The 72,089-nt window shown below is 34.7% G+C and overlaps 5 protein-coding genes across 20 annotated transcripts in view; 2 read left to right on the top strand and 3 right to left on the bottom strand.

The window, feature by feature from the left end:
• LOC121242576 (probable serine/threonine-protein kinase SIS8) overlaps nt 1-9,465 on the bottom strand; it is a 17,017-nt gene extending 7,552 nt beyond the window's left edge. For 2 of the 9 annotated variants that reach the window (XR_005935922.1, XM_041140466.1), the window contains exons 1-8: nt 9,071-9,463; nt 8,123-8,900; nt 6,583-7,020; nt 5,529-5,632; nt 3,918-5,149; nt 3,760-3,800; nt 2,792-2,860; nt 1,740-1,840 (exon numbers count right to left, since the gene is read on the bottom strand). Coding sequence is in view for 7 of the 9 variants with exons in the window: in XM_041140466.1 (XP_040996400.1) it covers nt 1,740-1,840; nt 2,792-2,860; nt 3,760-3,800; nt 3,918-5,149; nt 5,529-5,632; nt 6,583-7,020; nt 8,123-8,608 (2,471 nt within the window). In the remaining 2 variants the exon portion in view is untranslated. Of the gene's footprint in view, nt 1-1,739; nt 1,841-2,791; nt 2,861-3,759; nt 3,801-3,917; nt 5,150-5,528; nt 5,633-6,582; nt 7,040-7,823; nt 7,999-8,122; nt 8,901-9,070 lie in introns of those variants that run through there. The other 7 variants (XR_005935923.1, XM_041140470.1, XM_041140467.1 and 4 more) reach the window with 7 other exon arrangements.
• Nucleotides 9,466-33,143: 23,678 nt separating this feature from the next.
• LOC121242755 (mitogen-activated protein kinase 9-like) lies at nt 33,144-43,014 on the top strand. Of its 4 annotated transcripts, none has more exons than XR_005935963.1 (12): nt 33,144-33,752; nt 34,963-35,371; nt 35,443-35,570; nt 36,357-36,416; nt 37,130-37,279; nt 37,568-37,723; nt 38,828-38,965; nt 39,045-39,118; nt 41,016-41,117; nt 41,654-41,903; nt 41,997-42,097; nt 42,521-42,658. XR_005935963.1 is itself a non-coding variant. In XM_041140702.1 (11 exons), exons 1-11 carry the CDS (start codon nt 33,381-33,383, stop codon nt 42,593-42,595), a joined length of 1,914 nt encoding a protein of 637 aa, XP_040996636.1. In that variant the 5' UTR covers nt 33,144-33,380; the 3' UTR covers nt 42,596-43,014. The 4 variants fall into 4 exon arrangements, 2 of the variants coding, with proteins under 2 accessions (XP_040996636.1, XP_040996637.1); XR_005935962.1 differs by having other exon boundaries at nt 42,518-42,657; XM_041140702.1 differs by lacking the exon at nt 41,997-42,097 and having other exon boundaries at nt 42,521-43,014.
• A 259-nt stretch (nt 43,015-43,273) lies between these two features.
• Nucleotides 43,274-48,022, bottom strand: LOC121242754 (pentatricopeptide repeat-containing protein At4g02750). 5 transcript variants are annotated; one of them, XR_005935960.1, is made up of 3 exons: nt 46,390-48,022; nt 44,648-45,912; nt 43,274-43,460 (listed from the first exon to the last, which is right to left on the bottom strand). XR_005935960.1 is itself a non-coding variant. In XM_041140701.1 (2 exons), exons 1-2 carry the CDS (start codon nt 47,911-47,913, stop codon nt 45,106-45,108), a joined length of 2,331 nt encoding a protein of 776 aa, XP_040996635.1. In that variant the 5' UTR covers nt 47,914-48,022; the 3' UTR covers nt 43,859-45,105. The 5 variants fall into 5 exon arrangements, 1 of the variants encoding a protein (XP_040996635.1); XR_005935961.1 differs by lacking the exon at nt 43,274-43,460 and adding an exon at nt 43,730-43,811; XR_005935958.1 differs by lacking the exon at nt 43,274-43,460 and adding an exon at nt 43,859-44,346.
• A 10,135-nt stretch (nt 48,023-58,157) lies between these two features.
• On the top strand, nt 58,158-61,451 carry LOC121242397 (laccase-1). The gene is made up of 5 exons (XM_041140268.1): nt 58,158-58,280; nt 58,346-58,551; nt 59,377-59,618; nt 60,052-60,180; nt 60,361-61,451. Exons 1-5 carry the CDS (start codon nt 58,158-58,160, stop codon nt 61,449-61,451), a joined length of 1,791 nt encoding a protein of 596 aa, XP_040996202.1.
• An 8,478-nt stretch (nt 61,452-69,929) lies between these two features.
• The window catches only part of LOC121243213 (uncharacterized GPI-anchored protein At4g28100-like), a 2,946-nt gene continuing 786 nt past the window's right edge, over nt 69,930-72,089 (bottom strand). The window contains exons 1-2 of the mRNA XM_041141296.1: nt 71,851-72,089; nt 69,930-70,461 (exon numbers count right to left, since the gene is read on the bottom strand). The exon at nt 71,851-72,089 is cut by the window's right edge and continues 786 nt beyond it. Coding sequence (XP_040997230.1) covers nt 70,117-70,461; nt 71,851-72,089 — 584 coding nt within the window. The 3' untranslated portion in view covers nt 69,930-70,116. The remainder of the gene's footprint in view (nt 70,462-71,850) is intronic.

Raw genomic sequence — 72,089 nt, 5'->3', positions numbered from 1 at the left:
GCTTGTCGAGATGCACAATTCTCTAAAGGAGACGGAAACCCAACTTGTCAAGTTGAAGGCAGAGATAACTTTCTTGTCTATGAAAATAGACCGGCTTTCAGCAAGAGGCAACAGGGTGGAAAGAAACATGATAGGCCCGAATCCTTTAAACGTAGAAAAAGAAAAACGGAAGATCGGATTCTGCTATGTCCCTATAACTAGATCGATGAGAGTATGGCGGGTCAAAAGGAAATCTGGGTTATTCGAAGTGGGGTCTACATCGGGTATTGGCCTAGAGACATCAGTAATGGAATGTCATTCGCCTCGTGTAACACAAAATAGATCGATAGTCGGTATTACACCCTTGGTCCCTGAAGAAACTCTGACTCCCTCGTCAGAGTTGAAGGAAAAGGGTGTTCTGCCGAGGTCTGAAGGAGATGAAAGATCCGCTATCACCCCAGAGGTGAAGGGACTTGCTATAACCCCAGAATCTCCAATGGGGACCCCGATACCTGGAGAGAACCAATGAAGTTACTGGAGAACCAATGGGCTTGGCGTTGGTGCCTTATGTAGAGGAATGTCTAGAGTCAGGAGTGCAGTTTGATGGGGATATTGTGGCTCCCCTGGTCTCTCTTCCTCCAATAGCGGATTGGATTCTGCCTAAAGTTAACGAGATTCAGCAGTTCGTGAGAATTTGACATGGAGGATGTGAAGACCAATTTAATGAACTAATTACTGCGATCGAGGCAAGCCGCACACTTGAAACCAAATCAAGATTCAAGAAAAGCAAAGAGTTACAGCGTCTTTTTTCAGCAATCAACTACGACGCTAAGGATGGTAGTTCAACTAGAGGGAAGTCTAAAGGGAGGGCATCAAGACGGGAATCAAGGTGTTAGGGTTGGTGTTCGGGTAGAGTTTTAGTTCTATGGGAAACAAGGGATTGGGGTCAGGTCTGATGTACTTTGAGTTGGTTTTTTTTATAGGCTTTTTGGGTCATTAGGGGCTTGTTGGGTCATTTTGGGCAAGGTGTTTTCTTGTATACATTTAGTGTACTTAGTTTCTCCTTTTGATATATACAATATTTTTACTTATCAAAAAAATAAAGGAAACATTTTTTTATAAGTACGAAATTTATTAAAACCATGTAATTAGGCATAACCTAAGTACACAGGAAGTATACAAGAGAAAAACACCTAATTACAGGCTAAAGCTGAAAAGCAGCACAAAAGTCATTAAGACTAGTCCCATCCATTACAATAACCGTAGCCCAAAGCAAAAATGTATGAAAAAAGAAGTCTCTAATCCCTCCCACCAAGCGTGAAACAGCAGCAACAAGAAGTCTCTAATAAAGCAGACATGAAACAGCAGCAACAAGGACATAAATAGAATTTTCAAGAAAATTGCACAAACTAAGTAAAAGAAAATAAACTCAATGAAACAGACAATAATGTTTGATTCCATTGGATAGTATTTCTGTGAAAACCAAACAAGAGCCCTCTTTGATGCCCTTTAATTAGTTACATGTGTGAACATGTGCATGTTTGTGTGTACACAGGTGTGTTCTGTGTTACTTTCATGCAAATCAATGCCAGACAAGAAAAAGGTTTTACATGCACTATCGCAGCAAAAACATTCTGATAAGTAGCCCAGTACTCGTAACAGTTTTTAGTCAAAAGTTACAGTATCGTACACATTGACTTCCATATATTTGTGACTAAGATTATATCACAATTATGGTTAGAACAAGAATGTTTACAAACCTGGGAAGAAATTCAGTGACAATTGAAAGATTTGGGGGACGGGTTACCGCTCCCATGAAGAGCACAACATTGGGATGCCTGAGTCTTTTCATTAACAAGACCTTGCAATTCAAACAGCAAGTAGAACAAATGATTTCAACACAAACCTTCATCTAGTTGGAGATAAAAATAAATAAAAAATAAAATAAAATAAAAATGACAGCTAGCAAATGTTTAATAGGCAAGGAATAGTTTTAGGCATGTCCATGAGGGAAGAAAGAGCTGGGCATTAAACAAACAAAGGTACATTTCCAAATTCCACAAGAGGATCCTGACAAATATGCCATCCCTTAGATTCTGATGAGTCAAGCATGTGATAAGTTGAAACAACGTAATTCGGGCCAAGGAAAATTTTGACAGCAGATGCAAGCTCATAGCAGAACTGGCCAGAGAAATAACTCAATATTTATCATACTTTAACATGATCTCCTGAGTCAATCATTAATAATGGATTCACCACAGTTAATGTGAGTGTTCAAGAAGGGCAAATACAACGAAAGAAAGATTAATTCCTGGGAAGCACAGATATCGTAAAAAAAGAATAAACAAATAAATAAAGACCCATATGTGTTATGCATACAGCAGGATAAGGTGGGATATAAGGCGGCTTGGACAAGGCACAGATACATTTCATAAAAAAATTATTTTTCTTGGCAAAAATCAGGCTGTGTACATCAAAGAGGATACATTGTAAATTCTACCCCCCCCCCCCCCCCAAAAAAAAAAAAAAAAAAAAACGCTCCTGTGAGGTGTATTTGTTCTTTATTTCAGATAATATGTTTAGAAAGACATGGCAATGCATAAGTTTCACTTAAGCTTCTGAGACTATTCAGGAACTAGAAAGTAGATCTTGTTTTTTAGTCCAAAGAACTCTCACAAGGTTTGGTATTTTACTTGTTCAACCACCACATGGAAGGAGTGTTAGAGCCAAAATGCTGAATGCTGAAGTACCACTGGTAATCTATTCATGAGAAACAAGCAAAGACATAAAGAAAGGGGAATGCAGATTGCACCTCACTTTTGAATTCCTCAAGTGATTGACCATAAATATCTTGGTCTAGAAACCTCTTCACAGCCACTTCCTATGGAACCAAAGAGTGACAATAAAAATCAACATATAAAGCTTCCAAAGAAATGCAAGCAACAAATATTGAAACAACCAGAAGACAATGAAATATGGCTAGACAGTTGATGTTTCTATCATGAACTATACAATCAAAGAAAGATACAAAAACAGATAAGATAACCATGTGCCATTATGCATTTCTGGAATAGGAAAATGGGTGACGATGCTCTAGGCTTCAAGTACGTAAACAGGGTCCAAGAACACCTCGATAATTCAATCACGGGTAAACCTTCCACAACTTAACTCAGATAAACAAACACAACAAAAGGAGATGAAATAAATGAAGTTCAGTGTATCCTATGCTAATTAAAGATGACAGCATACTCGTGGATTTCAAGCCATACTATTGCGAAAGGAAGTTGTAGGCTTTTAACTCACATATAAAAGAAGAGTAGTACTATTTTAAGGCCTTTACACCACATACCATCCACATGGCATAGTTCAATTTGTGAGACTCAATTTTTAAAATTTATCTTCCAAATCAAATTATGCCACGTGGATGGTGTGTGGTGTAAAGGCTTTCAAATAGAATTATTCATAAAAGAAACAATTGACTCTAATTGTTTTGATAATTATCTACCAATGGATTAGAATCATTAATAAGATTCTTTTTCAGTCATTTTACTAACTATACAAAACACAATACTCATGGATTTCAAGCCACACCATTAGTCTTTACACCTGAAGCATAACCAACTTCCTCGGGGAAAATTTCAAAAAATGAAAGGAAAAGGATTAGACCCAATATACTTTACATGTCTGAAACCAATGCAAAAGGAAAGGATTAGACCCATAGTATACAACAGAATAACAAAAATGCACCGCCATCATTCAGGGTCAACAGGGAAAACTCACAGTTCCGTGCCAGTCTCCACGATATACCTCTCCATATGATCCTGCCAAACAAAGTATGCACCAAAAAGATGAAATTACACAGGTGGAAAACCATATGCACTTATAATTCTTTATATGAGAAGTACATGAACTTGATGGGATAATGCACTGGTAAATACCAAGTCCGATACGCTCACCCAAGGTGATTTCCTCCCATGAAATCTCACATTCAGCAACTTCATCCAATCCACCATCAGATTTGGTGCTATCATTACCTGCTGATCCATCTGATTTTCTCTCGCCTTCTAAAATGGCTCCAGATTGATCATTATGGCGGTCGCCATAACCACAAGGATCATAACGAGCAACATCTGCGTCTCCATCACTTCTTGCAACCTGCTCATACTGCTTACTAACAGCTGCAGATGTTGCTACCACAGCTGCTGCAGTAGCAGTGGCAGCAGCTGCTACAGGAAGTTCAAGATTGGACTCAATGCTTGACTTTGCTGCAGCAACTACCATTGATGATGCGACAACAGCTGCTGCTGCTGCCGCAGCAGCAGCAACAGGTACGTTTTTTGAATATTTCACAGGAGCTGCTTCAGATTGTGATGGGATAGGGCTCACAGTTACTTTCCCTGTATCCAGATGACCAGAGGAAACATGTGCTTTAGAGTGCACTCTGTGGGGAGGCAAAGGAGGCAAAAAGTAAGCAGGACCAAGATCTTCTTGACCTTTGAATTCTTGGTTTCCACTCCCCTGCTTATTGTCATCCTTATCTTCAGTCCGAGACTTTGCCTCAACTGCCAACACATCTAACTGCTCCTGATAAATTTCAGTAAACAAGTTCGGTGGAGCAACAACACCACTCTCAAGTAGCACATCATGAAGTTTCTGAGCTAATTGTGGATTCTCTTTGGCAGCATCGATCATGTATTGCGAAACATCTTTTACCTTCATTCTACGTACTGCAGGGGAGCTAACACCTTCAGTCCAAGAAGGAGATCTTGCACGAATGTAAGGATGACTAGACTTGCCAGGATTCTCCCGCACTGGCACTTTCTCTAAATTGGAGGGAGATATAAAATCATCAGAAGATGACTTGTGCTCTTCCTCACTGTTAGTTGGGCTGATTATATTTGCAGAAGAAGTTAAATCACCTCTGTCCTCAGATTCTTTTACTAAAGCAACGGAATTGCTGAACCTAGACCTCTTGTCCGATGTCCCAAAGTCTGACTGTTCTTCCAATGAACTCCCAACCCCACTGCTTGAAGAGGCCATATAAGAGGAGTCAATGTCTCTGGACAAAGGACTTGCAGGATAGAAAGATTCACCATATTCTATATGTGACCCAGCTGCATCAGATGGAATGAGTGTGCCAGGATCTGCCATTAAATCAACAATGTACTCCCTGAAATTCACATTAACCACATCTCAGAGACATATGAGGCTTTGAACCCAAAATGAAATCATCCTAAAAAATCACTAAATGGGGGAATTTTCTCCTCTGTGATCACTTTCAGCAGTAACTCAAAATAAAAATGCAACACATTCTCAAGTGCAATCCTAAAAATTATATACATATATATAGGAGCCAAACTAGATTCTGAAACAATCATATAACAGCATCACAAGCTATACAAATTAACTGTGTGAGAAAGAAGAACTAGAGCACCTCGTCTATGCATAGTGATATCATATTTCAGAGAACAGAAAATAGGAAGAAAAAAACCCAGAATATTCCAGCTGACTTGGCTTCATCACAAAAAATAAACTAATACCAAATATACCTTCCATCATCGATCTTTACAACATTCATAGCCACATCATCAGAACCCGTGTATTGCTGTCCTTTCACCAACCGGCATGGCAAACCCACGCTATCCGCCAAAACCTACATAACCATGGAAAATTTTGAAGTAAAGCAACTAGTGGAAGACTAGGATTCCGTACAAGGAAAAGTGATGGCATGATAACCCCAGCACTTCTCATAATGCAGCTGGGCCAAAAGTCTTAACTGGGTTAAACAATGGAAGACTGGTTTAGCAACAATGATGACAGGATGTAAAATCACTTGTAATCACCAATTGTCTGACAAGCCATCTCTAACATGATTCACATATAGATTATTAGACAAGCCATTTATCCAGATAAGGATCTATGTGGTTCAGAGGCAGATCCACTGATAGTTGAAATGTTGTCATATGCAAAGTTCAGAGGAAAATTACAGCAAAGGAAAAGCATTAAATATACAAAGGAGGAAGTTACTCCTTATTTCACACTAAACTAGTTATTTTTCCAACTATGTGTCAGTGTCCGAATTCTTAGGAGGGATGACCCGCACTATGCAATATTTCAAAACTATGAAAGGAGTTTGTCAATGTAACCATCGGATCCTGTAACCAGGCCTCCATGGGAAAAGCATCTGACTTGGAATGGACCAGGAAAGCATTTATACAGTGAATAAAAGAAGTTATGAATATCTGTGGTAACATGAAGAATGTGATCATGTGATTGCATAAAAATCCTCCTTGTCTGTCATCTCCAATCTGAGGTACATCCATCCTTAAAAATGGCATATCATTTTTCTCAATCATAATTAAGTGACGAACACAAATTTGATCCGAAAGTAAGACAAAAGTTGATATGATTATATCATCAGTAAGTACTGAAAGTGTGGCCACACTAAGGGAAACCAAGACCAATAATCTCGAATAGAAGTTTCTTGTCAAAACCACCAAAAGAAAATTGAAAATTGGGAATCAATGGTTCCCACATTATATCCAAACCCGTAGTGCCATTGCAAATTAGGTTTAAACCATTAAGAAAAGGCCAAGCATGTACCTTGAACAACAATGCACGGTGACGAGCCAATCCAATTGTCAGAGAACCAAGTGGCAAAACCATGCTACCAAGGGTTGCTTTCAAACTGTAACTGAGACTTTGCCATGCTCTCAACATGCTTTCAGGATCCCCAACTGGTCCACCCATATAGTCAGCAACTAAAATAGCAAGCTTTCTCACCAAATTACTACCTACAAAAACGAGAGAATTGGACCTTGATTTGACAGCTAGCTCTAGAGCCCTCTGCTCAAGCTTCAACAAATTAGCATCAGCAGCCCTATTGACCAAAACTGCTTCCCAGGTGACTCTGTCTGACACTGGTGTTCCTTGCAGATCAACTAGGGAAGGCATTCTTTCTGAGGTTGATTCAGCCATAACTCCATACAGGTCATAGAATCCATCCAGGATCTTGTCATCATAACTAAGTGAATTGTAATTCTGTGAAGCATGGATAAATCTATGATATGAGATAGGTTAGAAAAGAATAAACATGAGACAGATATGAGAGGGAAAAAAAACTGATCCATTTTACTTAATTAGTCCCTGATTTATCAAAAAATAGATATATCAAACACTCCGCATATATAGAAATAATTTATAAACTATAATAAAAAAACTGTTAAATTTTCCTTTATCCCGTGTATTTGATGTTGAATTATGACCTAGTAAGTATGCTGAAATAAGTTGATTACACAAGTTGGTAACACCTAAATAGAACTGTCATGTAGTGTTTCAATTGTGCAGAAAAGCAAAATGCAGGAAGAATGACTACTTGCTAATTTTACTCCAGTGGCAATGGAACATCAATTAAAGAAATGGTAGTAGGACATAGATTTCCTGATTTCAACAATCTGTTGTCATCTTACATTGCATTGCCATAAGAGAAACCTTGGAGCTGAAGAGTGAAAGTACAATTACGAAAAAAAATGCACATGGACCAGAAAAGAATATATACAAGCATATAAGCATATGGATTTATAATTAAATGCAGTCAAGACTCCGCCACAGTTATTAAGCCTTAACTGTTGAAACATTTTACCGAAAAGCACAAGAATTTCCTAAACATATAGCTGAACAACTAGTAGAACCCATTATAAACGGGAGATTCATATACAGATAACTAGCTCTACCCTGCCTAAGCTAACACTTGCAAAGCAGCTTTGATGGCGACACTCAACAAGATTGCTTACACTGTCAGAATCCGACTAACGTTAACTTGACTGAAATTTCACTCTCCTTACTTTAATAGGATTGAAGAACAGGGATCGTAGGAGGTACAAGGGCGACAATGACACCTTCCCAGATCCTTTTTTCCTATTTTCCTTGACAGCTCTTCGAATATTATGTTGAAACCATCCAGTATATCGAGAAGCATTTTCTGGCAACGTATCACTTGATATGCTACATGTAAGTGGGCTACACCCCAAGCAGTTTAAGATCAGACTTTATTTAATGGTAGGATCATAAGCAAGTGTCGCCCTTACAAATACTCATGATGTACTGTGATATCATAAGAAATCAGAAGAAGGGTCAAACTTACCCAGTATCGATAGGCGACAACTTCAGCCGGAGTATTATCAATGGCACAAGAGCCCAAACTTATCTGCTTTACAGCCTCAATCTGAACTGCCTCAGGATCCTCCCTGGCACTTAGTTCCAAAGCCAGTTGTATCTGATACTCTTCCTCTACATCAGGATCCCTCGAGTTACTTGAACCTGAATCAGGCCTCGCTCCATCCAAAACAACATCTAAATCACCAGGGCTAGCCAAATCAGACGGTTCCATTTTTTCTCCCCTTGTCACATTTGAAGACGACGGGGGGCTTGAACTACCTCTATTAGCAACTGAATTCAACCAACCCGAGAGCCCCAAAAGGGGTTTATGCTCAGGATTATGATGGGACCGAGAGTGCAAAAGCCTATCAGGGGACCCTTCATTAGAATTGTTGCCCTTCGATGTAGTAGATCCATCTGCATCTTCCGATTGATTGGACATGATATGAAGCTTCTTAAAAAGGTTCTTCATATTATTTCGATTCAGCAAGCTGAAGTTCTGAATGCTAAAGAATTAAAAATCTGGTCACAAAGCTCACCATTGTCTTTGGGCAAGCATGAAATCTTAATCGCTATTCCACCGCAAAAGTAGAGTTCAAACGAATCCAAAAAGCTCCTTTTTTCCAACATCCCTTATACCACACAAGTGACCCCAAACCAACCTCTCAAATCCAAAATCCGAAACAACCATCATAAGCAATAGCCAGTAAAGCTTGCAAATTACTAAGACGATCCAGATGCTTGAATTGAAAGCTTTCACACTCCTGAAAGAACGGAAAAGACTACGTGTTGAAGACAACACAGAATCAAGTATTATCCAAGATCGAAGAGAGCTCAAACTATAACAATATCAGAACTTTGATATATTATGACCTTCAAGAAGCAGAACAAGGAAAAAAAATGAATATCCCAGATTAAAAAAACTGGATCTTACTTGGATACAGAGAACAAGAACGCATAGAAAAGAGAGAAGCGTCTCTTGGGGAAGTTTGAAAAGGGGGCAGGTAACACAGGCTGAGACAGCAAAGACCAGCAAGTGGGAGAGTAGGACCTCATATAAAAGAATGACCCACTTGAGCTGAGAGGCTGAAGGATTTCACGGTCCCAGGAAAAGGTTAAATTGGTGGGAAACACAACCAACTGGCTCTTCTCTCTTTCTCTCAGCTCCGAGTCTCTAGCTAGTGATGGCATGACTTAGGAAACTTTCGTGGGTGAACTGCACAGGAATGGAATATTAAATGGGCAACTTGGCCAGGCAAAATCATTCTCTGCGACTCTCAAGTTTCAACTTTTGCTATTTCGAGCAAAACTTATCTTCTCCCATGTAAACGCTTCTGTAATCCATTGACGAAATAACTCAACTCAAACCGTATTTGAAAGAAATAAAATGTCTTATGTACTAGCTTCTCATTCAAACTTATATTCCACATGATATGAATTGCTATTATTCATTAACTATTTAATTTATTATTTTAGAAATAAAAATTAAGCCTCGTTCACTTTTACAAAACTTTTTATCTCATCTCATCTCATATCATCATTATAAATTTCTTAAATTCTCATATAAAATAAAATAAACAGTTCAACTTTTTCAAATTCTAAAATAAAAATAATATTAAAAAAATATATTCTAATAATAATTTATTCAACTTTTAATTTTTATCTCATCTTATCTCATCTTATCTACAAAAATAAACGAGACAAATTAGCATTATGTGAAAAAAATAATATAAGTGCCATATATAATATAACTCTTCAAAGATTTATTAAAATTTCAATTTTCTTATCAATAGTTAAAACTATATTTATATCTCCATAAGAGTTATTATATAGATCAAAAAAATTCTCTCCTTATTAATGTGGAACATAACATTAATCTACGACCTTTCTAAATCCAATGTTCACACCAACTCATTGTATGATACAGACTTGACGGTAGCAATGTCTTTTATTTGGTAATTCCACTCATCTATAAATATTAAACTAACTTAAATCCATACGCATACTTAACTTCAATAAGTAAAAGTTCAGCCGATATGGATGACGTATGTGGTATAGAGACAATGAGTTAAGTTAAAATTGATATGGTAGAAGTTAAGTGATAAGAAAAAGTTTAAACATTTCAATTCTAAATTTTTTCCAAGCTAAACATATTCTACATTATGTCGACTTATATCGCATCTTCCATGATTCATATGAAATATTCTATTAATCATCCATATAATACGCATCTATTTTTTTTTTTTTAATAAATGTGTGGTGTAAGGATGATGAGTAAAAGAATTTTTTAAAAATTAAAAATTAAAAAATTAAATTTAGTGTGCGGTGTAGGCAAATGGAGGAAGAATTGAGATCACATTTTAATTTGTACTCCAACTAGATTTAATCGAAATTACAATTAGAACTCATTATAATCATTACAAATGTGAACAAATTTTTCTACCTACCATCGTGGAAATTGAAGCTGCTTTTATATATATATATATATATATATATATATATATATATATATCACAAAGAATTCAGAGCATTCAATTGCCATGACCAAGTTTTTAATGCCATGAGTTTTACAAGAATAATGGGGATGCATGCACTTGTGACTCATGAATCATGTTTTTATGAAGGTTTGGTCAAATAAAATTCAAGCAGAATAATTAAAAACAGTTTATAATTAACTATTAATATTTTATTGTTGACCATTGGTTGGGGTGTATTGAATTTGTATCTGGAAATATGAAGCCTACCAAATAAATGCAATGACTTTTTTTTTATTATTTTTCCCTCGTCAAACTGAAATGACAATGACTTTTTTTTTTTTTAAATATTGAGTTGAGTTTAATTTTTTATAAATAATAATGAATTAAGATGGTAGAATAAATTTTTTAAAATCTACTAAAGATAAGTTTATATGTGTTTAGATATTTAAATAAATTTAAATATATTTATAAGAAGTTAAAAAAGATTATGAATCTCACGTTTAAAAAAATTTTGAGTTGAAAAGACTTTAATGATTTGAAAATTAAGAATTTAAATTTTAAATTTAACTTAAAATTAAACTGGATTCCAAACGGGATATACACTTTTTCAAAGTTTGGATTCACTAAAAATGATTACTTTGACGTACTTTCATAAATTCATGAATCATTAAAACCAATTATTAGATTAAAGTGAATATTTCTTTTTCTCTTTTTTTTTTTTAAATTAGGATAATACAAAGAAAAAAAAGTACTGATCAGGATAGAAGGAATAAGAATATATATATATATATATATATATATATATATAAATTTGCACACTTTTTTTTTTTTTGTCCTATTATGATGCCCTAATTAACAGGGATCATGGGGTGCTTTCTCAACCTCTTGAAGCTACTTTAATTTGTTTCTGCAATCACATTAATTTCCTGCATTCCCAATTGATAGTGACCCTAGAAAACTTCCCTACCTATCAAAATTTATATTTCATTTGTATAATTGGAAATTTATATTATATATTATTCCAATGAATTAGGGATACTCAAATTTTGATAAAAAGGAAATTCTCATCAAGCAACAAGCCAAAATGTGGATATGGGATCAAGCAGTAGAAAAATATTCGAGAATTAAAAAATAATAATTTTATCATCTTTAATCACACTCGTTATAAACACATATAAGTAATTGTGATTTAATTATTTAATAAATCTCATTTATTTTTACAGATGAGATGAGATTAGTTGAGATAAAAGTTAAAAATTGAATAAAATATTGTTATAATATATTTTTTTAATATTATTTTTGTTTTAAGATTTGAAAAAGTTAAATTGTTTATTTTATTTTATATGAAAATTTGAAAAAGTTGTAATGATTAGATAAGATGAGATCAAAATAATTGTGCAAACAAACGAGGTCTTAAGTAATTAAAATTACTAATTAAAATTTGTCACATCAGTATGATTAGAAATTATTACGTTTCTTAGAAAATTAATTATAATTTAAAAAAAAAAAAAAAAAAAAAAAAAAAACCCCATGATCTTGGATAAGAAGAGAACAAAAGAAGCTCACGTTTTATTTGACCTAGTTTTTTCTTCTCTCTTCTTTTTGTCGTTTCTTCTTTTCTTTGGCCATCATAACTTTTTTAAAAAAGAAAAAAAGAAAAAGAGGTTTTCTTTCTTTAATTGGGGAGAAGGGTTTGGTTTGACCACCTTTGTTATTTAAAAGAGGTGTCCCTGATCGGTTGTCTGTATATACATGTATGAATATGCTATGTATCTTTGCCTTGCAGATGCTTCATTGTGCATGTCTTTTCCATTTTTTTTTGCTAGGTTTTTTTTTCAAGTTATTCTTTCTCAAAAATGAAAAATTTTTATTTTTATTTTTTTAAAATCATTTTACTTTATTATGAGAAATACTTAATCTATAAAATAACCGATAAAATAAATTTATAAACTGACGTAATTTGTGAAAAAGTATATACAGAAGATGAAAAGGAAGTGAATAAGACCATGGAGATGGAGATGCATCGTAATATGATATATTATTATGATATGGGCTTCACAAAGTAATTTTGTCTCTTAATCTGCCTCCCTTCTGCCAAATTATTCACATGGGAGACAGTGGGGTGAAAGTATAATTATATAGTTTATGGAATTCTTTCTGACTTTCTTAACTTTATATATATAGTTAGTCTACATGCAGTTCTTAAATGGAGACTGCTCATACAAGTCCATATAATTATGTTTAAAAAAAAATTTAAATTACAATAATATCCTTTTTAAAATAATATTTTTTCTTTTTTACCATTATTCATCAATTGAACACGCAGTCTCTCACTACGTGCAGTCTCTACTCAGGATTGAAAATAGAATTTATCATATATATATATATATATATGTATGTATCGATATCATCGTAAGGCATGTGCATTTTTGCAAGAATGCCTCCAAGTAGTCAGAGTATTCACAAATCTAAGCATTTGTGAATATTCTGACTACTTGGAGACATTCTAGCAGAAATGCACATGCCCTATGATGATATCGCAATATACTACATAGTGTGCTTTATATAGAAGTATCTTATGTTGGTATATATTTATCTTTGAAAATGCCATTATTCGTTTGAATTCCATCAGTATCAGTTAAGCAGTCACTTAAAACATATCATATTAATTAAAATAATTATTTTATTCCTCAAGTCGGTATGTAAAACATATTATTCACATCATTTAAATAATAAAATTTATCTTTCAATTCAAATTATGTTACATAAGCAGTGTGTAATATAGAAGTTTTAAAATAGCGGTACTCTAATCAAAATGATTGAAGATAATAAAAAAATTATAAATAAAAAAATCCTATTCACAAGCTGTTGTTAATAGCACACTTAGCAAAGTGCCTTATATAGCATAATTTGATTTGAAAAAAAAAAAATTAAATTTGAATCTTATCATATAAGTGATCATGTGGATAGTATGTTCTATACATCGAAATGAAAATAGAATAACTCTAAAAATTAAAATTAAAGAAAATATTTTTTTTCTTTTTAATTCGATGAATATAATAAATATATATATATATATATATATATATATATACACACACACGTACACATATAAAAAGTGTCTCACTCATAAATAATAGTTTTTTAAAAAAAAAATTTTAAGGTGTAGTCTACTTTTTTATAAGAGATTGAATGAAACTTGTACGAATTATTTCTCTTATATTTAACTATTTCAAAATCTCTGCCAAAACTATTCCAATTACCTTCTTTTACCCTGAGTAGATGGAAAATGTGAGCCTATGGTGGGGTTTCATGCGCATTAATAGCCATTTTAACGCGTTTCTTGCTAAACTTAGCGTGTAAAACATGAGAGACGTCAAATGATCTAAGCGTGCATGCATGCACAGATAAGCATCAAAGGATATATAGAAACATAATCATCTCTCGACTTGGTTGTTTTGTCCTAGAAGGGAACGAAATGATAGAATTCCAACCTTGCTTATAATGGAATATTATATATAGAAAATTATTAAAAATTGCTATTGATTTTTGGATAAGTTTCTCGATCAAAATTAAGAAAGTCAACCTTGCATTCACATTAATGAAAGAGAAAAATACCCATACTCTTATGACGATCCATGAATTGAGTATACAGGAAAATTTGGCACCATTACGCACATATTCTATACCCACGCAATCAAAGTGAACGGATAATGGCTCGTTTGAATAGCGAGATGAGATGAGATGAGATGAGATATTTTAGATAAGTTGAATAAAATATTATTATAATATTATTTTTTTAGTATTATTATTATTTTGATATTTGAAAAAGTTTAATTGTTTATTATATTTTATATGAAAATTTAGAAAATGTGTAATGATGAGATGAGATGAGATGGATTGAAAGTATTTCTATATCCAAACAAGGCCTTATGCGTACTATATATTATGAGTTATATTAGATATAGTCTTAAGGTGTACAAATTATATGAACTTATTTTAGAAAAAAAAAATAGAATCTACTATTAAAAAATAATTTCATCATGTAGGTCCTAAATTTTTCGATCTTTTTTAAAGGGGATATACATGACTTCCACACTTTAAAACTGTAAATATCATTTCTTATATATTATACTAGAATAATATTAAATATATTCATAAGGTGCATGTGTAAGTTTCATGCACCAATTTTGAAAAAACTAAAACCTGCATATTATTAAAAAAGTAAATTTTTTTCACGTAGATTTTAGATTTATTTATTTTCTTTAAAGAAATATATATGATTTATACACCTTAAAACTGTACAAATCATTTCCCATTATATCACACCTACCATTGCTTCATGAAATAAGTTCCTATAATACAAAAATACCATGTCACATGTTGATACAATAGATTATTCTAATAATTATCTAAAAAGATGACTAGTTTTGCTAATTACAGACATCCCCTTTGTCGACAACCGCTTTTTACAGTCACTCAAAAAAAAAAAAAAAAAAAAAAAAACGAGCTTTTTATCAAAATCTTTTTATATTTTTTAAGATTTTTAAAGGATGTGATAGTAATTACCATGAGTCATGTATGTGTGTTTTATGCTTAACGAAAATAATAAGATGAATTTCATGATTGAACTTAACTACTTAGTAATTAAAACACATAAGTCGATATCATTATTAATACTTCTTTTAATGTATTTTTGTTTCCATTCCCATTTTTCGTAATAGTAGCAGTCCCTCCTCCTGAACTTGAATGCTGACCTTCTAATTATCTTATTAATAATGGATTCTATTCTTTTATGAATAAAGAGTGTAGAGTTTACTTATTCTAAAATTATATCTAATACTATCATTTTGTAAAGGGAAATATAAAAAGATTACACAAAAATAAATTTAAAAATTAATTTGACTTGATATAATACGTCAGATTGTAAAAGTACTTTTATTACAAAACAGATCTGACGAATTTTATAAAATCACATCAATTTATAAATTTATTTTTATATAATTTATTTATATATATAACACTTCTCTTTTGTAAATGATAACGGTGTGGTATTTCGCTAGAGAAAATATTTCATATGTTTTGGTTGATGCTATTTATTTTTAACTAGTCCACTTTAGTCCTGATTGATATATAATAAAACTCTTTTGTTAAAATTAATAATAATAATTTTTTTAAAATAATGAGATAAGTGATATTTAAAATTTAAATTAATATCTAAGCTAAATTAAAGTAAAGTTTTAGGAAAAAATAATTAAGAATGGGACAGAAATTATATCAAAATCCAAAAAAATATCTTTTGATTTATATGTAATTAAGAATTAGGGCGGCTTTACGAATTGCTTGTCCTAGTCGGACATCCTTTCTTTATTGCAAAAAAGTAATGTCAGGTGGACCATCCCCATCCCTTTCTTAGATATTATACAGCTCAACAGTTTTTGGAGATAATGTCATCACCACGCGCTTTCCATCCACCCTGCATTATTTATTATATGGTGTCATACTATCACACTTTTAAACACGACGTCTTCTAAGAAATAGTATATAATTTATAATTTGAAAGTTTTTATACGTTATATAATTTATGAATAATATTATCTATAGTTGTAGAGTGTGTAATTATTATATAATTATTTTTCAAAAAATTAAGATTTATTATTAAAAAATTAATTATTCTTTTATATAAATTCTATATATATTTTTTAAAATGATTAAACAACAATTACGCAATCCGTCCAAATGATCTGATCCGACAGATAAACGCGCGTCATACTAATTTTTGGGCCGAACCTGTGAGCTGCCGGTTTCAACCCGCCTAAAGTCATGCACGTTTTAAATCTGCTCTGAATCTCTAGAAATCCTTTACTTTGATTTGCTTTGCTTGCTTTCGTTTGAATTTTATGGCCTTGAAGTTTCTTTTTTTTTTTTTTTTGTGCGCGCTTCTTTTCCTTAATTCTGTATTTGATTTTTGTTTGTTTATGGTTTTTTATTAATTCTTTTAGCTGATAGTATTAGGGGTGAATAGTAGCTTATGGGTAGTTTAAAGTGAGATTTAAATAGTAAATTGAGATGAAAGTTAAAAATTAAACAAAATATTATTAAAATATTATTTTTAAATACTTTGTTTTGAAATTTGAAAAATTTTAATTTTTTATTATATTTTATATAAAAATTTAAAAAAAATTGTAATAATTAAATGAAATGAGTTATTTATATTTTTTTTAATCACCCTTTTCTCGCTTCCTAGAAAGGGACCTCGTGTACCTAAATTTGGGGATGGGGCCCACCATTATCCAATCATAAAGGGCCTGGGATTGTATTTTGTCAATTCTCATTCGACCGTGAGAAAGCGCGTGGCCTGTAATTTGTTGTTCTTTTTTCTTGCTATATGCGGATTAGGACCAATGGGCCACTATTGTTTCTTCAATTGTTTTTGATCCCTTCTTTTTTCTTTAGCTTATAGTTTAATAAAAAAAGGGCTTGTGAAGCCGATGGTTGCGGTGGGCGTGCCGTCTGGGCCCACTTGTGATTCTATTTTTTCAATGCGTTTTTATTGTAGTTTTTTATTTTTAGTATTTAATAAACAAAAGAAAAAAAAGATTATTAGACTTGGTTCCATAGCACCATATCCCGTACTCTTCTTTGGAAGGATGGAGGGAGCTATTTAGTTCTGTTTTTACAAAGCGTCTTTCTTTATTAGGAGAGTTTTTTAAAAGTTAAGACAACGTCCATAATAAATGAATTTGTGTATTGATAAGTTTAGCTTATAGTTCGAGTTTTTTCATGTATTGATAAGTTACAGTTGTAACTTCAGTTTATTGAATGAAATGAAATTTATTTCTATAGGAGCATTTTCTTTAGTAGTGCTCATCTACCGCCTGAGTAGCACCGCTCTATTGACTGCTCGGTCATTTTGGCCTTTTCTTTTTTTTTCTTTTTTTTTTCATATTTTTTTAATATTTTTTAATATTTTAAAAAAATAAAAAAAATACATCAATATATTAAAAATCACTTTCTTAATCATTAAGTACAATTTTTTTTTAAAAAATAAATAAATACACAAGCAGTCAAAATAGGTGGATAAAGTGAGATGGCAAACTAGTTTATTATTTTTATTTTATTTTTGGTATTACCAACTACGAAGTCACCTCAAATATGCTTTCGGCATAATCATGTCCTAAAATTAGTATTATTAATATTAAAAGAGATTAAAAAAAAGGTTGATGTTAGATATAGTTTTAAAATGTGTAAATTTTATACACTTACTTTAAAAAATAGTAAGATTTACTATTAAAAAATGACTTTTTTCATGTGAATTATATGAGTACAAGACCTAAATAGACAAGTTTCGCACAGACATTTTGTAAAAAAGTAAGTTCTACTAATAAAAAATAGATTGTTTTATACTTTTTCATTGTAAGGTCTTCTTTTTAACAAAGGGATTGCGTTGGCCTTGTCTATTTAGAACTTATATAAATCATTACTCAAATATCATATTTACATATTTTTTTCAAAAGTTTGTATATTCTAAAACTTATAAATCATTTTCCTAAAATAAAAGGTTTATGTTTATGATTCATCCATACTAGATCCTCTATAACTATACAATGAGATTCTAGCTTTGCATCTTTTCAAGATTTTGAGAATAGTTGCTCTATGAGAGCATTCTCATCTCATATCTTACATCACTGTTATCCCTAAATTATAGGGAAGAATTTAGGAAAAAGTTCAAAAACCCCCTCCCATCTCATTCCCTAGTTTAGGATTTTGATTTAGGGAATGAACAGTGGCTCCCTAAATATAGGGAATCACTATCCATCCCCTAAATCATTATTTATTAATATTTTATTCTAATAAATAAAATAAATTCTTCTTCCAATTAACTACACTTTCTCTTATACTCATATTTATTATAGTTTTAAATAATAATTTTAAAAATAATTTAAATAATTACTAAAATAAAAAAAATAAAAATATTATCATACCGTAAAAAAATAATTTAAATTTTTGTTTAAAATATTCACTATAGTAATAGTTCAAAACATAAGAAAAAAAAAATATTAAGTAGTTAAGTTTGTAAATGGAAGTGAGAGAAAAAAGTAATAAAGAAAGAATAGTAGAATATTATTTTAATAGAATAGAGAAATGATAGGAAATGTGATGTAGAAGGTTTTTTAAAAATGAGTAAAATTTAGGATAAAATTATAGGGAGTGTCAATTTTAGCTAAAATTTAAGAAAAAATTTAAGAAACCGGATGGAACTGCTCTGAACGATATAATATAGCTAAACAAATCATAGTTAAAAATGATGTTACAGTTCTTAGTAGTATTATCATGAAAACACTCCCTTTCTCATAATACCAAATGAGACCTATAGGGTAATTTTTAAGGGGAGCCTTTGAGAATCAAGTTAATTGAAAAGAATCAGAAAAAGGGGAGGAACCAATAGCTTAATATAATAAGAAAGTTAATGGTAGAATTTCTTTACATTTTATCGTTTGAGTGCTCTCATCTATGTTATCCGATGGCTTTGCTTGTAGATGACATCGAGAACTTCATGGGCACTTGTAGATCATGACATGTTTTGCAGTATTGGGAAGTAAGATACATTAACACTGTTAGGCTATTGGGTTTATATTTGGTTGGAGATGAATTTAGGCTAGGATAGTAATTTAGGACTCATGGATTAACACCAATCAAATTGTGTGGAGGAACCAAGATGCGGGGTCTCGTTTGTTTTCACAATTCATCTCAGATCATCTAATCATTACAATTTTTTCAAATCTCACAAAAAAAAAATAATAATTCAATTTTTTCAAATTTCAAAACAAAAATAATATTAAAAAAATATATTCTAATAATATTTTATTCAACTTTTAACTTTAATCTAAACTCATCTCATCTCATTTGCTAAAACAAACAAGACCCAAGATCAAACTCACATGAGATTAGGGGTGTAAAAAAAAAAACAGTGAACAGGTAAACCGAACCGGACCGAACCGGTGAGTTTGGTCCGGTACCAGCTTGGTTTGGTCTGGCACTGGTTTTATTTTTCTTAAACCAGTCAAAATCGGTCCGATTCTGATTTTTCTTTTTTTAAAACCGGATCAGATCGAACTGGACTAGTTCTCATATATATATTATAATTTTTTTATATTGTATATAATTTTTCTATATAATTATATATAAATAGTTTTGTATTATATGATAAATGACTAATTAATATAATATTAAAATCTTATATCACTATAGTCTATAATATTATTATAATATACTACAATATATTATCACTATAGTATTATATATTATAATATACTATTATATATATTATATAATATATAATACGGTTCAGTCCCAAATTTTGTCCAAATCAGACCGGTTACACCCCTACATGAGATGACCCATGACCCAACCCGACCAATTATTTAAACCCGAGAGCCAAAGATCCCATGCACGCATACTTCTATTACCTTAGGGTTTTATATTGCAACTTGTCTTCCTCTTAGTCGTGCACCTCAACACATTCTGTCACCATCTACTACCACACATCCACCACCATTTGTGTGTCCACCACGCTAGTGAAAGAGGACAGACCACCTTCTAGGAGCAAAAGGAATGTGGAGAAGAGAGTCTTTCCTTATCAAGTGGAAGGTAAAGGTGGTTTCCCTCGATTTGGTGAAAAATGAGGCAGTGGTAGTTTGCAAAGTGCAACTAGTCCAACATGTGAGTGAGCAACACTATATAGAAAGCCTGGTAGACACATCTCAGCGCAAGGTGATAAAAGACGTTTCACCTTGTGTTAGGTGAGCTAGAAAAGTTGCCTAACGTGCGTAGACGAGAACGGCGAACTAAAGAGGCTAGTAGTTCTAAAAAATGTGACATTCGTATAATGGAGAGGAACGAGCCTAAGTCGAATAATGTTCAAGGAAAAGACTTATGCAAACGTACAGACTTTTCAGGATAACACAGAAACACTTAGAAGGTGGCAGTGTGGTATGCAGAAGCCCACACTTTATCTAAAGAGTCACATCCAGAGTGGGTTTGCATAAAAGATTATGACTCGGCAGACCATACTGTCTGAACTCAAAGATATAGTCCAACGCCATGTGGGAGACCCTCATTTAAGAAGAGACTATGAATTGGACCTAAGTAAGCCGTAAGGACACGTGAGCCTTCTTTAAACTCTTCCTTAAATCTTTCCCAGGTCAATGTAGCTATACTACCCAACTCTCTAATCAATAGCTGCCTTTTAGTATCCCACCATATACATGTTTTTCCTTGTAGCAAATGTCTAGCGTACTGAACCTTTTGTTCTTTTGTACATCTAATAATTTCAAATGTTTGATCTAAAGGTGATCAGCCATTTTTTCGCCTTCATCGTCCCTTTTGTACCTACAAAATTAGAGTATTTAAACAAAATTTCTTATAGAAGCAACCTCTTATCTTCACTCTTGGTTGTTCCTATCCATTTTGTTATGACTATTGCTGTATCTATCTTTGAATTAGCTCCTGATGCTATCTCATTATATCTGTCAACTGACAAATAGCAATAGCAATAGTTTGTCCCCATCCAGCGGAGGATTCTATTCTTCCTAATGATCAATATTCCTTCTTGAATTTCTATTCCTTATGACCAGCCTTTTATCACTGGCCATGTGTTTCCTCCTAAAACACATAGGCTTACGTGTATCAAATTAAAATCCAACACACACTTATACAGTTTAATCTTATATTCACATACTAATAATTCAATCCTATATATTGGTATTAGTTCCTATGACATGTGGGTTTACCAGAGATGTAATTGCTCTAATAATCACCCTTTGTCACTCTCAACCCACACTTGAGATTTAACGGATACTGAAACATCGAAACATAGAATACAAGGTTACATACCTCTATACATGACAGAATATACAATGCACCTAGCAGTATACAATAATCAAAGCGAAAAGTTTATTTCAATATTTACCAGAATAAATTAAAATCCCAAAATATTCTTTATAACTTTAAGCATGCAAACTTGTTAATTATCCATCAAAAGACAGAACCTAAAACAAAAAATATCATATTGGAGTACGAAACTCCTTAATTACAAACATCTAGACCACACATAGTTTCAAACCTCAAGATTTAATAGTTCACGCATCTTGACAATTAATAACAAAATAACATTTAGAAATTGAAGTATAAGCTCCATCGTCTCCTCCAGGTCAAGTTCATCACTAGTTCACCTCGTCCATGTAGGTTTATTCCTCCTCTTGCTGACCTATCACGACTTATACCATTTTGAATGAGAATGATAGTTAGGACTACCAATGTGAGATGTTTGCAAATCTCGGTATGTTATACTATTAACATACTAACAGTTTACAAAGCATGCATATCAATAAACATGACATGAATGCATGAGCGACGAAAACTTGCTTTTAAAATAAACATCATCATCATCATAACTTTCACGACATGTTTGCTTTCATAAAACATCCCGGGGGCAGATTGGACCAATTCGCCCCGCCTCTAGCCACTTCAATAATGGACTAGAGTCCACTAGGCTCAAAAATTATTTCTGAGTCCAAAAGTGATCAAAAACACACTTTTAGACTCAAATTATAAATTTAAATTTGTAAATATGAATATAATTTAAAAACTATATAATTTTTAAATTTGCTAATGCAAAATTTGTGTAAATTGTAGTGTAATAGGGTGACTTTTTTGTAGATTACTTTTATAATACAAGTCTCACACTTAAGCAATGTGAGACTTTTATATTGCCTTGTCAATCTATAAAAGGGTCATTCTACTATAACACAACTTATATAAAATATTAAGTAAAAATTATACTTAATACATATTATTATATTTATATATAGTACAAATAATCAATATTATAAATATGTATATATATATATATTTATTATATAAATATATAAGTGCGGGGTGGGAGAAATGCAAGGAGGGGTTGGGCCTCCCAGTCCCTGCATGGGCGGGGCGGGGTAGGGCGAACGGGGGAGGGGTAGTGAGGTGCGAGGCCCCGTTGCTCACCCTTAATGATTTCCCATAAATCGTGTGCACCTATTGGTTACCGCACCACATCATAGGTTCTTTGACTAGCTATGAATACATCATCAGAGGAGGAATACTCAGGCAGGTCTTATTGCTTTCACTATGAGCATTTTATTGCGCACCCACCAACGTTAAGTGCTTTCTACTTTACTCTGAATAGTTTTTTAATCCATTTGAAACTTGTTGACTTTTTTCATGAACCCAAGGGATTTCACTCCATTATTACACACTCTAGAGTAGATATAGGAGTTCTGCTAGAATAAACCCTCATCTTAACATTGAGCTCGTGACAAAATACTTTTCATGCTGGACTCATGTTCTATGAAATGTACATATGTTTCATGAGAGATGGCAAAATATCATAACATGAATATCTCATATGTCAATGAATCTTAGAGCATAATCATTAAGCATAACACAATGTTGATAATCAATCATACTATCATAAATCATAAGTAAGTTAGAAGCTAACTTACAGACTGTCTTTAACTTAAACATTTAAATCTTTAAATGATGAAATAATATATACTAAGGTTAGAGACTTTCTAATTAACCCTGAAAATATTATCAAAAAATTTCGAGACTTCCAAAATCAACAAAATAAAAAATCAACCCCTAAACTTTCAAAAATTACATTTTGGCCCCACAATTGACCCAAATTCACCAACTAAATATATTTTCTATGACAAATTCATTCTCAAAAATAATATTTTCTAACAACAAGCTAATGATATATGCCAAATCCAAACCTTTGAGCATAAGAATCTACTAAATGCATTTAGGCATAATTTCACACTTGTAATCCCTTGAACAAAAAATAAGTACTTGGATTAACTCTAGATTAGAACTCAAAACATATGTACACTGTCTTGTTTCATGTAAAAATCTAAATATGCTTAAAAACAAAACCATTTACACATTAAAATAAATCGAGTTGTATAAACAACCGTTCTCGAGTATACAACTATTCTTTTGGAAATGAACCGATTTTCTAATATTAAAGCTATGCAAACTATACCACAAAAAATCCAGATTTACAAGGATCAAATCGAAATGCACAACCATAGCTTCACACTTGCACCAAATTCTTCAATCCAAAACCAACTTCAAGTTCAACATATAACTCACAAAATATACTTCAATTCACAACCAAACTCATCACAAAGCTCCAATACATGCTTAAAATTAATAACTAAAAACTTGAATCATCATTAACTTTCAACAACATGCTAACTGAAACTTATATTAACTCTAAATAGCATTCTAAACTCTAATATTTTAAATCTTCACCAAAAGTCATACATCCAACAAATATACTTCATATACAAGCTCATCAAAATCTGTACACATTGTATAAGTCACAAAAAATTTAGTTTACAAAGATCAAACTCAAACTATGACATCTAAACTCAATAATGCATTCCTAAGCTATAAACCAACTTATTCTTCAAAAATATATTATTTTCTTCAAGAAAAACATTCCGATAAGTCACTAACTTGAACATCTAACACATATAAAGATATAGAGGGAAAACTTGCTTACCAAGGGTTAAAGCTCTCGGCTAGAGGTTAAGAATTTTTTTCCACTCTCCCACTTCACTACTCACTCGGTTTTTCTTTTGAACTTGAGCGGGTCTTTGTGTGTAAAAGTTAAGCAAGTGTGTGTGGGACATGAGGGACATAGAGGAGAGAGGGGGAGGGGAGGGGGTGTTTTCAGTACAATGGCAGATGGATGTGCAAGTCATCGCCTTGTAAGGAATGTATGGGTCTTGACTTGCTTTACATACAAACTCACTTACAACTTTACATAATTTTTTTACATGTATAAATTGAAGACCAAATGAATATTGAGGATTTCAATTGAAGTTTCTCAAGTGTTTTTCAGCTAGCATTGGATGTCCTACATAGATGAGTCAGCTTGTTGGTTATGTGGCACACTAGGTGACATTTTGCGCTCTCCCATTGGCCCACTTGATGTCCAAAAAATAAAAATATTTATTAAACCATAAAATCTTAAAAAATATAACGAATCCGATAGTATAATATAATTATTTTTGTCTAATTATGATTATAAGCATCCAAAAGATCCAAATTACATGTTCTCCTTAAGGATCATAGATTGACTTTGCTTTTAAACCGAAATCTTAACTAGTTTAATCCATAGATTTATTTTCCTATATTTTCCATGTTTGATCCACTTGTCTAAATTAAAGAAATTCTTTTGGGCATTACAGACAGGTAGAGAGAATTTCCAGACCATTCCTGCAATAAGTTGCCACGAGTTTCATGCAGGTAGAGAGAGTCCCTGTGATGATTGTGGTGAGACATTATCCTATTTGCCTCCCCTAATAGACGGGAGGCTGAAATCCCGAGCATATCACATGTGGTGTTTTCAAGTTAGTTGGCTAGGTAGACGTTTTTCTGGTACATCATGTATATCTATGTGTGAGTATCTTTGTGTGAGTGTCGACCTGTTTTGGACAAGCGAGTCGGCTTGCACATTGGTTGGGTGGAAGTGATTCCTCGGTTTTGAATGGTGGAGCAATATCCCTTATTACCCTTTCAGGCGACACAAGTCTGTGTAACGAATATCTATGTGATGAATATGATGAATTTTATATGCTTGAGAAGATGACGATTCCTCATCTCAGTGATACTTATGTATAACGAGTTTTGCACATAGGGTGATTTATTATTATGCTTATATAATTGTGTTTTATTGATATGGTGATTTCACACCATGCCTACGAATACATCTGTTTTTGTTTGAGAATGACTCCCTAATAAATGTGTTCATCATTTCTGTTATATGAAACTGTATCTTGCATCTTGATAAGCATTGTCTTTCACTAATGGTTTTGTTATAGCTGTCTAACATACATATGGTTTAGTTTATCGAAACTATAGACTTTGATGCAGAGGTAGATTCAGGAAGAAAAATCAATCCCGCCCAAGCAATAGACACAAAAGCAGGTGTCCATTAATAGAGATTTTGTTGTTAGTTTGGGTTTGTATTACTTAGTCTAGTGACTGACTATGCTCGGTTTGTCGTATTTGGATTTAGGGAACAAACAGTTGGATCTATATTTATGTTTGGAGATGAAGTAACATGTGGATATTTGGAGTATTTACTGAATGAGTTTATTTACGTTTAGAAGTCTGGTACAACTAACACTTAACCTTTACTATTCTACTATGATTTTATATAGAACATTCACTTACATTTGTAGTTCTTTGTGAACATTGCATGCCTAACTTGATTAGAACCTTAGGCGTTATCGACTGGCTGGTACCCTTGACACAACAGATCCTCGCCAAGTCCTTTACCGAGGAACAGGGTACCATAATCTGCCATGCCGTCTGATGTCGATATTATTGTCGAGCACCACAACCACACAACAAATTCCTTTGCCTCACCTTACACCTTCTCCCATGACTTTTTAACCATGCCATAGCCCCTAACGACCAGTCAAAGTTCCCTAGCACCACCAATGAGTCATCATAACTCAAGTTACATTATTGATAATCAAAAAATCCTTATACCACTTTGGGTTGCACCCATTTGTGTGACACAACCCTACACTTTAGGTGATGACTTCTCTTGCGTTTCATTTCATTAAAATATCTAAGATCATGTTTAGACAACATTTCAATGCTAAATAAAACGAGTAGAGTAGGTTATGAATGGGTTAGGGTAAACCGATATGTAACTGAGTGACTTAATGGCGATGCACATGCAACCACTAGGTGTTGGTTATTTGTTGGTTTAAGAGCATGGTGGCATTATGAATATGCTCCGTAGTGTAGGTTAATTAGGTGGAAGTGCTCGAATGGGCAAAAAGAGATATTTGTGTACTATGTGGTACAAATTAGGTTATTGTGATTTCATAAGTGCGAATAGGGTAGTCATTAGAGATTGTGAGCTTTATGTGAATTACGTATGGATTTAATGAGTTAAAAATAAGTGTTATGGAGGTGTTGTGACGAAGGCATTTGACCTATTTGAGGTTTCGATAATTAAGATTTAAAGAATTAAAAATTTAGTGTACTAGGGGATATTATTTTATGTGGATGATTCTAAGTTAAATAATGTTGATTTAGTGAGACTTTTGAGATCCAATGGTGTAATTTCATGAGTGCGTAAAATATGAGTGCAACCATAGTGAATTAGGTTTAAAAGTTGTGCCCTCGCTAGAGTTGAAAATGAGACTTGTGAGGTATTACACGGTTAGCCTCTTGAGGCCTAGTTGTATAATCTATGTTCCATATTTAGTTTAACATAAAGATATACTTATCCAATTATATGAGTGTTTCTAGATTCCATTTTACGCTATGTGATATGTACATTTAGCTTATTTTACATAAGGCTCAAAGTAAGTGACTATGGTTATAATTTTCTAAGTAATTTTATGTAAACTGAAAAAAAAGTCATCATTTTTATAACTCTATGGTACTGTACATCTTTTATAAATGTATATGTATAGGTATGAATCGTTCTTAACCGTCCTTGTTCACGAACTCTTATTATTATTGATGTGATGTATGTGACTATGAAAATGCATGACAGACGATGTGACTAAATAACATATGGTATGACTATATATTCTAAATGAGTGAAAGATAAGGTAAGGTAAGTGTAAAAGAAAATAATTGTTTTTTTTAAAAAAAATAAAAATGATTCAAAAGTGATGATAGTGTCACATTTATAAAATGTGATAAATAGGATAATAATGTGATATGTAATAATACTCTAATTATAAACGAGAAAAATATTCTACATAGGCCTAGGACTTTGCAATGTTAATATTAGCTAAGGAAACTGCAAAAGAAAGATTGAATAAAGGGGATATAAGGATTTTATGCATGATTAATATTTTTATTTTTATTTTTTAAAATCAAGTAATGTATATTATCTTATCTAGCATTTCATTTCTTCACCCCCCAAAACCCAATTATTATTGAGTCGGGAAGTAGACTTCACAATTGAAAATTCATTTCGATCTTTTGTCTTTTTCAAAAAAAAATTTTGTCACCTAAATTTATTTTAGGGGTTAATTATACTTTGACCCCTCAAATTTTCACTCAATTCACAATATGCTTCCGAAACTAATAATTGCATCAAAATGGACCCGATTACTTTCAAAACTTAGTAATCCCCCATTCTGTCTACCAACAACGTCAAATCTAAAGGAAATTCATTACAAAGATGTAATTTTCATCTAATTTATTATCATTGATCATATAAAATATAAATTAATATATGCTATCAACTAATAATAAATTATAAATCATTAACCATATATAAAATTATTTGATACCTAACCTGCAAGCAAGTATAAATAATTTATGTACACAATGAAATTATTTGATATTTATTAACTATATATAAATTAATAAAAAAATTATTTAAATTACTGAATTAAAATTAAAGTAAATTATTAATCTGGATTATGTAACTAACTCATTAAATTTTTTTTTACTATAATTATATTTACGATGTTGATAGTTATTACTTACTAATTTAGACTTTACTATTTAATATGCATAATTATTAATAATATTATATATTTTATATATGGTTAATGATTTATGATTTATTATTAATTCATAGCACATATTATTTTATATTTTATATGGTCAAATGATAATAAATTAGATGAAAATTACATCTTTACATTGAATATTATGCACATGAGCAGCACATACAGTGCATTTTTGTTAGATTTGAAGTTGCTGGTGGACGGAAGGGGGGATTAGTAAGTTTTGAAAGTAAGGGGGTCCACTTTGATTCAATTATTAGTTTCGAAGGCACATTGTAACTTGAGTGAAAGTTCGAGAGTGCAAAGTGTAATACCTGCTGTAAAACCCGGCTCTTTGCTTCACTCACGTACGTGTTTCACGCCTCTCATTTCCGTCACACAAATAACACCATCTTTCCTTTTTCTTCATGCACGTTTCCTTCCCTTGGTTTTAAGTATTCTGTTTTCTAATTATAGCCAATATATAGATTAAGTTTTTCTCAACCCTAATTACTCTTCCTTTGTTCTTTTTGCGCCGCAGCCTCCCAAACCGTTCGGTCATCACCTCCACAGTCACACGAAATACGCTCCTCAAGCCGTGCACCACCATCCTCATCGTGTAAGCCCTATCCCAGTGCATCACCGAAAAGCAGAGCAACAGCCAGCCAACGAGTCGCCACCTTTCCCTCGGACCTAACCCACGTGGAATCTCAGCCCTGTCGCCGCCACCCAACGCCCCGTAGCCTCCCTTAGAAGTCTCGGAATACTCTGTTTTAGTTGCCTAAAACAGAGCAGCACCCAAGCCGCTGCAGCCACGCTCCATCGGGAGCTACGCCGTGCCGTGCCCCCACAGAAACCGCCGGTGAGGACATTCCTTCACCCCGGTCCGCCGCACACTGCCTCATCCCACGGTGAGCTCGCACCACTTCCAGTGGTGGCCCCTGCCTTTCATCCTCTCCCTCGTCCTCTCACCGTGTGTCTCTCTCTCATTTCTTTCTCTTGCCCTCGCAGCTAGTGACCAAGCGCCACCCTCGTCCGCCGTAGCCAGCCCCAGCTCCACCCCGTCGTGCTCCTCCACCTCTCCGTAAGTGCTTCCGCCGCACTGTGTGAAGTAATAAATTTTTGTGTACTTACATATATATATATATATAGGTAGATGTATACGTAAATTCATTTTTCTGGTGTAAATAGATATATATATGTGTGTATATATATGCGGATGTAACCAATTTTTCTGGTGTAAATATATATATATATGTATATATATATATATATACGAATGTAAACGTAAATTATGTTAACTTAATAGTAGGAAATAATATTGTTTTGTTTTTATTTTCTGTCCTCGTATAGTACGCCTCCAAGGTTAGTGTTAGGGTGTTAGCTTAATTAAGTTTATGTTATGTACTTCGGATTTGAAATCATGAGTATATTGCGTGGGTTGTAAAGTATGTTTTATTTAGGCGTAGACACATGAATTTATTTTGTAAATGGGTATTTTTTCTAGGGCTTATATTCTATTGGAATAGTTAATGAGTAAATTGATAAGTAACACTTAAAAAGAATATTTTAACATATCCTTTTAAAAGAATATCTTTGATTTATTTTTATTTAAACAAAAGTATGAATTTCTAATTATAATGAATTTATTTTAGTTATGTTACTTTGTATTATAAATTATAGTAAGATCTCTTCCGTAAATAAATTAGAATTAAATGTTTAGTCGAAGCCGGATATTGATGAGTTTAGAAAGTGATGTTGGTATGGTGAGAATAATGAGAATTTCGAGTTTGAGGAATTAAAAATAGGCTATTTTAGAAGTTGTAGGCTTGAATATCGAAATACGAGATTTATTAGAGACTTATGGAAATTTACGTGATTATCTTATAGGTGACGATTAATTTTTGTTCGGCATTGTTGAGGAAATTTTCGAAAAGCTAAGAAGTCCAGGTAAGCGGGGTTCCTATGCTAGATTTGCCTAAAAGGAAATGAACTGAGATTGATTTGTAAAAATGTGCATGTTGTTTTAAAAAGAAAAAGTGAAAACAACCTCAGTATATGTTCTGCATTCCCTCACGAGATACGTATGAAAGAGAAAAGAAATGTTTTTGACATGAAATGTGTGGACATGAGCAATATTTGACATGTTTCTGAAATTTGCAAAAGAGCGAATATGATATCATTGAAAATTTTATGCATGTGATATGAAATGATTTGGATCTGTTTTTGATCAAATAGAAATGATATGAATATGCTTCGCACGTGTTTTGATATGATATGGATACGATAAAACTTTGGCATACTTATCTATTCTGAATATGCTTCTGATATGAGGATACTGTTCACGTGATATGGTTGGTACCACCATGATATGATATGAGTGCACCCACTTTGGAAACAAAGTGGTCTTTTTACGTGTTCTTTCCTGTGTGCACACTCGGGGCTCCGAGATTGAAAAAGGGGAAGTTTCACCACATGATACTGCCTGGTTTGGCCACCGGGGATAGCACAACCCTACCACGGGGGTTAAACATGGTATATGATATGATATGATAAGATGAAAATGTTCAGTTATGTTATGCCAAAGTGTTTTTGAATATGAAATTGAATTGTTGATTTTGAGTATGAAAAGATTGAAAAGTCGATCTGAGTTTCTGATAACATGTTTTTATGAGATCTGCATATAAAAAAATAAAAAATAAAAAAAAATAAAAATAAAATGTCTTTGTTTCTGCATACTGAACTTTCTGAAAAGGCTCATGTTTACATACTAGTATATGTTCTCTGCTTACTGAGTTGTTGATAACTCACCCCTGTCTTCATAATATGTTTCAGATAATTTTGATGCTACAGCTGAGAATCAGGAATAGGGAGTATTTGCAAGTTTTGTGGATCATAGAAGACTAATTGCCTTAGGATGCAATGACTTTTGGAGAATGACTTTTTTGGTAGTATTGATATTTCATGTGACTTTGGTATGTTGAGCAATGAATATTTCTAGTTTTGTGAAAAAGTTATGTATAACGACGAGACACCATTGATGTGCCCTTACGTAGGAACATGGATATTTGTGTTGAACAAATAGCTTAATATGTTATGGAGACTCTGGTTTATTTTAAACGCATAAATGAAGTTGATTTTAGGTGACATGAGTTAACTCTCCGGACCCTCGGGAACGGGGCGTTACACCTGCGGTATATTTAAGATCTTGGGAAGGGTGGCAAATCGTGTTAGCGGGTTGTGTATATTATACGATATATGTCAACCCAAACACGATCCGACCCATTATGAATTAATTAAAAATATATGGATACGACACGACCCGTTTATGTAAATGAGTTGAATTGATCCAAATAATTTATTTGACTTGATTAACATAATTTCATATAAAAGTTAAAATCATAATATCTCTCAAAAATATAAAACTAGCTACGTAAGTCCAAATTACAGTCTAAACAATAAAAATACCAAAATTACAATCTAGAGAAAGTGTGGGAGACGGTCGTGACTCGTGCGAACTAACTTAACTGAGAATTGAGTGAGAGTTAGGAAATATGAAATATGGTTAGAGTAATTTTGTTTTTAGGTAAAAAATAATATAATTATAATTTTGAGTAAAAAAATTAATCGGTCTAAACGGGTGACTAACGGATTAAGCAGGTTGGCTCGTTAATGACTCGTTAATGAATCACGTCTTAATGGATTAATTCGTTTTTATCCAAATCCATTAATATCAGATCCAAATCTATTAATTTTATATTGTGTTTGTATTAAATTGATATATCGTGTCATATACACACACACACACACATATATATATAGAGTTTTGATATACAACCTCCACCACACTCCACACTCCACATAAACAGTGCTAAACAGTAAATAAATGATTGAATTTTATTAAATATTTTTAAAAGCGTAAAATCATATAAATAATTAGAGTTTTTAATATAATTTAAATATCATAATATTCTTAATTAACTAAAATCATTTAGATAAAATGATTTTCTACCATTATAATATTTTTGGAGTTTTCAAAATAGAAGAGACTTACTTTAATAATGAAAAAATGTGAGAGCAATATAGAAATAAAAAATTCTGTATTTTTTCAGTACTCCTTGGGTCATTGAGTATTGTGGTTGAATTCTACATAATTCATATATTTTGCTAAGAAAAATATTGTTAAAATATCCAAAATATTTTAATTTTCATATTACTCATATTACTGTAACGTTTTGTTATTATTATGATGTTTGTTAAAATTTATTTTCCTGTTCCTGTGTATTAAATTATTAACTAATTAATTTTCTTAAAAAAACATATTATTTTTACATATCATATTATTTTTTTGGACACATCATTTTTAATTACACAAATGGGCAAACGTGCTTTGCACGTTATATAACTACTAGTATATATGTATATATATATATATGAGCCTATACAGTAATTTTTAAAGTAATTTTTAAATTTGAAAGATATTGTTTATTCATCAAATCCATTTTATATCATTTGTTTCTCTCTTCCGAGGTCTCCATCAATGTCTTTCTAGTTTCTATTTTTAACCCATAATTTAATTAGAATATGATTATTAATTAATATATAATATTATGAATAGTAAAATATGATAAAATTAAATAATTTCATAATTAAAAAAATTAAAATATTTTTCATATTATTAAATATTTTTAAAAATAATTTCATAATCCAATGTAGAGATTTAATGTGAATAACCAATGTTAAATTCATCTTTTATTATTTTATTGTTATATAATAAAAAAATAACTATTTCAATATAGAGACTTATATAAATAGAATAGTTAAAAGTTAAATTCATCTTATATTTATCAAAAATGTACTTTAACTGATCGTTGGAGTTGGGACGGAAGACGACAAGCCGGAATTGCAGCAATTCACGCATTATTATTACATTTCTATCATTCGCGGCCCAATGGCCCATCTCCCAAAAGCAACCACGCGACTCTCTCTCTCTCTCTCTGTGGTCCGCACCCACCGCGCAACGAAGGGCAAGAGCGAAGGAAACCACCACAAGAAAGTAGAGCAGGTGGCAAAAGCTGCGAGAATAAAGAGAGGAAGATAAGAATCTCAGAAGAGGGAGGAGAGTGAGAGCGGGCAATGCTGAAGAGAACGAGTGGCTAGGAAACGAAGTGGAAGGGAGTATATGGGGAGTGGAGACACACTGGTGGAAGGGGTTCGTGGCTGGTTTCAACGTCGAACAAATAGTTACAAAGAAAATACTCATATTATTGTTGGTGGTGGTAATTACAAAGAAAATTCAGGTGCTAACCCGAATAATAACAAGCATGCCAATAATGCCATTATCAATGATGGTTGTGGCCACGTCTCTTCGGTGAGCGTACTTCGCGCCCAATCGTCCAGAATTCTTAAGCGCGAGAAGGAACTAAAACAAGGTGAGGAACGAGAAGCAGAGGAAAGTCCGGAGGGAGACTTTAATATCTCTGGCTTGAAGCTCATTGAGGTTCACAAACGAACTACCCACTTCAAACCTGGCTCCATGGATTCCCAAAAGAAGGTCGCTTTTCCTTTCCTTTCCTCTCTTTCTGGATATCTGGGGGTTTTCGTTTTTGAACTTTTAGCTGATATCTCTGTCATTTGGTTTAATTTGGATTTTTTCTGGGTTTGGTCTGATTTTCGTTTCCCGTTTGTTTGATTTGAGTTTTGTTTTGTTGTTTTTATGTTTAGCTAAAGGTATTATTTTTTGCTGGTAAGAGGTTCCTTGTTAATCTGATTCTTCCTCTTATTATTTTTTGTTTTGTCTGGCTGTGTTTGGTTTCTTACGAAATTTAACAGAGAAGTTGGTAGGATATAAAAAATCCTTATAGAAGTTTAGTGTTATTTTATATTAAAAATAGATTTATAATTAAACATAATATAAACATAATATATTAAGTCACTTAAGTTTATAAATTTACTTTTATAATTTACATATTAAACATTCCTTAATTTATTATATAAAGAAAGATATTATATAGAGAAAGAGATTCGAATTGGTTAAGCCAGAGTTTGATGGTAAAACGCTTTTGTTTTCTTAGGTTCCGTTAGTTCAATGGGAAAATGTAGAAGGGAATCACGCTTTGAAATTTGGAAACGTTGTTGTTCGATGCTATGCCATAGAAGCAATTATAGTGCATAACACGGATAAAATAAAATTAGTCATGCCTACCAAAGCCAAGAAAAAAGCTGGGTCACCCCTGCTGGAGGAAAGGAGTTGTTATGTTATTGGAAAATTATATTCCTGGAGTGTGGATGGCGTGATACTCCCATCTTATTTCAACATGCTACGTGATTAAAATTATTTTTGTAACCATAAATTTTAATTGGCATGACATCCTATAATATGAGAGTACCATGTATCCGTATTCCGACAGTACCTAATAATATCACCGGCTTCCTAGAAAAGTTAGGAAACTTGCTGAGTAGATGTAAAAGCTGCAGGTATGACAACTGAATATCTCTAAGATTCTATACACATGTATGCTACGGGTATTGGTTTCATGCAGGTGTAAGTTTGAAGATCCTAGTGTTTTTGGTTATAAGATAATAGCTTTATCCCATCAGTTACTGTCTCCCACTTATGTCTTTTCTTTTTCTTTTTAATTTGTTTTGTTACTGGACCATTGATACACGACGTTGTATTCTTTACTGGATGTTTTGTTTTTTTTTTCCTCTACCATATTTTGATTTATTTTGTTCATGAAGAACAACTGGTATTCCTTCTACAGAGTGGCTTAGAAACAGGGTTCTTCACAGAATATGGAGAGGCAAGTCGATACCAAATTCAAGAAGTCGTTGGGAAAGGAAGTTATGGTGTTGTTGGCTCTGCAGTTGACACCCATACTGGAGAACGGGTTGCGATCAAGAAAATTAATGATGTTTTCGAACATGTTTCTGATGCCACAAGGATTCTGAGAGAAATTAAGCTCCTTCGGTTGTTGCGCCATCCAGATATTGTAGAAATAAAGCATATTATGCTTCCTCCTTCACGGCGGGAATTTAGAGATATCTATGTTGTTTTTGAGTTAATGGAATCTGATCTTCATCAAGTAATTAAGGCAAATGATGATCTTACTCCTGAGCATTATCAATTTTTCTTGTATCAGCTTCTTCGTGGTCTTAAATATATTCATACAGGTTGGTGCTTTCAGTATCCTGTTGGCTTTTATGGCTTTAATGATAATTCATTAGTTCCATATTATTTGCAGCAAATGTATTTCATAGAGATTTAAAGCCCAAAAACATTCTTGCTAATGCTGACTGCAAATTAAAGATATGTGATTTTGGGCTTGCTCGTGTATCTTTCAATGATGCCCCATCAGCAATTTTCTGGACGGTAAGTTTTACCATGCATATATTGTCATTTCACTCTATTTCTTACTAGGTCTTTTTTTAAGAAAAGTAGGGAGTTACAGCGTCTTTCTTGGGCAATCAACTACGACTCTAAGAGTGGTAGCTCAACTAGATGGAAGTTAAAGGGAGGACATTGTGAAGACGGGGAATCAAGGGTTTGGGGTTGGATGTTCGGGTAGAGTTTTAGTTCTACGAGAAACAAGGGTGGGGGACCGGTCTGGTGTATTTTGGGTTGTTCTTTTCACGAGCTTTTTGGGTCATTTTGGACAAGATGTTTTCTTGTATACATTCAGTGTACTTAGTTTCTCCTTTGATATATAATATTTTTTACTTATAAAAAAAAAAAGTCTTTTTCTAAAAGAAAAATTTTGTACAAATTGTTAATTAGCCATTTATTTAATTTATGGTTCTAGAATCTAACCACAATTTCCTCGCTGCTGTGTGGAAAATGATTCATCATTGTATTATGTGGTGCCTGCGGATGGAGAGAAATGGTAGGTGCTTTGAAGACCGGGAGCGTTCCTTTGATGAGTTAAAGAGATTCTTTTTTAACATTCTACTTTCTTGGGCTTCTATCATTGTTTGTAATGGGGATAGTATTTGTAATTTTCTTGTATTCATCACTAGTGCTTAGTGGTTGCTAGGCGTATTGTGTGTACACTTCTTGTCTACTTGGGCTTTGCCTTTTTCAATCAATAAAGTGTTTCACTCTTACTTATCTAAAAGAGAATCTAACCACAGCTTTCTTATTTATTTACTGCTATTGAAGGACTATGTTGCAACTCGATGGTATCGTGCTCCTGAGCTCTGTGGCTCTTTTTTCTCGAAAGTAAGCTGCTTTTTTTTAACTATTTATCTCGAATCATTAGAGCTGCAAAAGTGAATGCCTTGATTGTCATATTGCTAGTTGCTCAGTTGGATAATGCTATAGGAAATATTTAATTCTTCTCAATTGATTACTGGTTATGCTAGGTAATTGTTTGTTTCAGTGGTTCCTTTGAAATGCAGATTTGTTGAATTCCAGTGTTTTAGTATATAGGGTAAGGGATGCAGGTTTTAGGGAAGGTGTCTTTTACTCGAGCTACTTTTGTTGGTTGTGGTTTTAACTGCAAGTTAAGCTTGTTCTCTGTGTCTTTGCACTATTACACAACTTTATTTTTTGGTTCTTTTTGTAAAATAATGGAAGATCACTATAGAGTGTCAAAACTCTCAATATCTCCTATATTTCAGAGAGCTGCGCTTTCTTTACTGGCAGTTTTCAAGTTTTTGGTCTTTGAAATGGATGATGACAGGTAGCTCGTCAACATAAAGTGAAAAGTATCTTCTCTAAAACCTTAGTTTGTTGCTTCCCATGGAGAATGCTTCATATCTTTTCTCCCGTTTGTATCAGTATATTTTCAAATCTTTTTTTGCTGCATGAGCAGTTTATTGTGAGAACTTGAATATGTTTGATTTGCAAAATTTGTATTGAATCATGATTATTGGACTATATGTTTCTATTATTTTTCTTTCTCTGTTTTTTTTTTTTTTTTTTTTTTGCAGTACACCCCTGCTATTGATATTTGGAGCATAGGATGCATATTTGCTGAAATGCTTACAGGAAAAGCACTATTTCCCGGAAAAAATGTGGTGCACCAATTAGATCTCATGACCGATTTGCTTGGTACTCCTTCTCAAGAAAATATTGCAAAGGTTAGTTTTCTCATTCTAGTTACTGCTTTACTCTTCATCATCTAAGACAACTCAGTCATGTACTGGAAACCAATTGTTTCTGAGTTTCTTAATCTTTATCATTCTTGAAATTCTTCCATCGAAGCATCCTACACTCATATAGTTCTCGACACCTTGTAAGAAAAAGAAAAGAAAAAAAAAGGAACTGCTCACTGTTCCCTTTTACACTAAGTTGTTTTCAGGCTTCATTCTAGATTTTTCATTTTCTTTTTATTTCATCACTTTAACTTGTTACCATGATGTTGGTAGATTCGGAATGAAAAGGCAAGAAGGTATCTTGGTAGCATGCGGAAAAAGCAACCTGTTCCTTTCTCCCAAAAGTTCCCTAATGCGGATCCCTTGGCTCTTCACTTACTAGAGCGCCTACTTGCATTTGATCCGAAAGATCGTCCCACAGCGGAAGAGGTAACTTATATTCAGTAAATCAAAAAATTTCCAGAAAAATATATTTTGTGTAAGAAATATCTATATATATATATTTGATAAGTAAAAGTAAAACTTTATTGATAGGAATAGGCATAGTCCAAGTACACAGGAAATATACACAGAAAATGACTAAGTTCCACTAAGCACTAGTGAGGGATACAAACAAATCATGAAAACTGTCCTCATTACAACTAGTGACCGAAGCTCAAGAAAATAAAGTATTATAAAAGAATCTCTTCAGCTCATCCAAGGAACACTCCTGGTCTTCAAAACACCTCTTATTTCTCTCCATCCACAAACACCACATAATGCAAAGGGGAATCATTTTCCACACAGTGACAATGTGAGCATTTCCCCTGATACCTTTCCAGCACCTAAAAATATCCATAACTCTTCCAGGCATAACCCATGCCACAACAGTCCGGTTAAAGATCTCATTCCACAAGAATTGAGCCACCTCGCAATGTAACAAAATATGATCCACAGATTCCCCATTTTTCTTACACGAAACATGAATCCATAATGATGAGATCACATTTCCTCAAATTATCAATGGTGAGCAATCTCCCAAGAGAAGCAGTCCATACAAAGAAAGCAATCTTTGGAGGGACCTTACAATTACAAATAGCCTTCCAAGGAAAAAAATGAGCATTAGAGAATCCCGAGAGAGCCTTGTAATAGGAGCGCACCAAGAACCTATTACTCCCAACAGGAATCCAAATCATCCTATCCTCCATCACATTACCAAATGACATAGCATACAAGGAATCGAAAAAGTCAGCAAACATTCCAAGTTCCCATTCATGAGCCGCTCTCAGAAAGCTGACATTCCAATGGAAAGAACCATTAGAACAAACCAACAAATCAGCCACCACAGCCTCTTTATCGCTAGAGATCTGGTAAAGAGACGGAAAAACGTACTTAAGAGCCCTTGCACCACACCAAACATGTGCCAAAATCAAAAACCATGACCATTTCCAACCACCAACCTGAAAATATCTATATTTTATATGAATGGTATTTCATTTATCTAAATGTTTGAGATCATAATATTCCTAATGTCCCTAATGCTTATGTCAACAGGCATTAGCTGATCCTTACTTTCATGGTTTGTCTAATGTGGATCGTGAACCATCCACTCAACCTATATCAAAATTTGAGTTTGAGTTTGAGAGGAGGAAATTGGCTAAAGATGATGTTAGAGAGTTGATCTATAGAGAGGTAATTGTTGCTTATGTAACGACAATGGCTTCTAATGTTCATGATGACTCTATTAATTTTGTGTTTAAATGAAACACAGATTTTAGAATATCATCCCCAGATGCTGCAGGAGTATCTTCGAGGTGGAGATCAGACTAGCTTTATGTACCCAAGGTTGGGCAATTGTCTATGATCTTTCAGTGTTATGTTCACATGAGGAAAGCCATTTCATTCATTTTCTTATATATGCTTAATGCTGCATTTATATACTCCACAGTGAAATGTCAGATCCTAACTTACATCATTGTATGGAATTCTTACATTCTCAATGTTCAATAGTTGAAATATAAGATATAGAGAAGAAAATTGTTCTTTCCCATCTTAGTTTTAGCACTCCATGGCTTGAATTTTAACATCATTTTCAGAGCGATTTTCTCTACCATGTTCGTAGTTTGTGTAATTGCCAGGTCCCTGTGTATAAGTTTCTTCAGCTGTTGAAATGTTGCCCCATTCTAGTGTATGATTATTTTGAAACTTATTTCTTTAGTGTCTGTCTCATGCAGAGGCACATTTTTTCCTTTTGAGTTCTTAAAGCAATGTTGATTATTGTGGACTTCTTTTATGTTTTAAATGATTAGTGGGTTGTACATCATTTGATTGAAAAATTAAGTTTTCCATTTCTGAAGTACTGTCTGGACTTTGCTGCCTTTACGGAATGCCAATTTTACCTTTTCTTTAATGTGATATAAATGGCATCATCATAAACTGCTGAGCTAGTGGTTCCCAATTAAGCTTTAGGACCTGTTCTCATAAATCATGTCAGAAGCTGTACAAGCACTCAACTCATGAAACCCTGGAGTTTTGGGTTAAGCTACCTGAATTCTGGTTTCTTGTTCTGCTCAATCAGGGGCACACTTCCAGATAAAATATAGGCTAGAAACTCTGTTCTTACCATTTTATTCATACATGTTACTGGTTGCCTGTTTGTCATGGTAGTATCTTTTTTAACATGGAACTTCAATATATTCCATTGCTAGTTTTAGTTGTAAATGCCAAGAACATCTTAATTAATTTTCTTTCATCTTGACCTGTATTTCTGTCATCCTTTACAGGTCATATAATTTACTTATAGTTTAGTCCTCCCTAGCTTTTATCAAAGTCTTAATGTGAGCCATGCCCATTTTGCTATCACTTTAGCATATCTCCCAAAAAGATTTTGTGGCATTTACTGTATCATTTGGACCACTGCCCCATCCATTTTTGAATGTGTGCCAATGGGAGTAATTGCTTTATTTGACTCAAAGAAAATATGTTTAGTTTGATCATAATATCAAACTAAACACCCGCTCCCTGTGCACCCCTGTGATTAGTCGGGACGCTGTTCTCGGACACTCTATGCCAATAAAAAAATGCTTAGTTTGATCATAATATATATTCCCAAACTGATGGATTTAAAGGTTATGCAAAGTTGGATGCAGTGCCAATGAGGAATGCTTTCAAAGGCAATTATTTGAACTCTGTAGCATATTTCAATTGATTGATAATTTTTGGTTTGCTTCTAATTGGTTCCATTGGTTTTCAAACATAAAAAAAAATACAAGGGTACAGATCAAATGGTTTGTTTCACACCCTGATAATGGAGGGACCCATGTACCCTCTTAACTTCCATAATCATACTAATGATATCGTTGCTCGAAACATTAATTATCCACTTGGAAAGCATTATTGTGTGCTCCCTTCCAGGATTTTCGTGATCTTCTTTCCTTGTGTCATTTGGTGTATTTGAAGTATACTCCTAGTGTACTAATGCCTAGTTTTGTTTTTGTTTCCTAATCATCAATAAAACAAAAACAGAAATAAAAGTCGTAGTGCTTGTTTTGCCACTGATTGGAGAAATATCTAACTCATGCGATTTGAAATTTAGAGTTCTTTCTGTTACTTAGGCTTTACTATCTATTAAGATGCAGATGCTAGTTTCTTGTGTGTACTGCCAAAAAAGAGATCCTTTTACATTTTCAGAAGTTTCTTGATATGTGATTATCAGTTAGTAATTCATCTTTGTGCAATTTAGTGGTGTAGATCGATTCAAACGGCAGTTTGCGCATCTTGAGGAGCATTATGGTAAAGGTGAAAGAGGCACTCCACTCCAAAGGCAGCATGCTTCCTTACCTAGGTACCGTTTTAAATTGAAAGTTGGCATGTTCCTAATTTGTAGTTAGTGACGCTCTTATAATTGCAAAACCAAACCTTCAAGTTATCTTAAAAAAAAAAAAAAAAATCCAACCTACACTGTGTGCGCGCGCGCGGTGCATGAGATACACTCATTTCAATTGTTTTTGGCCAAAAAACGCTCCTTTTTGCGCCATTTTCTTCTGGGTGTTAACTTGAGTTTTTATGGTAATGAGTTAATTTAGATGTTTGGGCTGCTAAATAAGCCCCCCTTACCAAAAGAAATTCCAGTTTGATGATCTTTATTTTATTCTTTTTGGAAAATGATAGACATGCAATCTTTTTTTTTTTAATCATTTATACAACTATGTTTTAAATGAGGAGCATTTTTGTAAAATAACTTACCAAAGTAACATCACTTATATAAATACCCTCATTTTAAAACATGATTGTAAAAAAGGTTATATAAAGGGTTGTGCATTATCATTACTCATTTTTTTTGCATTCATATGAATCTCCTACTATGTTATACTTTCCCAGGGAGCGGGTTTGTGCACCCAAGGATGAGACTGCTAACTCAGAAAATGAAATTGAAAGGCGAACTGCAGCTTCTGTTGCTACAAGTCTGGTTAGTCCTCCAAGTTCGCAGCAATATGATAATGTCGAAAATGCTAACGTAGGTTCACAAAATGGACCTAGCAAGCCAAATTACAGTGCTCGTAGCCTGTTGAAGAGTGCTAGTATTAGTGCTTCCAAGTGTGTAGGTGTGAAAGCAAGTAACGATTCAGAGGTAACTAACCTTACATTATACATATACACTTGTTTGTGCATGTAATCTTTCCTTGCATGGAAATTGGTGAGGGATCTCCATTAATCTCTGCAGTAGGTATCCAAAATTGAAATGAACCACTCAGTTCTTTCATTCATAGAGTTCAGAAGTTTCTTCCATATCTTGAAAACAGCGATGCTCTAATATTTGAAATGGTATCAAATTACCCTTTTGTTATGACTCTTTTGGTGATGACTGCATTTTGGATTTTTAATTTTTGTTGATGACTTTTTTGGTTATGACTCTTTTAGTTAGTGTTTATAATTTTTGTTGATGATGACCGCATTCTTCTGGCTGTAACTCTTATTGTGTTTTCTTCTTGCTGTCCCCACCTGATGGGTCTTTGCCTTAAGCTACTTAAGATCAAATTTGAACTCTTTTTCATGGGCACCTTTATAGGGTTCACTATTCAATGTAAACTGTAACTAAAATTTTGCAAAATGAAAACAATTTTAAGGACTTTGTGTAATCTAAAAGGTCCCTGACATAGGGATTCATTGCTTTGATTTTTTACTTTCTTTTCAGGACCAACTTGCATTTATCTGGTATTTATGTCACTCTTTGCTTTTCAACAGTAGGACAAACCGAGTGCTGAGGACAATGGTGAGGAAATCAACAGCTTGTCGCAGAGAGTTGCAGCCCTACATGCCTGATTTCTAGTTCTGATCTATTTTATAATGAGTTCCAGATGGTTTAGTTTTGTGCTCTGCATATATTTCCTCCATGGCATGGACAGATGGTGCTCCATAAACCCACACAGAAGATTCTCACATTATTTCAGGTAGAAGCTAACCCTAGGATTAAATAGTAATAGCCAAAGTAGTGTAATTAAACACATATTTGGAAGAAACGACAACGATGTAATTTCCATTTAGGTACTGTGACAAAGTAGGGAGAAAAGGTTATGGTTGGAAGAACAGATGATCTCTATTTTGTTTTCATTTCATTGACCTATGTAACCACTTCGTTATGATTGCTGGTAACTTGTGCCAAGTTTATCCATCCTAGGACTAACCAATACTTGATTGATTGATCATGTTGCTGATGTTAATACAAGTATAGTGTTTTAAGATTTGAGACCTGAGTTTTAACGCATGATCTTAAACCTTAAGGACTCGTTTGGATAGTGAGATGAGATGATTTTAGATGAGTTGAATAAAATATTGTTAAAATATTAATTTTTAATATTATTATTGTTTTGAGATTTGAGAAAGTTGAATTGTTTATTATATTTTGTATGAGAATTTGAAAAAATTGTAATAATGAGATGAGATGAGTTGAGAGTGTTTCTGTAATGAGATGGGTTGAAATGAGTTGTAATGAATTTTTCTTAATAGATTATTAGAAATTATTGAGAATGTGCTAATAGTCCGGACCTCAAAAGCACCATAAAAGGAGTATTAACAACATAAGATGCCTTTGCCTGAGCACTCGATCATGGAATCATGTAGCTTACATCCAAAGACTCAGCGAAGCTTATTGGATCACCATGATGACATTCAGATTTCAGACAGTTGCCTCGCACAAAACAGTTCAAATTATGCCCCATTATGCACAAAAACAGATATTGTATTAACATTCGCAAAAGTGATAAATCATTCGAAATTCAGATCAGTAATTGGAAGTCAAATCAAATGTTCGGTTGAAGAAAAATCAAGATGGGTACCCAAAAAAAGAAAAAAAGAAATAAAAAAAAGATGGAAAATGGTATAACATCCGGATTACTCTTGAAGAACATTTGCAATTAATAGGCAGCATGATTCATTTGGTAGAAAATGGTATAATAACTGAAGAAAGAACAAGTAAAGAGGGATATTTCATTGAAGCATCTTGACTTTCCTGATCAAGATTATGAATCGTTCCTAAACACTAAAGGAAAAAAGAAGGAATGTACTAAATTGTTGAGTCCTACAAACGGAGGCATCATAACTTTTTAAGTTGATTACAGGACCAGTTGCTCATTGCAAACTATCCTGAACTCAAATGGGGAAAATAAACATGAAATGACCAGAGTGACGGTAATGAAGCATAAACTAAAATAGGGAAACATTACATAAAAGCAGGAAAAAAAAATGGATAAGCAAGGATTAAAAAACTTTTACATATAGTCCTTGTGGGCATTATCATCTCACATGGCATAATGAAGACATTTCCCTTCCTTGTTCTCTATGTTCATCAGGTGAGAAAGGTAACTCTTTTTTATAGGAGCATACATTTTTGCTGGATGTGCCTTTGCTTTGTTCTCAATGCATGCATATGAGATTGCGGGAAGCAATGGCTTGGCATAGCTGCACAAACAGGGTTGGTTATTATGAATGCAATTTACATAACCAATAGCCATCTTAATCATGTTCAATGATTCTGTGGAGGGGCACTTATTGCTTGTGATATGCTCGAACAATTGCTGAAGAGAGAGAACAAGAAATGTCAGAGAAAAGGTCCTTCATTTTGCATCCAGCATTTAATTGCAACCAAACACCATCATGAAGTAGATTGAGACTATATCTAGCAAGGAATGCATACTATTTTGAAGAAAACACTCCTTAGGAACAGGTTTACTTGATGGTTTTAACAGTCTCACTTCTTAGTTTGGTTCTTTCTTATGCCCAAGAAAACCACGTATTTTTAATAGCTAAAGCATATTAAGTCTAAACTTGAAACCAAAATTGGAGGATGAATACAAGAAGAGGTTTCCTTTTATATACCTCAATGGTATCGCCTATATGAAGCACACTTGTTCTGCTGTTTTCTCCAAGTATCAGCTGACTGTTTCCCACTAGTTAATTCATTTCATCATGTATTCCACCTTGAACTTTCTCTTTAATATGCAGTCTGGGATCTATAGAAAGTTATCCAAGACAACAGATCCCATCATCAACCAGAGAGAAATCTTCCATACAATCAGCAATAAGTCCAGAAATTTCTGAATAGATCCAACGTTGTTCCACCCATCTTGAGAAACTTTGAAGAGGGTAATGTTAGTCCACTTCAAGAGGAGAAAGAATAAATATCTGCCTCTAATTTTCTCTCAAAAGAGTCAATAAACTGAGATTTTCCCAAAAACTCACAATACAGTAATTTGTCAATCTGCAAGGATTACCAAGTGAAGAACATAGAGTTGCAAAATAAATGTACCATTTCCAATTACCAAATATCTTCTATCTCACCAGTAATCCCCACATGAACATGAACCACCACTGAAGTGGTGAAAGCGGTGAGAATCCCTTAAGATTATCAACCTTCCCTCTATCTTGGATATGTGTTTGATGGCATTGTGACAGTCTTCACACACTCGCAAGTTTTTCATTACACGTATTGGTCTCCCAGCAGGTATTGAAAGAATTCCAAATGCCACGGCCAATTTCTCACTGTGGTACTTGAGCATATGCTCCTTCTCCTCTTCTTCCACATCATGTAAAACCAGTTTTGTAGAAGAAACATACCCATCCAGCTTCATTTTCAGATCCAACTCTTCTAAAAATGCATATATTTTCTCCCTGTCTGGGTGGAAATGGTCACCAACTGAAAATGTATGGATCATATTCTGCACTTCTAGCCAACTATAACCAGGTACTTTCTTCACACCACTATCCCTCATTTTCAATCTCATCTTGCTAACATCACCCCATCTACCTGAAGATGCATATAAATTTGAGAGAAGAACATACATTCCTGCATTATCAGGTTCCATCTCAAAAATCATCTCAGCAGCCTTTTCACCTAATTCAGTGTTGCCATGAATCCTGCTTGCACCAAGTACAGCACCCCATGTAGCAGCATCTGGTTCGAAAGGCATATTTCTCATTAGATTCTGAGCCTCGTCCAGACGCCCAGCTCGACCAAGAAGATCAATCATACAAGTATAGTGTTTTGAGTTTGCTGTTATACCAAAATCTCGATCCATTGAATAAAAATATTGGGTACCCTTGTCTACCAAACCTGTATGACTGCAAGCAGACAGTACACCAACCTGAAACACAGCAGAAAAGGGGTAAAAACCATTAGGAGAAAGAAGAAAATCTCAAAGAGATTATTAGAACCAATAAGTTGGACCCTCGTTCCTAATTTGTTTTTATTTTTATTGGAACCGGGTGTTCGGAAACAACGTCCCTACTAATCCCAGGGGTGCACGGGCCCTCAATAAGGAGTTTCTTGCAAGTGCACCATAGATAATTCAAGGGAAAAATCCCCCAGTCCAATGGCCTCTAGAGATCGTTTGCACCTAAGGGGATTTGAACCTTAGACTTGGGGGAGAGCATACCCCCAAGCCTCGTTCCTAAATTATTTCCATCTACTGATTTAATCATCATCCAAATTAAGATTAAGATTATTAAAAGTGGTGATGAGATCAAATTAAAGAGTCGTCCTTCAAGTTTTAAAAAATTTGGTCATAGAGATGATAAACAAGTTTAAGACTTATGGCGTCATCTAGGTTGATTCAATATACCATAGTAACATCATCTGGGTTGATTCCCACTGTCTTCATTGACTCAAAAACCATCAGAGCCTCTTTGCCAAATCCATGCCTTGCATATCCTGCAATCATGGTGTTCCAAGAGACAACATCCTTTTCTGCTATATCTTCAAAAACATCATAGGCTTCATCTATGTCTCCACATTTACAATACATTGCCAGAAGTGCATTCCCCACATAACACCCAGTCTCATATCCTGCCTTAACTAGCTGCCCATGCAATTGCTTCCCCAACTCCAGAGCAGCAACATCAGCACATGCCCTCAGAGAACAGCTAAATGAAGACCTATTCAATCTTTCCCCATCCCTTTTCATGTTTACAAATAGCTGCAGAGCCTCTTCACCCTGACCAATCTGAGCATAACTAGCAATGATTGCTGCCCAAGAAATACCATCACGTCGAGGCATCCTATCAAACAAGTTCCTAGCTTGAGAAATATCACCTCCCTGAGCATAGCCTGTAATCATTGTGTTCCAAGAGCTTATGTTCCGATAAGGCATGGCCTCAAACAATTCCCTTGCTATGTCTATTCTCTTGCACTGCACATATCCTGCAATCATAGCATTCCAAGAGACCTCATTTTTTTCTGGCATCTCATCAAAAAATCTCCTTGCTTCATCCAACATACCATTCTGCACATATCCAGACACCATTGCGGTCCACGTAAAGACATCCCGAGTAGGAGACTCGTCAAACAATCTTCTTGCTTCCAACAACTCCCCATTCTGGGCATAACCTGTAATCAAAGTATTCCAAGAAATCTCATCTCTAATAGGCATCCGATCAAACAGACACCTAGCATCAACCAACCTCTTCCTCTTTACATACCCACCCATCAAACAATTCCAAGACACCACTTCCCAATCCGTTTTTGACTCAAACAAGTTCCTAGCTTCCTCTATTCTTCCATTCTGCACATATGTGGCAAGTATGCCATTCCATGAAATTACATTCTTATCCGGCATCCTATCAAAAATCTTCCTCGCCTCATCAACATATCCATTCTGAGCGTACCCAGACAACATAGCATTCCATGAAACAACATCCCTTTCGGGCATCTGATCAAACAAAGTACGAGCAGCTCCAAGGTTACCATTTCTCACAAACCCACTAAGCATCAAATTCCAAGAAACCAAGTCTCTGTTGGGCGTTTTCTCAAACACTTCTCTTGCAAGATCAAACTTGTCATTCGACAAATACCCAGAGATCATGGCGTTGTAGGAGACCGAGCTCCGGCGTGGCATGGAATTGAAGACGCGGAGAGCGGATTCGCACTGGCAGTTGCGCATGTGGGCGGTGATGGACATGTTCCATTTCACTATTTCCGAGTCTGAGATGGGTGACTTCTTGTTCTTAGCATCGTGCCTACTGTTTAATGTTTTCTTTGATGGAGTTGTGTTTTTTCTTATGTTTTGGAGGCTCTTGTTGATGGGTTCGTTATGGAGTGAGCGATGGCTGGTGCTGTTTAACTGTCTCAAACGGTAACTCCCGCGCATTGCTTTAAGCAGTGATTTTATACACAGTCGAAATGGGCAATACTCTGGTTGTACAAAACAGCTTGGCAAAGGGACGACAACAAATTATATCAGGCTGCGACCTAAGCTTTTAGAGTGGTGTGACTTTTTTTTTTTTTTTTAAATGACATCTATCATATAAATATCATATTTATTTATTTAAAAAAAAATCATGAGACTTATTAGACAATGTCATTTTTTTTAAATTATTTGCTTTAGATATCGTTTGTTTTTATTATTATTCTCATCTCATCTAATTATTATAATTTTTTTAAATTTTTACATAAAATAAAATAAATATTAAATAATTTTTTGAATCTCAAAATAAAAATAAAATTTAAAAAATATATTCTAATAATATTTTATTCAACGTTTAATTTTTATCTCAATTCATTCCATTTAAAAAAATAAACTCGACTTGGGGTTTTGTAAGGTTGAAAAATAGGATGCGACAAATTGTGAAAATTTTTCAATTTTTGTAGTATTTTTGTTACCAAACAAGTATTGAAAATATCTCTGTCATTATTTTAGGATCTCAAACAAACAATGAAAAATCTATAATTTCGTCCAAAAGATTTATATTTGGTTGCGGTATTGTTGTTGTTACAAAATATTTATTTGAAAAAAATATTTTTTCAATTTTTTCTAAATTTGAGAGTCTTGAATAAGAGAACAATTTATACAAAAAGCAATCGTACAATATTTGTTACTGTCAACAGATTTTTTTTACAACTTTAGCTTCGTCTGTTTTTACAATATTTTTTATCTCATTTCATTTTATCTAATTATTATAATTTTTTTAAATTTTTACATAAAATAAAATAAATAATTTAATTTTTTAATTTTTAAAAAATTAATATTAAAAATATATATTTTAATAATATTTTATTTAACTTTTAAATTTTATTTCAATCCACCTTATCCGCAAAAACAAACTAAGCCTTAAATGCAGAGATATAACTAAAACTTCTTGTCTCAAAGGTGAAATGGGGTTGAGTAGCATAATTTTTTATTTTTTTATTATCTCATTTCAAGTTAAAAAATAAACAATAATTTATTTATAAATCGGTTTGGATGAAGTAATTTGTAAGAGAGGTTAAAAAAAAATAAAATTTATTTACGGTTAAGTTTCAAATAAAAAGAAATTTTAAAATAGGAGACTGCTACGTGTACCGAAAGTTCTCACCGAAAGTGTAAGTTTGTATTTTTTTTAAAATTTTTTTAAATCCCTTAAAAATTAAAAAAAATATTCACAAAATCATTAAAAAATACTTCTAGCATTTTCCTTAAAAATAAATAAAAGAGTAGGGATACTTACCTGCTTTTTTGGGTAAAACTGTTGTATATTTTGAGATTGTAAAAAAAATGCATATTTCATTAAAAACAATTAAATTACTTATTTGTATACTTATTTCTATAAACCGATCAAATCCGAATGTCTAAAAAACATAAATACAAAATCAACTCATATTTAATGTGTCTCAATGTAACTATATTGAGCAATAATCACAAAACAAAACAATTTAATTGAATTGAATTGAATTGAAGTCCATTTGAGCGTTTTAAGAAATGTAAATAAGAAATATTGTTCCATAATATACACTGATTCTTTTTATTTTTTGTATAATATAGTTTATAAAAGTAAATATTGTACGTTAAATGTCTTGGATTCTTTTAGCAATTGATCAAATAAATGAAGATGAATTATAATTTTGTTGGGGACAAAATATTTTTCAATTATATATACAATAAACTATATGTAAAAACACATTTAATTAAAGATTTAAAAAGCAAGGGGACATACCCTCTACCAGCACTGCCTTGATTATGTCTCTAATTAAGTGGTTAATAATTATTATATGACTCGTTTTAATTAAAGATTTGTGTATGTTCAATTGGTTTAGCAACTAGGAAGCTCTCTCGTATTAGTAAAATTAGTGATTTATAAAGAAAAATTAGTATTCGAGTCCCTTGAATTTATGTATTTTTCTCAAACTAATCATTAGAATTCAAAAGGTTCCCAACATATTTTAACATATTTTGTTATAAAGTTTGCAAAGACCACATTCTTTTTTAAAAAAAGAATAAATATGAAATCCATATTAAAAGATTAAATTTTTAATAATAGAACTTATTTTTTTCAAAAGGAATGTACGGCGAAAAATTGATCAATTGTCAGCGTTTTGTTAAATGCCGCCAAAACTATATATTATTACTGGCGTAAAATTGATCAATTGTCGACGTTTTTTTAAATGCCACCAAAGCTATATATTATTACTGGAGTAACAATATAAAAGACGAAAAACTACTAATCTCAACTCATTTCAACTCATCTCACTACTATTCATTACTATTCATCAACTTTAACTCACAAATTTCACTACTATTCACAACCCATCTCACTACTATTCACAACCCATCTCAACTCATCTTCGAATCCAAACGACACCTAATTTACCAGCGTAAAAGTGATCAATTATAGTCATTTTTTTAAACAATACAAATGCCGAAAAACTTAATAATTTACGGGTATAAAATTGATTAATTGTCGACGTTTTGTTAAAAGCCGAAAAAACTATATACTATTTTTGGCATAACAATATAAACGCCAAAAAACTCAGTAATTTACCAGAGTAAACTTGTTTAATTTTAGGCTTTTTTTTAAACGCTGCTAAAGTTATATATTATTACTGGCGTAATAATATAAACACCGATAAACGACTAATTTACCGGCGTATAATTGATATATTTTCAGCGTTTTTTCAAATGCCGTCAAAGCTATATATTATTACCGGCGCAATAATATAAACGCCAAAATTCAATTATTTATCGGCATAAAAATTAAGCGTCGGCAATAATATAATTTTATCGGCACATAAACAACCACCGATAATATAAACGCCGGCAATTCTTAAATTTTTTGTAGTTGAAACTCTTGTAACATTCCATTATAACAAAGTTGAAATACAAGAAGGAGCATCCTCTATTGTTACAATAACATATGGAATGGAAAGAACATCTTTTGCCAATAAGTGAGCTATGATGTTACCATTTCTCCTAATATGAGAAACTTCCCACTTGGCAAAATTATTTAAACACTATCTTGCCTCATTCACAAACATACCAGCACTGCTCCAAGCCTCTTTATCATTCTTTATTACATTGATCACCTTCAAGGAATCCCCCTCAATGACAACCTGTCTGAGGCCTAAATTCAATCCCAATTTGATCGCCTGTTGAGCTCCAAAAGCTTCAACTAGCAAAGGATTAGCAAACATGTTTTTCCTTAGTCTCATAGTTGCAATGATATGCCCCTCACTATCCCTCACAACCACACCAACTCCAATCATACCTTGAATTTTGTCTATTGCCCCATCCTAGTTCAATTTAAAATAATTTGATGGGGGAGGGATCCAAATATCTGCTGTTGTGCTTCCTATTGTAGTTCTGTTACAGCTTTTCACTTCCTCCTCGGATAACATTTCAAGTGTGGTTTAAGCCTCCTTAACAATAGAGTTTGGATGTGAGAACTCTTTGTTAAAGATAAAATAGTTCATTCTCCACCAAATCCTCCTAGTCACCACTACATACTCTTTCAATACCTGAATTTCCATTGAATCTGTTAAAGCCTCAAACAGCTCCAACATTGAAGACTGTGGCGAGTGATATTTCTGTAATCTTTTTGAACATTGGCTCCAAACATCCCTTGCAGACACAAACCCTTCATATAGCATGAACAACAATTTCCTCTTCCAAGCAGCAGATAGGGCATAATGGGTGTTCAACAACTTTCTTTTTGAATAAGTTGGATTGAGTAGGAAGGGCTTCAAGACAGGCCTTCCACATAAAAAATTTTTCCCCTGGTGTGACTCTAAGATTCCATATCTGTTGCCAAACCTCCTCGAAGTGGTTGCTGCTCAAGCCCTGACCTTTATTTGCCAATACCCTGGTTTTCTACAAGTGATATGCACTCCTCACAAAAAAACATCCATTTTGAGAACCCTTCCAAATTAGTCTGTCCCTACTTCTCAGAGTACTAATGGGAGCTCTTGTAATGGTCTCAGCTTCCTCATGTGCAAAAATCTGTTGTACCATGCCAGTCTTCCATTGCTTAGAGTTAGTCTCAATCAATACTGCCACTTTGGCATTACTATCCAGCATCTATACGGGGCTTAGAATCTTAACTGGGTTGGATTGGTTTAGCCATTTATCTTGCCAAATATGTATATCCTTGCCAGTACCAACTCTCCAATAAGAACCTGCTTCAATGAGTTGTCTGGCTACAAGAAAGCTTCTCCAGATATATGATGGTTTAGAGCCCAGTTTAGCACTCTGAAAGTTTGCATCATGATAATACTTGGCTTTCATCACCTTAGTGGCTAGAGATTCAGGTTGTTGGATCAACCTCCAATACTACTTGGCTAGCATGGCTTTATTAAAGCATTTGAGGTCTCTAAAGCCCATGCCCCTACAAATTTTGCCTTTCCCATCATGCTCCATGAAACCCAATGAAATTTATGCTCCTTATCTTGCCGTCCCCACCAAAAATTATGTATTACACTATTGATGGCTTTCAAAAAAGTGTTAGGCATTTTAAAAACACTCATAGTAGGTGGGGAGGGCTTGAACTAGAGCTTTGATATAAATTTCCTTCCTTGATTGAGATAGAGTTTTCACTCTATGATTGCTAATCCTCGTTCTGATTTTATCCAATATGCATTTGAAGGACTTGTGTCGAGCTTTTCCTACTATAGAGGGCAAACCAAGGTACTTTTTATAAGGCATTATAGTCCTCATCCCTGCAATAGAGAGTATATAATCTTGAGCTGCCTTGGATGTATTTTTACTGAAAATAATTGAAGTTTTCTCAAGGTTCAATCTTTGGCTGGAAGCAGCCTCATAAACTCTAAGTAGGTTAAACAACCTAGCTACCCCATTCAATAGAGTTTGACTTACAAAATAAAAGGTTATCATCCGCAAAGAATAGATGAGAAATCCTTAGCTGTCCTTTAGCAACTGGTACCCCATGGATCGGTCCACTCTCCTCTGCCTTCCCAATCAAACTGCTCAACGCCTTAGCATACAAACTGAATAAATAGGGTGAGAGAGGGTCACATTGTCTTATGCCTTTAGTTGGATGAAAAGCCTCTTGAGGAGCAACATTAACCAAAAGTGCATAGGAGACATATTCAATACACTTCATCACCAACTCTACCCATTGAAGGCTAAACCCCATTCTGCACATCACTGATCTTAGAAAACCCCACTTGATTCTATCATATGCCTTGCTCATATCAAGTTTCAAAGCCATGTACCCTTCTTTGCCTGTCATTTTACACTTCATGGTATGCATTGCCTCAAAAGCCACAATAACGTTGTCAGTAATTAGTCTTTCTGAAACAAAAGCTGACTGGGTTGGTGAAACAATGTGTGGCAGGATTTTCTTCAATCTGTTTGCAACTAGTTTAGATATGATCTTATACATCACATTAAAAAGAGAAATGAGTCTAAAATCAGGCACTTTAGTGGGATACTTTTTCTTAGGAATAAGAGTGATGACAATATTATTAATCTCAGCAAGGCTGCCATTTGAATTAAGAACAAATAAAATAGCTTCACAAACCTGTGCTCCTACTATGTTCCAGTGCTTTTGGTAGAAAGTTGCAGGGAAGCCATCTGGGCCTTGTGAGCGGAGACCATTCATTTGAAAAAGGGCACCTTCAACCTCCTTATGGGAGTATGGCTTGGTGAGCATTAGATTCATTTCTGCAATTACTCGAGACTCCATAGCATCTAGGCAGTCTTCTATATACTTGGGCTCAGAAGAGGTAAAAAGATCCTTGAAGTAATTTTGAAAAAGCTCACTTTTGCCCTCTTTAGACTTTACCTCCTGGTCATTATCATCAAGCAGTGTTTTGATTGAATTAGTATTCCTCCTTTGAGAGGCACATTGATGAAAAAGTGTTTATGTCTCCCTCATTCAACCACCTTTGCTTAGCTCTTTGCTTCCATTTAATGTGCTCTTCTTCAAGTAGTTTGTCCACTTCTCTTTGCAGATGCTTTATATTCTCATTCAAATGTCCTTTATTGACATTTTGTAAATTGGAAATCTGAGCCAGCTTTGAATTAATCTCTTTCTTTGAGTTGCCAATCTTCATTTTGCTCCACTGCATCAACTGCACCTGACATTTCTTGAGGCCTTTAGTAGTGTAGCTCTGCTTGTTATCAGCCATTCAGGGTTTACTCCATTCTTCCTCCACTATCTTATAACAATCATCCCGTAGTGACTAGCTCGCCTTAAACCTGAAGGGTTTTGCATTTCTGGCCATCTTAGAAAGATTCTGCTCCATAGAATTGTGAATGGGACTATGGTTTGAGCTGTGAGCTGGGAGAATATGAACTCTTGAGCTAGGGAAAACCTCTGACCACACATTGTTACTAAAGGCTCGATTAAGCCTTTCTTTGGTAAAGGCCTCACCAAACCTCCCATTTGATCAAGTGTATTTGCTCCCAACAAACCCCATGTCACTAAGACCACACTTATCACAATTTCTCTAAATGCCTCCATCTGTTTGTAGGTTCTTATAGCACCACCATACTTCTCATCATGATTAAGGATCTCATTGAAATCCCCTACACATAACCACCCCTTAGAATTTTCAGGTTTTAAAGCCTGGAGCAGCTGCCAACTTTCCTCTCTCTTAGCTGTTTTAGGATTGGCATAGAATCTTGTTAAGATCCAGTTCTTCCCATCTTTAACACCCTCAACAAGAAGGGAAATATGATTATGAGTATATGAGCTCACTTCAGCCTCTACCTCATCCTTCCATAGGAAAACGATTCCTCCACTTAGGACTTTACAATCAATCACAAAGCTGTTGTCAAATTTTAGTCTCCTTTGGACAAGTTCCACCTTATTCCTTTTACACTTTGTTTCCATAAAAAAAAAAAACAAAGGATGGGATCTTAATATGCACCATAAGATGCAGACCATTAACTGTCCGAGGGTTCCCAAGCCCTCGGCAGTTCCAACTTAGATAACTCATTGCATATGGTGGGGCTGTGCACCAACCACCACCATCTCTTCTGTGTGTGAGTTTATGATTTCCATGTCCTCAGTTCTAGATTTTTTTGCCTTTATATTAAAGTTCCCTCAATTAGACTGACTTCCACTTCTCTTTTTGCTTATTTTAGTCGATGCACATGTCTCCCTTGAATCATTAACTAAAACAACGAAGCACTTGTCCCTAGCCCTTTTATTTTATTTTTTATTTATTTTTTTTTCAACTGACCCTTTTTTTTTAGAATGTTTCAAAACCTGAACCTGATTAGTAAGGGAATTGATCAAGAGAGATAACCTGAGCCACTAGATCAGATTCAACCTCGAGACCCTTTGTTGAGCTGTGATGCATAGTTTGACCAGATCCTGTTTGGCCTATGACAGTTCCTTTTCTTTCTGAGGCAGTATCTTCTACATTTGACATTTTACACGTCCCCTCCTCTGCATAATTATTCGTGGCAACTTCCTTTGGGGAATATACTTCCCCTTCCTTTTCAGTCACAAGTTTTTGACCTTTAGTTTCCCTTAAAATCTGTATTCCTTCCATCTTTGATACCCTATCCATTAATTCCTCACTTCCCTTAACAGGATCCTGAATCTTCTCCTGAAAATCAACATTACCTTTTTTGACTTCATCCCTGTCCTCTCCACCTCCATGACTGGTTATCATCTTTGGCCTGCTGACTTTCTACATCACCATACCTCTTCTAACTAATTTCATTATCTTTTGTTGCATAACTCTTAATCAATGTTTTGAATACCGTACCGGACACCATATCGGTCAAAGCATTGAAACGAAATATTTTAGTACCGGTAACGTTTCGGAATAGTCGATATATAAATCAATTATATATATAAATATATATATAAATTATATTCTAAAATAATAGTCTATATATGAATAAATTATATATAAATACATATATATAAATTATAAATAGTCTAATCTGAATTGGGGATAAAAAAATGAGCTTGTAGTATGAAAAAATAAAAAAAATTTAAAGGCCGAAATATCGGTCAGTACAGGCCGAAATATAGGCCGGTATGATCGATATGAAATATATGTAATATCTGTATTGGACCAGTGGCCGATACGGAATATTTCGACCGTACCGACCGGTATGGTAAGGTATTTAAAACAATGCTTTTAATCAAACTCCATATTTTTACTGTCCTACTTCATTCGATACATAAGAGTAAGTCTTCTAGGATGTTTAATCACTCCACACTTGAGACATAAAGTAGGCAATCTCTCATATTTAAACTGTACCCTAGACTTCTTGCCATCCACAGCTGGAAACGTGCCCCTCATAAGTGCTTTTGTGATGTCAACTTCCACTCTTATTCTCGGAAACTTCCCTTGGCTGTCCCTCTCTATCTGCACGAACTTTCAACACCTTCCCCACACATCCTCCAATCTGATATCCCACTTCTTGAGTCATTCAAGCAAGTGGCATGTTATGGACTTGAAGCCAGAATGCCTCCTTATTGAATTGAACCTCGTTGATAGGCATGTTACCTTCAAAGACATGTAGGCACATAAGCCATCTATCAAAAGACCATAGATCTTAATTCACTCATTCAATCACGATGCATAGTGTTTTTAATACTTTTTTTTTTTTTTGTGTGATGGAATTTTAATTTCATTTTAAATAATAGGAAATACTTACAAATTTTTTTTTTTTTTTCCCGTTACCTACAAAATTGTTTTGCACTCAGCAAATAATTAGCAAAATTATATACAAAATTTTAGAAAAATCTATATTTCTGTCAGAAAACACAAAAAGATAACTCTGCCGCACACTAAAATAAGTTCATATTTAAGAACATTTTAATCTGTTCATAAATTACGAAAAAAGTTGCGTTATTTACAAGTCTGATGTGTACCACACCACTAATTATAAAATCGATAATATTCACAATATGAATTAAAAAGCAATACTTTTTTATATAAATTAACAAAAAAAAAAAAAAAACATCTGTTTTTTACGCAAAAGACATTCTCCTTTCCCCCATCTTTGGTGGTTGGAGACATAACACCAAAGATAATCATTTACAGAAAAAGGAAAAAATAAAGTGAAGTTCTTAACTTTTTAGTTGGTAACCTTGTCAATTCATCTAACTCAGGCATAGGGTATAATATTCTCTTCCGTGTGTGCATCAAGTCGGCTCCCAAATCATTTGAAAGAATTATTTTAACAATAATATCTTTCTATTATTTTAGTATGTCGATACAGTATGTTCATTAGAGATATAATTTATGGAGTCGTAGAGTATATAAGTTCTGCACTTCCTTTAAAAAAAATTGATAAATGTGAGACTCAGATGAAAAATGAACTTTTTAGTAGTAGGGCGTCCCACTATTTTTAAGAGGAGTGCACGAGACTTGCACGCCTTAAGACTGTATAATATATAGTATATTTTTGTCCCAAACTAGCTACTAAGAATTTGTGTTGTTTCTGGTAAGTAAAGATACTCTGTTTCTGGTGAGCAAAGATACTCAATGAGTCCAGCTTTGTCTGGTATAAACCCTTGAAAAATCCACCAAATCTCTGAACCCCAAGTTCACTCATATAATTAAGAACCCAAAACAAGTGCAGTACATGACGAGATGAGTAGATGAGAGAGAAGGCAAATCAATAAATATTTGGTTCAAATATATATATATATATAATGCATGCATGGCTTGGAGATGGAAGCTCCCTATATATTGTCCTATGCGAAACCCTTTCTTAATTATGCATATGGTTATGCATATATATATATATATATATATATATAACACTGCTACATCCACAAATGAATTACATAAAAGTAATCCTACAAATTGATGTGACTTCATCTGATCTATTAGACCAACTTTACAATAAAAACAACTTTATAATTTGACGAACCACATCAAACTACATCAATTTGTAGAATTCCTTTGTGGCTAGAGTATTTCCCATATATATTATACATATTAGCAGCCAAGGCTTCCAACAAAAAGGAACTGATTTAGATGAATGGCCATTAGACATATTCATTGTCCCTCTTCCATCCCCTCCACACCTACTCCCCGTAACTCTCATAGGATTTTTATAAGTGGGGGAATGTGCATGAGATTCCTGATGTAAGACTTGCAATATATATATATATGAGTACTGCTGCAATATTGGTGCTGAAAATGGAGGGCTTGTGCCAACATTACAGGTTCTTCTTTGCAATAACACTTCAAGTCTTGTTACTGGCAGGGCTTGATCTTCAGTTATCTTATTCTTCTACAACCACTCAGAGCTTTCATTTTAATGTAAGCTAAGACCAGAAACTTTCTGTACGTGTTTCACCCTCTTCTTGAAAAGAAAGTGATTCAAGCATTGTGATTTTTCTTCTTCTTCTTCTTCTTTTTCTCTTTTTTCCAATCAACAGGTTGAGTGGAAGAAGGTGAGGCGTTTGTGCCACACAAAGCCGCTTCTAACGGTGAATGGGGAGTATCCAGGGCCGACCATTGCTGTTCATGAAGGCGACAATGTAGAAATAAAGGTCACTAATAGCATGACCATGAACACCACCATCCATTGGTAAGCATATATGCTCATGACTCCCTAGTGAACAGTCTGTAATAAAAATCTCAGAAATTCTTGGCCTACAAATAGATATTATAAAAATAAACTTATAAATTAATGTAATGTGTCAAAAGGAAATAATCATATAATATATTCAGCACGCATCTTCATGTTTAATTAATATGCTCTAAGCATGTCGTATATCTCCATGATAAACTAATAGATACAAAGGACACAAGGGTGGAGAGAGAGAGATTTTATATTAATGAGCCAACCAACAAACCCCTAAATCTAAGAACAGAATTAAAAATAGAGTACAGATAGTACTATATAAGCATTAAGGATATTAGTAGGGTTGCTTCTCAGACCACACCTAACTCTTCAGTCTTAATTAAAACCTCATCTAGCACCATATTTATACATATCTACTGCGATAATAATCACAATAAAGGGATTAACTATATGGAAGGTCTTGCAGCTAGTATTTATTTAAGGAGGAGGCCTTTCTTTCTTCTATTTCTTTTCCTATCTTGAAGCAGGATGGTTCTGTACTTCAAGCAGTTGCCAGCTTTTTGCTAATTATACATATATATATATATATATATATATATATATATTATAACAACATGTAGATCATATTGTATTAATGCTGACCCTGAGCAATGTGGACCCCAATATTTAGTACAGTAGGACTCACATGTTATGTTTTTTTTTCTCAGAAAAATAGAAATTAAAAAAAAAAAGTTTGTAGGAAATCTTAATTCTAGATATTCTGACCACCATGAGAAACTAGCTGTCTTGAATTGTTACCTGACTGATGTGTTTTGTTGCTTATTATAGGCATGGAATAAGGCAACTAAGAACAGGATGGGCAGATGGACCAGCTTACATTACACAATGCCCTATAAGAGGAGGGCAGTCCTACACATACAAGTTCACTGTGATCGACCAAAGAGGCACCCTCCTATGGCATGCACATTATGGTTGGCAACGTTCTTCAGTGCATGGCTCCTTCATAATCCACCCTCGCATGCCATATCCATTTTCAGTTCCAATCCAATCTGAAGTGCCCATTATATTAGGTGACAATCCCAATTAGACCATTTTCCTGGCATTTTAATTAACTTCTTTTTTGTTCTGTTTTTCCGAGTTTTTGATAGGTAATCAAGAAGTTTTATTCATAAGATGATGGCAATAGGCATAGCTTAAGTATACAAGACGAATATACAAGTAAACACCTAACAAGGATTTTGTTTTCAGATTTCTTTGATTGGATGAAATTGAAAGAATATTAACATAAAAGGTCAAACAGCAAGTGGCAACTAGTTGCTGTTGGACTCACTTTTTTTTTTTTTTTTATTGGCAATGGGTGTCAGAACAAAGTCCCGACCAATCCTGGGGTGTACTGTTTTGACTCACTTTGCTTCTCTACTGTAGATGCTATATTGCTGTATCTTCTTGAATATTGTCTTCTTGTTTATTCTGTCCTTGACGAGTTTATGGGTTTGACTACAGGTGAATGGTGGAATGCAGAGGTAGCTGCAGTGGAAAATGAGATGATGTTGTATGGAGGTGGGCCTATTAGTTCAGATGCTTATACCATAAATGGCTTGCCAGGACCACTCTATCCTTGCTCTAACAAAGGTGAGTTTAGTGTTGCTGAAGTATTATCAACCTGAATTGTAGACAATATCAATTATTTTGGTTCCCATAAAGATCAAAAGGCTTGAAGTGCCTGTTATAATACTGAAGAAAGGTCTGGCTCAGAGAAAAGATGGACATACCTACATCTATACATTACAATGTTAATGTTAAAATGTGCAGATACTTACATCCAGACAGTGGAACATGGCAAAACCTACATGCTTAGAATCATTAATGCAGCACTCAACAATGAGCTCTTCTTTGCCATAGCTAAACACAGATTGACAGTTATTGAAGTTGATGCAGTTTACACAAGACCTTTCACAACTACAGCAATTATGGTTGCTCCTGGACAAACTACCAATGTTCTGTTCTCTGCAAATCAAATTCCAGACACCTCAGGCATGTTTGTCATGGCAGTCACTCCTTATATAACTTCCATTTTTCCCTTCAATAACTCTACTTCAGTTGGCTTTTTAAAGTACAGTAATTTTAGGACACAAGCAAGTGAGACCCCTTTTTTGCCAAGGAGTTCTGCATTTCATAACCTTCCTGAAATGAGAGATACTGCCTTTGCTACAAGATTTTCTAAAAAAATCCGCAGCCTTGCATCTCCTGAGTATCCTTGTCATGTTCCCAAAAAGATTGATAAGCGAGTAAGCCTTAATCTTCAAGACTGTCCTGCAAACAAAACTTGCAAGGGCTATGAAGATAAGAGATTCTTTGCTTCCATGAATAATCAATCCTTTGTTCGGGCTTTGAAGTCGATATTGGAATACCATTACAAGAACTTCACTGCATACTCTTTAGATTTCCCGGAAAAGCCACCTAATGCTTTTGATTATACCGGAGTGGACCCAGTGAAGGAAAACATGAACACCGAGTTTGGTACGAGGCTTTTGATATTGCCATACGGCACAAAAATAGAAATTGTGCTGCAGGGTACAGGCTTTCTTAACGTGGAGAACCATCCAATTCATGTCCATGGTCACAACTTCTTCATTGTTGGCAGTGGATTTGGAAATTTCGATGCTATAAAGGATCCCAAAAACTACAACCTTGTTAATCCTCCAGCAAGGAATACAGTGGCAGTTCCAGCTGGAGGATGGGCAGCAATTAGATTCAATGCAGACAATCCGGGAGTTTGGTTCATTCATTGTCATCTTGAGGAACATACTTCCTGGGGATTAGCCATGGCTTTCATTGTCAAAAACGGCCCAGAACAGTCTCAGAGCTTGCTTCCTCCACCTCAAGATCTTCCCTCCTGTTAAAATTTCAGGAACCATTTTTCTGGGAATCAAATGCAAATTTTGGGTGATTGAGCTTACAGTTTCTCTCGAATTACTAGGAATCAGTATGTGTATTATAAAAGCGTCTGTCAATCTTATCTTGATTGAAGATTGATATCAAGTCTGAGCTTTTAGATGTCATATCTTGTGGAATCTTATAGTTTTGAGCGTTTGGATTTTAAACCTTTTTACTCACTACGCTTTCAACTCTGAATCAGCATTCCTTTATTCTGAATCAGCATTCCTTTTTGACTGGTTTGTTACACGGTTAAAACTATCTCGTCTAATCTAATATAATCATTACAATTTTTTTAAATTTACGCAATTCCAATTTTTCAAATCTAAAACAACACGTTTCAACGCACATTCTGTGAACACTTTTTCACCGAGAAGAAAACAAAAAACAAAGATGCGAAGCAGACATTTTCAACGCACATTCTATGAACAACCGTGTGTATTAGCTTTTACACCAGTTTTGAGTGATGTCAGTGATAACCTTTCGTAAAAAAGATTGGCTCGCTAAGAAAAAATGAATTTTTCAAGCATTTTTATGATGAGGCTAAATTTTTTATAAAAAAGATTTTTTGTATATATTATTATTCCTAAGCTTTAGATGTACATTGTCGGTCTATTCAAAAGAAATGAAAAGTTTGTACCTTTATCCTGTTCTTGTTCTCAGAATGCGATTGGAAGAGCATGAGATAATGTCTCGTGTGTTTCGATTCAGATTGGAACGGACAACATGGACGCAGAAACCCTTGAGTTTCCTTTGGAACACAATGATGAGCCTCAATATTCGAGAACATGGAGAGACGTTAAACCATGGGAGAAAGGGAATGGATTTTGCGTGGTCAGGGCTTCTGATTGCAAGTATTCCGGCTCATAAGCTGATCATAAAGCTGCATTTGAATGTTAAGGTAATTTTAAATAAATTGAATTGATTCATAAATAATAATATTTTATAAATTTTATTAAGATGTATTTAAATGTAAATAAATTGAGATATGAGTTTAAATATATGAGTTTTATTTTTTTATAAAAAATTAAAAAAATAATAAACCCTACCAATAATTAGTTTGAAATAAATTGAATTCCAACAACCTAAACTCCAATTTACAAAAGCAAGAAAGTAAAAGCGTATTTGCTTTACACATTAATTTTTAGAGAAATGGTTTAGCCTAGTTTTTAAAACACCTCTTATATTTTGACGTGGTGAACCAAAGAGGATCAAACCATGTTTTAAAAGATTATTTTGTACCCTTTTTTGGTTTTTAAAAATTGATTTCCTCATTATTAATGTCTTAATTTGTATAACAAACCAAGAAGGGAGGAAATAATTATTTTGGCTCACGAAATGGTTCGGACTTCGATATGGTATTCTTCACATTCACCTATAAAATACGTAATAAATAAACGAATAAAAATAAATGAAGAGAGACACATAAATTTACGTGATTCAGCAATATGCCTATGTCCACAGGTTGTTTAGGGGTGAAACCTACTATAATGAGTGATTTCACAATCTCTCATGGCCTCACATATCTCACAATACAATAGAAAAATTTAGGGAAGATTCTTTGTATTTTAGTGGAGTTTGGCATAGGAGCTTTCTGTGGAGAGAGCTTGTGGAGAGTCCGTTCATTTTGTGGAGGATCTCCTCATATATATAGAGGTCTGTTTCTTTGGAGTGATTACCTTGTGAAGCCTTTTTCTTTTAAGAATTTGAGTCCACTTCTTTTTAGGAGTCTGAGTCTGCTTCCTTTGAGGAGTTTGAGTCCACTTGTCTTATTTTTTCTTACCTTTATCACTTATCTTGATTTTTGGTCTTATCTCGAGGCTAAATTATAGGTTACTGATTTGACCCCTACAGATGCCCGCAATTCTTAAGGACGATTTGTTGTACAAGAAGACCTTGAGAATCTTCAAGTCAATAATCTGCAGAATAAATTTTGAAAATTGGTCATTGGTTTCCTGTTTGGTCCCCGATTTTCTGTTCGTTTCCTGGTTTTCTGTTTGTTTGTGCTAAGTGGTGAAGAGTTCAATTTGGGGAGATAGGCGAGAGAAGTGCTCGATTGCGTTAGTTGCGAGCATGGAACTCTTTTTTGGTGGAAAATATATTCGACCGCATTAGGTGTGAGCGTGAAGCTCTACTTTGGTGGGAGATGTACTCAATCGCGGTAGTGGCAAGCGCAGGGCTCGGCTTTGAGTTTGTTTATTTATGTAGACATTTTTGCTTTTATTGGTAGTAGTGAATTTTTTGCCCCTTGGTGTAAATTATTGTTGGTGTTCTCGTTTTGTTATTTGTTTATAGTAACTCGGGCTTAAGTGGTCAGGGTGCCCGTCGACCCCTTGAATCCATCTTAGGCGGTTGTTGAGCTCGTTGACTTGTTCCCGAACGACACCCGCTCGAGGTGGTTGTAGAGTTTGGTGGCTCGTTCCCGAAGGTAACCTACTAGTAGCGGTTGTGGCGCGAGCATAAACACTCAGCATTTGCGAGAAGTGCACCACGAGTCTTTGGACTCGACACTCGTGGCTAACAGTAGAGGTTGTGGGGTCTTTTGACCTCCATGCCCGTAAAGTGCACCCCGAGTCTTCGGACTCGATACTGGTGGCGAATTGTAGAGAACGTGGGGTCTTTGATCTCCACGCCTGTTGAGTGCATTGCGAGTTTGAACTCAACACTAGTGGCTAACTGTAGAGAACGTGGGGTCTTCTGGCCTCCACTCTCGTTGAGTGCACCGCGAGTTTAGACTTGACATTGGTGGCTAACTGTAGAGGTCGTGGGTCTTCTGACCTCCACGCCCGTTGAGTACATTGCGATTTTGGACTTAACACTAGTGGCTAACTGTAGAGGTTGTGGGATCTTCTGACCTCCACGCCCATTGAGTGCACCGCGAGTTTGGACTCGACACTAGTGGCTAACTGTAGAGGTCGTGGGATCTTCTGACCTCCAAGCCCGTTGAGTGCGCCGTGAGTTTGGACTCGACACTGGTGGCTAACTGTAGAGAACGTGGGGTCTTCTGACCTCCAAGCCCGTTGAGTGCACCGCGAGTTTGGACTCAACACTGGTGGTTCACTGTCGAGAACGTGGGGTCTTCTGACCTCCATGCTCGTTGAGTGGACTGAGAGTTTGTACTCGACATTAGTGCTAATCGTATAGAACGTGGGGTCTTCTGACCTCCATGCCCGTTGAGTGCACCGTAAGTTTGGACTCGACACTAGTGGCTAACTGTAGAGGTCATTGGGTCTTCTGACCTTCATGCCCTTGAGTGTACCCCGAGTGTGGACTCGACACTGGTGGCTCACTGTAGAGAACGTGGGGTCTTCTGACCTCCACGCTCATTGAGTGGACCGTGAATTTGTACTCGACACTGGTGCTAATTGTAGAGAACGTGGGCTCTTCTGACCTCCACGCCCGTTGAGTGCATCGCGAGTTTGGACTCGACACTGGTGGCTAACGGTAGAGGTCGTTAGGTATTCTAACCTTCATGCCCTTGAGTGTACCACGAGTTTGGACTCGACACTGGTGGCTAACTGTAGAGAACGTGTAGTATTCTAACCTCCAAGCCCGTTGAGTGCACTGTGAGTTTGGACTCGACACTGGTGGCTAACTATAGAGGTCGTGAGGTCTTCTGACCTCCATGCCCGTTGAGTACCCACGAGTGTGGACTCTACATTGGTGGCTAACTGTAGAGAATGTGGGGTCTTCTGACCTCCACGGCTGTTGAGTGGCCGTCTTGAGAGGTTTTCACCTAAAACCAAATAGGTTAGTGTAATGCAAATTATAAGTTTAAGATTTATAAACCTGAGCCATTCCGTTAGAACATGGTGAAGGCTGGTGACACATGGGCGATCCCCGCGAGCAGCCATGCTTTGGCATTGATGAAGGCCTGGGATGCCCACGATACCGAGTGGTCTATTTTGATGCAAACAAATTACGAAGCCTGCGCAGCATTTGGGAGAGGCTTTGTAGCCAGTGTTCCATGCTACACGGGCAATTTTCACAAAGTATATTTTCAAGGCATGTAGCTACTCGGATTCTTGTGTAACCTCAAGGAGTTTCGGTGGCAAAAATCTCCAAAATTTGAACTTGTTAGTAATAATAAATTTTAAATAGTAGGTTAAGAAAGGCAAACTAGGATAATTTAGTTGCTGCTTCGTTTCGTGACTAGGTGAGGAAATCGATGTATGCTTATCAAAATCAATTTGTTGCCCGCCACGAGGGAGCCGAGCCGGATTTCATTGTTAGCTCGCCAAAGGGTGGTGAGCTAGCTTACTGGGCACGTGGTGGGGCAAGGAACTTATTGCTCATCACAAGGGGGTGAATGACTCATGTAGCCTTAGTCGATACGTACCGATCGTGGCGAGCAAACTCAAGGTGGCGGGCAAAGCTTTCGTGTCGAGGTGCTTCCAATCGTCTCCGCATGTCTGCCCAGCGTGGGGGGCGAAAGTGTTTCTGCTCAGCGTGGGCAGCTAATTCCCATTGGTCCCTGGCTCCCGACGGTGAGCAGTGGCCTCCTAGAGACGTCTTCATGGTGGTGAGTAACTCTCTTGCTAGCGATAGAAATTTCTGTGCTTTGCCAGGTTGGTGAAGGTCACCGTGATGGCGATAGAAAGCGTTGGAGCTACACAACGTGAGCTTGTGGTGCCCATGGCCGTGGGTGGCACCACAAGCTCACGTTGTGGTGTCGGCGTCGAGCAACTCTCATGGCAAGCTTTGGCGATAGTTGCACTGAGCTTTACGACAGTCTTGGCTGGTGGGCGAGGATCACCTTGATGGCAACAGAAAGCGCTGGAGCTACACGGCGTGGCCATGGGTGGCTGGTCCTTCAGGCTGCACAACAATGTCATGCTTTGCCCATGTTATGCTTGACATGACTGGCATCCATGGTCGAGGAACCACCCCGCCGTCAATTTTTGGTGCGGGTGGTGGTTGGAGGTGGCTTTGCTAGCTCACGGACATCAGTGTGTGGGCCTCTTACCACTTGTTGCTCTCTGCTCGTACTATGCACGACGTGCACTACGCTTTGCTGCGATGAGTGATCGGCAGAAAGCTTCGCCGTTGTTGTGTCTCCCCCATGAAGGGCGGGCGTCTTCAAGCCTCGCCATGCTACAGGGGGTGGTGGATGTAGGTTCGGGCTCTGGTGCTTTACATGCGCTGTGCATGGCACATGCGCAGTGCATGTTGCCCTCGCATAGTGCACATTGACCTTGCATAGTGCACGTGCCGCTGCACAGTGCATGCTGCCGTTGCACAATGCATGCAACACTTGCACATTGCATGCTGCCTGTTTTTTCAAAGACGATCTTGTGAGCCGTGGAATTCTCCTACTCTCATTTTCGGTGTTAAGAATAAAAAATCGATCTCACAAATGATGCCAATTGTTAATGCCTTAATCTTCACAACAAACCGGAAGGGAGGAAAAAATTATCTTGGCTCATGAGATGGTTCGGGCTTCGATACGGTGTTATTCTCGATCATCCATAAAATACATAATAAATAATCGAATAAAAATAAATGAAGAGAGACACGGGGATTTACGTGGTTCAGTATAATGTTTACGTCCACGGGTTGTTTGGGGGCGAAATCTACTATAATGAGTGATTTCACAATCTTTCATGGCCTCACATAGGGGTGTAAATTCAAACTGAAAAACCGAAAAATCGAACCGGACCGGTTTTATCGGTTTTGAACCGGTCCGGTCCGGGACCAGTTCTTAGAATGTGAAAACCGGCCGATTCCGGTTTTAAGATTTTTCGGACCGGACCAGTTGATAAAAAATATATATAAAAAATAATATTTGTATTATTGTATATATAAGTTTTATACAAAATATTATATATATATTAATATATATAAGTTTTATATATTATGTATAATTATAAATTTTTATGTGAAATTTTTATATATAATATATATAATTATATATATTCATATATGAAATAATTTCTTATTATAATTTATAAATTATTACATAAAATGTTAATATTAAATCACTAAAAATTTATAACTAATACTAATAGTCTAATATAGACTAATGACTATAGTTATACTTATAATTAATACTACAAGTTTTTACTAAAAGTTTATAACTAATACTAATATTAAATATATAGTTTATAACTAATACTAATATATAACTTATAACTATACCAATAGTCTAATATTAATACTATTATATAGTCTAATATATTAATAAAAGTATAAAAAAAAAATTTTAATCAATTTTTTTTTTTATAAACAATTTTTTAATGACAAATTGTGAAACTTACATTTTAAAAAAATCGGACCGGATCGGACACTGATAAAACCGGAAGTACCAGTTTAGGAGGGTAACCGGTGCGTAATCGGTTTTGGAAAATATAAAACCGGTACATACCTGTTCGGTCCTAGATTTTGTTCAAAACCGAACCGGTTACACTCCTAGTCTCACATATCTCACAATACAATAAGGGAATTTAGGAAAGATCATTTGCCGTTGTAATGGAGTTTGGCATAGGAGGCTTCTGTGAAGAGAGCTTGTGGAGAGTCCGTTTGTTTTGTGGGGGATCTTTTCATATATATATAGGTCTATTTCTTTGGAGTGATTGCCTTGTGAAACCTTTTCATTTTAGGAGTCTGAGACTCTAGGTCCACTTGTCCTATCTCTTAGCTTGATTTTCGGCCTTATCTCAAGGTTAAATTATAGACTGCTGATTTGACCCCTACACTCATGATTATATGTCATTGCGGGATGCTCGGTGGGAGATGGATGGAAGAAATGAAATGCAAGAGTCGAAAACCTAGATATTTTTTGTGCAAAATTTTAGAACATAGAAACTAATCATGGGAATGAACCATGAAGGAAATAATTCATGTTTCCTAAATTATGGAATTGTTAGGATTGTTGGGGATAGTTTATTCTTATGGCAGCTCGATTTGATGACCTTACTCGACAATAATTTATTACAGTTTTTTGATGTATTTTCAATGAGGATTAGGCCGATACGTGGAGGTAAGGGGGCAAAGTCTCTAGAAATTTTATTTGACCCGTGTTGTTATTCGAGAATTGCCAGACATAATGTTGGCTAGTCATTCACGTGATAGGTTGCTCGAGCGAAGCTCAGATAGAGAGTTTACTTAACACTCGCTTGAGCAAATATTAGACAGAGAGTTTCCTCAAGGCTCGCTCGAGCAAATAACACGATAATTGAATAATTAAAACTTCCATCATATAACCATATATATGTGTTTATTATGATAGTATGACCATCTGGAACAATGTATTTCGTCTCAAAGTATGTTTTGTCATTCTTCAGAGAAATACCTTTTTATGCTAGCTGATGTGTCAATCTTCTATTTAGCAATAATATATTTGACGTGTCAATAAGCAAGGTTATAAATAAAAGTTTTTCTTCAATATATTATATTTTTGAATTGGGCAGAATGTTGTTAACACGTACATGGCATCCTTCCAAATTTTATGAGAAAGTCTACTATGTCTCCTCATTTTGATCGCTCTATTTGATTGTTGGTTATTTTTTTTTTACTTAGTAATTAAGGAAGTGATTTTAAATGTATTAGTTTTTTTTTTTAAAAAAATATTTAAATGTATTAACAAAATATGAAAAAAAAATCACTGGGCAGTACGCCCAGCTGTAAGAGTAGAGCGGCATAATAGCCCCACTCAAATTTTATAGGAATTCATAATAATTAATAATTGGGTATGCTTCTTTCTGCTGTCTTCCATTCTCTAAGCTGTTCCCCCTAGTATTTATAGTTCTTGGTAACTAAAATTTCAGCAAAACTAATGCACTCCCATCGCAGATTTTTCTATTTTCACACATTCAGGCCTCATTTGTTTTTGTAGATGAGATGAGTTGAGATGAAAATTAAAAGTTAAATAAAATATTGTTAAAATATATATATTTTTAATATTATTTTTGTTTTAAAATTTGAAAAGTTGAATTATTTATTTTTTTGTGTGAAAATTTAAGAAAATTGTAATGATTAGATTAGATGAGATGCGATAAGTTAAGAAAACAAACGAGACCTGAAAGCTAAAAATTAGATTGATGTGCATGACATTTTATGTGGCATCAGATTCTTCAAATATTATTTTATAATAACTTGTATTTTTAGCTTTTTATTGAACATATAATTTTTTTTTTTATTATTTTGCATACTTGGTTTTCAAATAAATATAGTTTTTATTTATTTATTTATTCAATATCCTAAGATATGGGACATTTGTCTTTGTCCTGCCCAGCTTGGCAGCAAATTATTCAGGAATGATAAATTCCTTCATCTTCTGCCCATATGAGCCATAGAAGATAAAGGACCGTTGTTGGGAGATGGTGACAGTCCATAAATTTTCAATGAAACACACAACTGTTCCATATTAATGACACCAAACTACTCACCAAAATACCAAAAATTGTCTCTCCAAAACAGAACAGTAGTCTCTATAGCACATGCTATTGGAGCCCCACCTCAAAATTTTCTTTCAAAATCTATTCAGAAAACAACAAAAGTTCACACATTCTTGCTCAGATGACAGAAACAACGAATTCGAATTAACTACACTAACAGATGCAGAGGAGAAACAGGGCATGTGATACTACCAGGAAGAGAAAAGAGTACAACAATCATGAATGAATTATAGGTCTAATGAATCCGGGTGGACAATAAAATTGAGAGGAAATACAGCAAACAAAGCAATAACGAGTAGAGGTTGATGGGTGCTCTAAGGTTGTTTGATGATGAATGGCCAGACATTTCGGAGGAATCAACCGCGAGAGGCATTCCGTCACTGTTGAGAGCACAAGATTGAGGATGGGAGCCATCCTCGCTCATCATGATTGCTCGTAAGACTGCCGAAACTGTGTGGATGTAGGCCGTTCGGTTCTTGGCGAGAAGCCATGTCAGACCCATTAGCTGACAATCTTTGTTGTGCATTTTAGTGGTCCTGTCCTCAGATTTACTTGAATTGGAAGTCTTCTTCTTGTTAAGCTACATAAGATCACTATCTCCATTAGAAAACAACATGATGCATTCCCACTGATTGGACAAACCCAAGTTTGGTGGATGAAAGCTTTTACACTACCAATTAGTAGGTGTAACATCTAACCACAATCTGTTAAAATAAGCCTTTGAAGCAAACAACAATTCTCAAACTGAACAAACAAATCTAATCAACACAAAAACAAATGTGCATGATCCTATAACAGTATAACTCAGAGATTAGGGTTAAGTCATGGAAACAAAATTCTAACAAAATCTAAGACAATTTCATGGCAGAAAACTGAACTAGGAACAGTCAGAAATTGGAAATTTCTAAATTTTGCACTAATCTATCCGGAATGCCACCCTGATAATCGGAATGCGAAACAAATACATTGAAATTGGATTAGATTAAAAAAATAAATGACAAAAGATAGGCATAAACAATATATTCTGTGAACTTGACTTCAACAACCAGATCAACTTACAAACAAACATTATTGTGGGGTAAAATTCCAAAACTCGACTGTGCATGCGTTTTGTCATATTCTGCCAAAAAAAACATGGTGAAAACGCTACAACAGCTCTTCTTGACGATGGGCTCTCGTTACCTTGACTTAATTCAAACTTTTCTAGAAACAGATGCATTGATCAAGCTATTAAAAACAGAGATAAAAACAGAGAACTGCATTACGATCCTGTGGCAAAAATATTGTTGCAAATTTTGATCGTATAAGAATACACACACTGATCAAAGACAAGTACCTCTCTAAGCACTTTTTTTCCCCAGCAACAAGCACCATTTTAGGTACCAAAAATTAATCATTCTAAATTTCTAACAGAAAACTCGTGACCATAATCATTGTAACCCAGTTTATATTATAGATTGCAGTTCAACTCGCCTTTGGGCGCGTGTAAGAGTCTACTTCTTACTTCAGTTTTCAGACAACCCTGATCTGCTGCTCTCTGGAATCAAATCTCACGTTCTCTCATATTTCTATTCTCTGTTATTGTTCTGCATTCCTGCAAAACTTTTCGTACTCTCTGGGTTTAAGATAAGGTTGGTCATGTCAGTCAGACCTGGTGTTTTCTTTTTTGCACCAAGCGTACAATGAACTCGCTCTCCTGGAGCGTCCTGAATTTCCCCCAAAAGAGTTTGACGGTGATCCAGATGAGAAAAAGGCAGGAAAAACTTTCCCAATTACAAAGCTTGGCAAAAGACCCGAGATTCAGAAGAGACCATTTTATTTAACCGGACTGTTCTTCTTCATCCTTCCCCCTACCCATTCAAGTGCAAATCAGAACAAAAGAAAAGATGTAATTTTCAATCAGAAAATCAATTAAATAAATGAAATTCTATCGAAACAAACCAATTATCGATCAGAGAAAAGAACTCACCTTATGGAGACTGCTCAAGCACTTGGAGCACCCACCAAGACCTGGAAATCTATTCACATTGGTGCTGCTACTCAAGCAATTCCGCTCCAACCTCTTCACACTCTCATCCCCAACCAGTTTCCCTTTCTGGGTCACCTTAAACGCCTCAGGACAACTCAATGGGTGCAACCTAATGCCGCAGTAACAGTACACCACATCGCAGGTCTCATTGGGTCTCACCAACTCAACTCCTTTCGCCT

The sequence above is a fragment of the Juglans microcarpa x Juglans regia genome, chromosome 8D (assembly GCF_004785595.1).
Source record: "Juglans microcarpa x Juglans regia isolate MS1-56 chromosome 8D, Jm3101_v1.0, whole genome shotgun sequence".
Taxonomy (NCBI): Eukaryota; Viridiplantae; Streptophyta; class Magnoliopsida; order Fagales; family Juglandaceae; genus Juglans; species Juglans microcarpa x Juglans regia.
This window is presented reverse-complemented; position numbering and strand designations above follow the sequence as displayed.

Coding starts and splice junctions, on each gene's coding strand:
- LOC121242755 (XM_041140702.1), top strand. CDS start 33,381: ATGGGGAGTGGAGACACACTGGTGGAAGGGGTTCGTGGCTGGTTTCAA. Junction 38,966..39,044: donor GAGAGTTGATCTATAGAGAG/GTAATTGTTGCT, acceptor AATGAAACACAG/ATTTTAGAATATCATCCCCA. Junction 41,118..41,653: donor CAGCATGCTTCCTTACCTAG/GTACCGTTTTAA, acceptor ATACTTTCCCAG/GGAGCGGGTTTGTGCACCCA.
- LOC121242754 (XM_041140701.1), bottom strand. CDS start 47,913: ATGCGCGGGAGTTACCGTTTGAGACAGTTAAACAGCACCAGCCATCGC. Junction 45,913..46,389: donor ACCCAGATGATGTTACTATG/GTATATTGAATC, acceptor GCTGTGTTTCAG/GTTGGTGTACTGTCTGCTTG.
- LOC121242397 (XM_041140268.1), top strand. CDS start 58,158: ATGGAGGGCTTGTGCCAACATTACAGGTTCTTCTTTGCAATAACACTT. Junction 58,552..59,376: donor ATGAACACCACCATCCATTG/GTAAGCATATAT, acceptor TGCTTATTATAG/GCATGGAATAAGGCAACTAA. Junction 59,619..60,051: donor TGAAGTGCCCATTATATTAG/GTGACAATCCCA, acceptor GTTTGACTACAG/GTGAATGGTGGAATGCAGAG.